Below are 68,854 nucleotides of genomic sequence, written 5' to 3' on the forward strand. Positions count from 1 at the left end.
CTTCCGTCACCTTTATTTAACTAATAGTTTGAAGCAGTTGAATCCAACTGAGATCTGAACAGAGAGGTTGATTGTCCCGTTAAATGCCAGTCGGTCCAGAGATTCAGCAGTCAGTGATTGCAGTAATCCACAACAGCCTCTATTGAGTCTGTTAAAACTAAGAAGAAATTATCCTTTATTAATCCCCTTGGGGAAATTCTTCTCTGCATTTGACCCATCCCTGAATGGGGAGTGGTGGGCAGCCCTGTGAGGCGCCCGGGGAGCAGTTAGGGGTTCAGTGTCTTGCTCAGGGACACTTCGACGTGTGAGCTATGGGGGGACTGGGGATCAAGCCGGCTACCTTGTGGTTGCGGGACGACCACTCATTCTCCTGAGCTACAGCTGCCCCAAAAATGTCAAATTTCTAAACCAGAGGAGACACTGTATCTCTGAAATAATTGGAAACATACAATCCATACAACAGTGGGTGTCTATTCATGTAGAAAAAGGTGAGGCAAGTTTAAGTCACATGGGGAGTGCTGGGCAAATCAATACAACAATTTCTATCAGGATTGTCTTCAGGCTATCTTTATTAGCAAGAGAGGCCAAACACTCCATCTACTTCATCTGATGATAGACATTCTGTATCCAACCAAATACTATCAAGGCTATTTTTGTATACAAAAAAGGAAAACACAAAGCAGGTGACGTATAATCTTTCTTCTTTGGTTCCTGTTTCAAAAAACACATAATTTTTCAAATTTAGTTTTTCCACTCAAAAATGTGTCTACTCATGACGTTGGAGAGGACTGTGGCATTGTCGCGTAGCGAAAGCATCAGATAATCAGTCAATTAGTTCATCAATAAATCTCACGTTATGAGGACGTTATGAGGAGGCCCTCTGTGACATTACCGACTACAGGGGTCAAGGTCATCACTCCTCAATCCCAGGGAATCTTTGTTGAATTAATTCAGCCAAATTGACAATAAAAAATTAAAAAAGCATCTACAGCTGAAAGGCCAAGTCAATAATCATGGCCAATGATGAAAAAGAATAGGTGCTCAGCATACTTGCCAAACTCAAGACACCATTTCTTGCACGAAGCTCTACCGAAACTGAGCATAACTTAAAACATCTCGCTCCACTCAGAACTCTCTCAGGACCGCACGGTCCATTCTAAACACCGGGTAACCGAGGTAACAGGTGCTCACGTCATCTTTTTTGAAACAAGGCTGGCCTTGGTTGACTGTGATGTTCCCAGACCAGATGAGGTGTATAATCCATCCGGATGTAAAGGTACAAAGTACTAGCATCAAATATATACATATACGACATGTTCCGTGACACGTATATAAACGGCTCATTCGAAGCAAACAAAAACACTTATTTTCAGATGATTATACACTTCCCCTTCAACATCACTTATTTGTTCAATTTTAATCCAAATATCAACTCCTCCCTTGTGGTGTCCGTAAAGGATGATTACGCTCCCACCAATAGTATTTCCTGTCTTTCCTCGCCTGATAGCTAATTATACCAAATCAGAAATATTTATTCCTTGAGTCATTTTATTGTTTTACCACATGAGAGATTAATTTACATCTAAGTTTCCCGATGCATATCATCCTTCACGGCCACTCCATCTCTGTTATAGGATTATCTGAATCAGTCACTAATATAAATGGAATAAGCCAGTTGTGTCTGGGGAATTCACATCTCCTTCCATCTATCTGATGACACATGACTTCCTGATAGAGAATCTTCCTTTTTTCCCCTGCCATCGTTTGTGTCTTTAGCATCAGCCCGCTAAACACAGCTTTAAAACATTATCAATCGAGTGAGCAGGGGTAACCTCCTAAGTGACGAGAGGATTTAAGCAAGTCGAGTTTAAAACCAGCCATTAGGTGGAAATAAATCAGAAGGGGCAGTGCATTTCCTCAATCCCAGCTGCTCTGAGTTTCCCTGATTGCTCCCCAACAGCTTTTCATTCCTCCTGATTAGCTAAAGGGGAAAATGTGGATGCCCAATCAGTGTTGATGATAAATGTAGAGAACTGAAGCAATAAATTCCTCAGTGCGTGCTACATTGACTAAGGAAGGAGTTTTCCTGATCGGGGATCGGGATGCTTTAAGCACGAGCTTCTGCCGCTTGTCCCACTGGCCAGGTCCTCTCGCTCACCTCGGCCTTCTCGACTGCATTTCTTCAGCCGTATACTGTGGCACTAATAAATGCAGCTGAATAACAGAGTCAGCCAAAACACTGTTGAATATATCTTCCTCCATAACATCCTATGCACGCATATATTGGAACGCCATTTTCATTTAAGAAGTTTAATTTTTTCTAGTCTTTAAATAGATACTCACTTGCCAAGGCATACAAGTTAGTAAGTGAGTGTGCACCTCTGTGTCTGTCCACTTCTAATCTGGCATTCAGCTGCAGCGAACTGCATCATATATTTTTGTAGCCAGCTCTGGTTGCATGCTCAAGGACCTCTCATGGTTGCGGTGAGTCACACTTTCTCAAAACCCCTTTAAGCTTGTTTTATCCTGCCTGCTCACTCCTCACTCACTGCTGTTAATTGGCTTCTAGTGATTACACAGCTGGGTGCAACACCGACCTCTGCTCTGCAACCAGAGCCACAGTGGGGGGAACAATAGACCAGGGGTTGACCAATAACTTTGACTATGGGCCAATTTTTTCTCAGCCATTATTAGATGACGAGCCACAGAAAAAAGAATGGCTAATTTCAGGAATTGATTCAGAATCAGAAACCATGTAATTGCCAAGTATGTTTGCACATACAAGGAATTTGTCCTGGCGGAAGGTGCATGACATTTAACATTTAACAATAGACATTTAACGATAAACATAAAACAGAGTGCAATAAAGGGGAGCATGAATATTTACAATTGGGTCTACTGAGTATTTACAATTAGAACTACGGAATATAAAAAATTATATCTTTTTTATAATTAAATGATTGGCCCATTAGTGGCCTATTTGAGCCAGAAATGTTCTTATTGATGGACTCTGTTTAATTTCTCCTTTTCATAATTTGAATAATATTGTGTATCATTTGAGAATGATTTCTTCGTTCCGCACCAAAGCCTAACTTAATTTATTGACATACTCGGCACCAGTGACCCACTCTTCACGTACAACGTCCGACCATATATCATTTGCGTGCTGGAGGTACGCTAAGCTAAACATTTAAACTAGCTGGCAGGAGAAAAATGTCAGCGGACAGCGAAAATAAGGCATGCAAAGAAGAATGGGGAAAACCCCCTCTGCATTAATTTTACTGGTTTTATGGATGTGTATTATCTGCAATTAAGTGGTTGCTATTAGCAAGGGCTAAACATTAGACGGCACCATGAGAAGAAGCACGGTAACTTTAAAGTGGCCTTTCAGCTCCAGACGGAGACCCAAAAGCACAAAACTGCCTGGTCAACTAGGTCCCTGCCTTTCTCTCTCCTCTTCTCGAATTTCATCTGAAATTACTGTTCTTACTCTTTATCCTCCTTTTCCTCCTCCTCAACCACCTCTTACGTGTATTTTGATTGTGTTTGGATTCATTCTTGACAAAAAAATAAATAGATAAATGGGTCTAGGGCACTGAGCAGGGTTTAGTGTTTTAGCAATTGATAAAAAAAAAAATGAAAATCTGTAATTTGTTTTTATATAATGACACTAGTTATCATCTATATATATATATATATATATATATATATATATATATATATATATATATATATATATATATATATATATATATATATCAGATGAGTAAAACTAGGATGCTCGTTGCCACCATATTTCTTCATAATTGCTCTGGGACATGGAGAGTTCAGGTGATGTTGGTATCAGGATCCCAGAGAACTTAGAAGCTGAAGGATGTGTCTGTGTTTAAGTAAAAAAACATTAAGCCTTGAATGATTAAAGTATTTCCTTTTTGTAATTAGGCCGTCAGTGTTATCCATACAACGATGAAATTAATTTGTATAAATGAAGTAGGATCAAGCTTTTTTTTAATTTCATTTGTTTGTTTATTCCTTTTATGTTTTATGATATCCTTTAAAGTTGTGTCATTTAAAGCGTTCATCCCGCTGATACGTGTGTGATGATACGTTGTGTGTTTATTAGGATGTTTGCTTTTGTTTGTCCTCGTGACTTTGGTGTGTTGTTCATTGTTTTATATGAATATGTATATTATATAAATATATATATAGCAGCAGATTAGATTTTAAATAATTGACTGCTGACATTAACGATCAAGTGATGTTAGCTCACCTGCATGTTTTTGTTGTTTGTCTCAACTGTTTTGTTACAACTTCTCGTCTAATTCTCAGGGACTTGTAGACAAATTCCATCCATAAATCAATTTCGTCCAAGAACCAACAGATTGTTACTGAATGGGAGACACTTCTCATCAACAGCAGTGCAACAGGTCAATACCCTAACTCAACCTCGGGTGGAGGATACCGTTTAACCCCTCAGGAGCTAAAGCGTGTGATTCTGCAGAGGGACATCCAAGTTCATTTATCCACTTGTCCGTCTTATTTTATATTATTGTTTAGTTTTTATCTCATTTTTGTCATGACGAATATTTTTCGTGGATATCCACAGATAGTTTCCAGTGTGAAACGGCTGGCCCTGGGTATAAACAGCAAGATGCTGTTATCCTCCTCCTCACATGCACGACAATCCTGCCAACCGGGTGTTCTTGACAACTAAAAACAATGTGATTTCAAAAGGTTTGATGTGCGGAGGCTCCAAAGACAATGTTTGCTTGCAGAAACAGAATAAAGCTTCGATTTTGTTTTGATACAGCTCCAAACATCAGATAGAGACAGAGGCTTTTCAAAAACAGGTCATAATTCTCTCTCTCTCTCTCTCTCTCTCTCTCTCTCTCTCTCTCTCTCTCTCTCTCTCTCTCTCTCTCTCTCTCTCTCTCTCTCTCTCTCTCTCTCTCTCTCCCCATCTCGCTTTATTTTAGCTTTCAACTGTGTAATGGGGATGGAACATTGTGATGGAACATAAAAGCATTTTACTGCAATTAGACAACAACAACCAATCCATCAAGCTGGGAGTGTGCACGTGTGTCACATGGCAGTGTTGTTGATTAGTCTTCTGTGATTATTATTCTCGTGATATATTTATTTGTGCTGTGTTGCATTACCTATTTTTACTTATCTTTAGTTATTCGAAAGAGAAGAACTTGGATGAGCTGCTAGTGGCAGTAGTGAGGAAGTACAGGGACGACTCCTCGATGAAAAGTCACACCGCCAGATGGCCAACACTCCCTGGTGTGAAATATCACATACTTTAAGAAAAGAAGACCTTGAGAGACTTGTATGGTGAAGGCTAAACACATTGTGGGAAAGGGAGGAGTAGGGATCCACATGGGGGAGGAAACATGTCCCTTCTATTCTGAAGGAGCTCGTTTGATCTTATATTCTTCTTTTATGAAACCAGGCTGAAAACGTGGATTTTTGATACACTACCCTCTACGGTTTGGGAGGATATTAAAAAGGTTAGGCTGTTATGATCATACGCTCAAATTGATACATTTGTTGTGTACTTCTTCGAGCTTTGTCGATGACACCACACCCACATGTGGCACAGGTAGCTTGCACCCCTTGAGATCAGGGCGCTATTTCTCGTACCTGGCTTACTGAGTTAGCGGGCTAATTGTCAGGATAATATGACGTAGGTCTGGCTTTCTCGGTTTCTCGAAGCAAGCTCAGATAAATCACCATAGTAACACATCCAAAAATTTAAACCTGCTCCCGGGCAGGCTTACTGAACTTCACTGGATAAGCTGGCCACTCCCACGGACAAAAAACGCAGCTCACTTCCTCATTGATGAAGGAGCGATATTAGTTATATTAGTTTTATAGGGAGAGAGTTCTTTCAGATCGCCAGAATCCATCCTTTACATCATCATGACTTCCTGTACACGGCGCTATAGATTTTGCCGGCAAGAAATAATTTATTTATGAGAGCTTCTCGAGCCGCGGACATTGATCACCACAGGCGCAGCCGATTGCCGTCTCACAGACTGCATGTCCTGCATCAGCCGCTGCAGGCCATGCTGTTCTTAAGTTTATTTAGCGCTTAAGAAACTTATGGATGTGTTAAAACACTCATAATTATATGACAGTGTTATTAGTACACCATACATATTATTATTGTAGAAAATGATTAAGGTGATCGTGATAAGAATACAGAGAATCACACACAATTCCTTTTCACTGCTTCAATAGATTGAATCTCTGATTATGAATAATACATACATACTGATCTGCCCATACACATATTCAAACTCCTAGTTATATGGTAATCTACACATCAATGTATATACACATATATAGTACATGCGCGCATACAGTACATATATCTACATACTAATGCCAGCAGATACATTTAAATAAATATAATCTGATTTGTGTGACGAAGCACTTCAAATTATCCGATACATTTTCCCAATACTGACGCATTTAACTTGTCTGATTTATTTGTGACGCTTATGTCTCGCAGCGGGGGGCGATCTTAAGCTGCGTTCACGACAACAACATTGCAAACGCGTTGCGAATATTCGCAACGTGTTTACTGTGAATGATTATGGTCTTGAATTCCTCATATGCATCCATGATCATCTCCTGCTTCTCAGCAGAGAAATAAAAGTTTATTTGCCATTGTATTGTTAGAACATTGTGGTGTCAGTGCTCAATTATTATCCCTTCTAAAGAGGAACATGCATGCGCACTTCTCCAGATGACTGACGTCTGGCTAGAATTAACGAGACCGTTTCAGCGCGGATCTTCCATGGAGAAACCGAGTTAGCCTGACGTCAATCATCTCACTAATTTAAGCTGAATAATAGGACATTTGCTCGACTTTGTTGAGCCAGGTACGATAAATAGGGCCCAGGACACTGAGACCTTACAAACTGGTCTTTAAAGTCAACAATGCGTCGCCGCAGTCATTTGTCGAGTGAGCAGTCTACAATTTATACATTGTGTATAAATCAATGATTTTCTGGGTGGTTTTGATCGCCCACTGTAGAGCCCTCCTGTGCTGGACCCTGAACATCCCACACTAGTTTGTAACGTCTGCAGTCAGGATGCTTTCTATTGCTCCTAAACGTTGACAAGAACTTGGCACGATAATTTAGCTCCCTAAGAAATGCAGCTCCTTTTCCTTAACAACTATTGATTTAAAACTGTGTAAGCTGGCATGACTTTAGTTCTCAGTTTAACACTTTAATTACCCCCAATAATAGGGTCACGTTACCCATTCCATTGCATTATCTATGTTGTAGTTGAGGGTTTGACCACTTGATGTCTCAGTTTTGCATGTTATCTGTAATGCTTTGTCCTGGGTTATGTACCAATTTTTGTTGCTTGATAATTAATGTTAGCTATTTTTATTTAACTTTGTCGCTTAACTGAATGACACCGCCGTCAGCTCCACCTCTACAACGCCACTGGCCTTGTGGATCATTTTGTTGAGTCTATTGGCCTCCACTACCCTCAACCTGCTGCCCCAGCTCACAATAGCAAACAGGATAGTATTGGCCACTATTACATCATAAAACATCCTCAGCATTGTCCTGCATACATTGAAGGACTTCATCCTCTTAGGAAGTAGAGAAGGCCCGGGCCTTCTTTTAGAGGACTTGAATGGTCCAGTCTGGTTTATTGTCAATGTATACCTCCAAGTATTTGTAGTCCTCAAGATGTCCCACTGGATGGATACCAGATCACCGGTTCCTTGGTCCTCTTGCTGATGGCTCACACGATGATACAAAGTTACCCGCCACGACCCCGTACTCCGTCTCCTCAGCCCTGCTGATATATGCAATGAAGCAGAGTCAGTAGAAACCTGAAGACGGCAGGACAGTGGACGTCTGTGGTGAAGAGAGTGTAGAGGAAGGGAGATGGGAGAATCAAGAACAGAATAGGTTAGTTGGCCCTCAACTCCTGTGCTGCCAGTCGGCCTGAAACCGGTGATGGTCTTCATGCTACTCCAGACCTCTCTCAGGTTGTTCTGCTGGAGTGTCCGCTCCAGCTGGCTTCTGTGCTTCTCTTCATCCTCCCTGATTTTCAATTTCCGGTCCCCTCACCTCCCTATTGCAAGATCTAAACGCCCTCTTCTTTGCGTTCAGGGTGTCCTTGATGTCCCTTGTTAACAATGGTTTGTCATTTGAATAACAATGGACAGTCGTTCTTGGGACATTGCAGTCCACACAGAAGTTGATAAACGTCTGTTCTGCACTTTGTAAGCCCAGCAAAATCCTCTCCAAGGAGAAGAATGTTATCATACAGCAAGTCCAGTGTCCTCTCCTCTAGCTGGATAATTCAATTCAGTTTATTTTGTAAAGCCCAGAATCAAAAATTTCAAATTTGCCTCGGGGGGCTTTACAATCTGTACATATATGACATCCCTGTCCCAGGACCTCACATCAGATCAGGAAAAACTCTCCAAAAAACAGAAAAAAAAACTTTCACAGGAAGAAGGAAGGAACCTTCAGGAGAGCAACAGAGGAGGATCCCTCTCCTCGGATGAACAGAAGCAATAGATATCATGTGACTAGAATGAATAACGTAACAGATAGCCACGATCCATGTAAACAGAAGGAGATAGAGATAGATGAGTTGGGCAGGGTTTTTTCTTGCTGACATGGTTGAAGTCACCTGAGACTATTGAGACTATGAGGACACTCGGGTGTTGAGTTTGGAGTCTTTGACGCACTGGTGTGAGAATGTGTTGCCATTTTCAAACATGCATCAGGATATTGTTTCTATTGTCTGACTGTGAAATCCCACCAACAGAGCTGAGACTGATGCAGGTGTGACAGAGTCTTTAACACACTAGTGTGCATTTGTTTTAATGTAATTTCATTAATGTCACGTCTACTTCCTGTTTTTTACACTTTTTTCATCACTTCTAAAAAAAACTACTCCTCGCCTGTCTTTCCTCCCCATCCTTTTAGCACCCAATAATAATAATAAAAGTATTATTATAAAAGGGAGAAGATAAGGAAACATACTGTAAGTTATCATTCATCCATCAAGTTGTTTTTTCTCAAACTTCAATCGATGTGTATATATTCTGTAAAATGCCACACTGACGCATCTGTCCACCATTACCAACATACTTCAGCACATATCCTTTTCATTATTTCTCTCATGTGGACACGCTTGGCTTACTTATGTTTCGACGTGTTGCAATATTAGAAGCCGTCAGTCTTCTCTCGTTCCTCAGCCCTGCGATCCCTTATCTTTATGACTTGGTGGGTGAGTTTTTAAAGCACACTCATTCCATTTCATTAATTAAAACTCCAAACAGTTCTTGTCACTAGTCTAAAAGAAGAAAGAGAAGCTAAACAACCCAAATTCTTAAAATGGGCTGGCGCATGAAAAAAGGAGTTATGGCATTTATTCTCCGACTCCAGCCTGAACTACAGGCCCACACACACTGCCCTGCAACTCAATACCTCACGAACAACTGGAGGGAATTTCTTCAAATGTGGCACAAACGCCCACCTGGCCTCATAGATGAATACCATTTTAAGCAGACATTAGGGCCACATGACTGGTTGGCGCATAGGCTTACAACAACATTCAGGGAAGTCAGAAAGTATTGAGAAACAGACTTTTTATTGAATTTCCATTGGGCAGTAAAACATTTTTAAATATATATGTTGTATATGCCTTATGTCTTCATATCGTATAACAAAGTAAAAAGCCAAAATATCGCTCTCTCTTTATAAGAAATACCTCCCACCCCATACACACACACACCTTGTCCTCTGACATCGTTGATTCGTTGATACGATCTGAACGTATCTTATAAATCAATCAGCCAGCTCTGTTCTCATAACATCTGGAGTTCGTGCATAAGATTAATTATCATCATTAAAAAATGAATATTAATTCCTATCTTGCCATCAAGTCTGGATTAGGATCGATGATATCAGCCACCACTGCCCAAATAACTTTGGTGTTCAATCAAAACCTAGTTACGGATATGGTAAATGAAATTTAATGATACGTAACCGTGGAAGAAGACCTTCTTCTAGTGATCCCAACTTTCTCTTAAAACATTTAATGTATATAGCAGAGGTGGGCAAACTACGGCCGGATCCGCGGGGCCGGATCCGGCCCGCGGGGCATTTTAATCCGGCCGCCGAGTATTATAATTATTATAACATTAAAAAAAAAAAAAGTTATAGTAAAGACCGCTGTAGCGCTTCTCCGTTCCCAAGTTCAGTTTCCCGAAGCACGATGACCACAACAGACCAGCGTTGATGTTTCTTCATGAGTATTTATTGCACAGCGCTCTTTTAGGCTTTTCGTGTGTGTGTTCTGCTGCAGCAGAAAGACCCCTGTAATGCCTTCTGCTGCGCACACGGCTCTGCTGCAGAAGAACACACACACGAAAAGCCTAAAAGAGCGCTGTGCAATAAATAAGCATGAAGAAACGTCAACGCTGGTCTGTTGTGGTCATCGTGCTTTGGGAAAATCAAGTCGGGAACAGAGAGGCGTTACAGCAGTTTGTACGCGCCGTGCGGACCGCTGCCTGCCGTGTTCTGCTGAACTAGAGCGACACACAACACTTGCTGTGCTGCGCTGGTCAATTCCACCCCTCCCCCACTGATCCCACAGACAAGGGCAACACTTTTTATTTATTTATTATTACCGTAATATACCGCAAAACACTGAAAAGCTCCACTTCTTAGCGGTCAGAATCCTTTTTAATTATGTCGTAAAGCGTTAACTTTAGAAGAATTACGGTAATATGAATCACTTTCTGTCGCCGGAGACGGGGTTTGTACTACAACAGTTTTAGAGTTGTAAAATGAACTGACAGCTGCATGCAGAGTATTTTTCCTCAGTATAACTAACATAACTAACCACATTCGACCCATGCAACTGCGCCACCCTGCGCGCTCATGTCATGTGACATATAGGGTTCTGTCTGTCAGCCTCCTGCCATCCTCCTGCATTGATCCCTTCTGTCACAATGAGTGGACCCAAGAAACGACAAGTCGACAGTGAGTGCAGAGTCTTTAATGAGTGGACTGCTAAGTATTTTTTCACCGAAGTACGATCAGAGGCAGTATGTCTTATTTGCCAAGAAACCATTGCAGTATTCAAAGAATACAATATTGGCCGCCACTTTCCCGCCAAGCATGCTAACTATGCTAGCCTACAGTCAACAACAGGCGGCTACTGCTAAGAGGTTGGCAGCCAATTTAAAGAGTCAGCAAAATATTTTTCTCCGCCAAACTGCTATACAAGAATCAAGCACCAAGGCAAGTTTTTTTGCTAGCATTCAAATTAGCAAAAGCCAGCAAGCCTTTCTCTGAAGGAGAGTTTTTGAAAGAATGTATGGTAGAAACAGCAGGTCTCTTATGTCCAGAGAGCAAAAACAAATTTGAAAAATTGAGTTGATCACGCAGAACAGTGACTCAGCGTGTAGAACAAATTGATGAAGATTTAACCAGTGAGTTGAACAAAAAAGCTGAGTCATTTACGTTATATTCTCACACCGCCCCCTGCCGGCCTCGCCGTCGTCCAGTGTAGAGCCACGGGTCTCACACCGCCCAGCACCCCCTGTGGCGGACCACAGGCTCCCCACCTTCCCTTTGGCTCCAATAATCTGTTTTACCAGATACTCATACTCTCATGTGGTCTGCATTTGGGTCCGCAACATTGTCCTCCCGTGACGGTTCACACAAACACTCTCCATCCATCTGATACTGGCCCGGCCCGTCTGTCAATTTTTTTTATTCAATGTGGCCCCTGAGCCAAAAAGTTTGCCCACCCCTGATATATAGCCTCATTTGCTATGATACAATATGTGCATCATAGGGGTGACTGTGGCTCAGTGGTTAGCATGCCCGTCTTTCAATCAGAGGATCGGTGGTTCTAGCCCCGGCTCCACAAGTCCTTGTCGTTGCGTCCTTGAGCAAGATACTTAACCCCAAATTGCTCCCTGTGCTGTGTCTACCGTGTATAGAGCAAAAATGTAAGTCAGCTAAATGTAAAGTTAACTGCCTATTATTTATTGTCTGTGATGGGTTATTGTGTTTGGAGATGCTAGATGAGCTGTGTCTCCACTGATATGTTAAGGGAGTGTGGTTTCATCAAAAGTAACCTTTGGCATTGATCCCAAAACCGGAACTGAAAAAGGAAATATTCGGCATTACACCTTTTGTAAGCTAGCTGTCACATTTTATCTAACATTAGCACTTGTTCCAACAGACCTCTGCCAGACCAGCATTGTAACTTAAAAGTGAACTTTGAACAGCCCTGTTCTCTGTGAAAAAAACAATGGTAAAGACAAACAGACTGAACATACTTTCTGTTGGGAGTTCCAGGTGAAATTGTGTCAGACATAGCCGTATGCTAGCTGTGTGGCGATGCCGGAGGCTTCAGAGAAGACTGCCGTTCTCTCCTAATGCCGTGTTCACACCAAAACAGTTGCGAATTTTCGCAACGCCACTTCGCCTATATCGCGCCGCAGGTGAAAAATTCGCTCTATGTGGTTAATCCGTTTTTTCACAACCATCGCTGGGGAAAGGGTGCGGGGCTTATCTCTGTGTCTTGAAAACATTTACTATTTCCTTCATCCACCAGGTAAATAACCACTAGTTCTGCTTTATACTTATTGAAGAAGTCCCACACACGTCGGAGCATCAACCGCCCCCGTGTCTGGGTTCATAACATTATCCGTAGTCGCACACAGCTCCGACTCCTCCAGGACGAGTGTCTGAATGAAGCCGTTTCCAGAGCTCCTTCAGCGGACCAGCAGTTTCATTCAGTAACGGCGGTGATGCCGGGCGGAGCTTCTCAACGCTGATTGGCTTTCGCAACTCCGCGTCATGCGAATTATTCGCTGGAGTTGAAATATTTGAACGCCGGCGAAAAAGCGGAAAAGCGGAGTTGCGAATATTCGCAACGCCGTTTCACCTCTATCGCGACGCCCGGCGAAAAATCCGCTTTTTCGCAACCTAACGCGGCTGTGCATCGACTTAACATGTAATCTGGACGTGCGAATATTTCGCAACTGTTTTGGTGTGAACACGACATTAGTATGTAGAATATGTGTAAATCACGCTCTCCTTGCCATTTCCCCTCAAACCCCTCAACAACAAAACGTTAAAAGAAATAAACTGGCAACCAGTATGTCCAATCCAAGTTCCCGCCAAATGCTGCGTTCACACCAAACACGGCCCGAAGTTTACTCGCTCGACAATAAAAGGGTGTTCACACCGAAGGCGGCGCAAATATTTGCGCCGTGTCAAAGGGGGCGTGGTGTATCTCTGTTGCTTCTCTCCATGAAAAGAGCTTTCATTTCCGCTATCGACCTTGAAATAAATAACCACTAGTTCTGCTTTATACTTGTTGAGGAAGTCCCAAAAATGGCGGACCATTAAACGCCCTCGTGTCTGGGTTCATAACATCATCCGTAGCCGCACACAGCTCGGTGAATTTCACCGACTCCTGCAGGAACTGCGTCTGGCTTATCTCCGTAAAACGGATACCATTTCTGCCATCCACCATGGAAATAACCACTAGTTCTGCTTTATACTTGTTGTGTAAATTCCACATACGTCGGAACATCAAACTCCATGGTCTCTGGGTTCATAATATTATCCGTAGTCAGTGTTGGGGGTAACGAGTTACAAAGTAACGGATTACTGTAACGTAATTACTTTTATAGGTAACGAAGTAAAGTAACGCATTACACTCAAAATATTGGTAACTACACTACTTTACTAGACCTCAGTAACGCGATTCCTCTAATTCCTGTAACGCTCTGATGGTGTTCCAGACTCTTTCCTCACAAGAGGAGAGGTGATTGCAAATAATCTTTTTACTCATTTTTGTCAAAACAGCTTCAATAACAAAATGAAATGCTTGATGAATAAATCTGTGTAATATAATCTCTCTCTTAACCAAACAGCTTATTAGTCGTATCAATTGGCTCTAATCAATTGCTCGGTGTTGGTGTACGTACATTTAAAGGATCCAGATATGTGTTATGTAAATTTAGCAAATGAATACTGTTCCTGCTGTCGCGGCCACAGAGGGGAGCTGGGGGAAGACTGCACTGCACAAATGGGTAACTGGCTTAATCAGTGCCACTTAATTTGACACATATTGTATCATCAGGGATGTACATGTGACTTTCATCTTTGATCTGTAATGGGTTTCTAGCTCGCAATATCCATGACATTTTAGTAGCTGTGGCCCCATCGGTGGATTATAAATGGGCCCCTGCGACATGACCGACATGCAAAAGGCCCCTCCACATCTTCTACATAGGAGCAAGACACATTGAGTTTAAAGTTGTTTAGCAACTTTTTATTGCTGTTTGGTGTATCTCTACGGCTTGCACATCTCTCTGTTGTGTTTCTCTTTGTGGTCCTTTGTGGGCATTTTGTGTGTCTTTGTTGTCCTTTTAAGTTTCTCTGTATTTGTTTTGTGTCACTTTGTATTCATCTTGCTTATCTTCGTGATTTTTTTTGGCCCTTTACACAGTTATCGTGAGTCTCTTTGTGTCTCTGTGCAGCTGTTTTTCACCTCTTTATTGTTTCTTTGGTCTATGTGTAGTCTTGTGATGAAAGACAATCAAAGATTGCCCACCAAAGGGGATTACCAAATGTGACGGGGATTTCTAAATGGGAAGTTGTTGCAAAATTGGCGGTGAGAACGACCGCGAAAGCGGCCATCACTCCTGAGTACCCAACGTGTTGGTCACACGTGCATGTGTGCTGGGAGGTTCTGCTTTTGTTTGCCCTTTCACCTCAAGGGGTGTGAATTTTCTCTTTTTATTCCTTACGATTGTATAAGTAGAAAGGAAGTGCTATTTTCAGGCTCTTACTCCAGCCTATAGTGCCAAACGAGGCGCAGTTGAACAAACTGGTCTTCAAGGAGATCCTTGTTTCACAAAAAAAAGTACACTGAAATGATGTGGGAATAGCAGCTTTCTTTATGTGATAAAGTTCCATGAAATATGCAGGAAACCTGTTATGAATGAATAATCAAAGTGTACTGTTAAATGTATTTAGTCTTTTATTTAAACAGGTACTGTCATTGAGATCAAGATCACTTTTGCAAGAGGGACCTCTTGTGTTACTTCTGGTTGCAAAAAAACAAGAGAGTGACGGCCAAAAAGCAAGATGGCAACAGTCACAATGCCTCTGGGCTTAAAACCCTTGCACAACGGATGGTGCCTCTGTGACTACGTCAACTTGATCTCCAAACTATTATCGCACTCCCACATTAGTCTCTGGATGATGATGTATGTTGTACGTATTTCCTAAATACTTGGCCTTCATGCAATGCAAATTATTGAGTTATTAAATGCAAAATGTGACCAAATTGAAGTGTGTTTGCCCTCACCACACAATCCTGCACTCTGGGTTCCGTCAATTTTTTTTCATCTGTTTTATGTCCCCATTAGTTTCTGCCGTAGACAAGTATAGTAGTCAACCCTCCTCAGGTCCATACATTAAAGAGATCCAAATAAATAATTCTGTACACATGACATCTGTCCGTCCTGATAGAGGGATCCTCCTCTGTTGTTCTCCCAAAGGTTTCTTCCTATATTCTCCCCATTAAATGTTTTTTTTGGGGAGTTCTTCCTGAACCGATGTGAGGGTCAAAGGTCAGAGGATGTTGTATGTGTACAGATTGTAAAGCCCTCTGTGATTTTGGGCTATGCAAAATATATTGAATTGAATGTCAATGAGAACAAATAACCACATGTAAATAAAATAAAGAAGCGACCAAATAGTACATTACTTCATAAATAAATGAATATGCTATTAAATGTACTGAAAATAATATTATTATATTACTATATTATATAATACATTTTAAAGTAGTAATGCATTTTTGCATTCTTTTTTTCAAATGTATTCATGCGTTTTTTTTCTATTTGCATCCACTGCCTCTTCTCCCCTCTTTTTTTTCCCAAATTTATTTCTTCCTGTATTATTTTCTTTATCCATGCATTTTCTCTTTATGATGCAAATAAGGGAGTTGTCATCCAAAGTGAGCCACGAGTCAAACTTCACGCCTGTTGGTTGATTCACATCATAGAAACAGTTTAAATTTCAAATCAATTTCAAATGTCTTGTTATTTCTTGTAACTTATTTGTTATATTACCAGTCTATCTGTTACAAATACACATGATCAGTTCCCCATTACCAGTTACGCACAGTATCCAGTAAAACTGTTGTAACGTTATTTTGCGTTTCTGAGGAAACTTGACTTCTCAAAAAGCAATACAATCTTAAAGATTGCTCATTGTTATATTGTTTTCCTCTGGTAATGTGTATTAATCTTTTAATGTTTGCTCGTCGTTGAACTGATTTATAACTGCATGTGCTTTTTATTTAGCTGCAGTGTTAGTTTCACATTCGGCTTACGTTGAAGTGAAAACACACTACAAGTCCCACAACACCCCGCGTGGCAGAGGAGACGCGCGGGGTTGAGAGTGGTTGATTGCCCCGTCACGTGACACATCCGGCATCTCCCCGTCGAGTAGCGTTCTGCTCGTGCTTGATGCGGTAACCTGCTTATTGTCTCCGGAGGCTACAGAAACGCTCGCGCCTCATCCGGGAAACTCAGCCAAGACATCACGGTACGTCCAGCGGCCCCGGGAGCTTTTAGTGTGGCTTTCATCCACTTCCACGCGATAACACTGTTTGATTAGAGCGGAGTGTGTCGTAACGTTAGCCTGTTATGTGGCGAGCAAAGGTCTCGGTTAAAGCTGATAACGTTACTCTAGGTGCCCGCGGGACATTCGTCAGTAGCTCGCGGACTTCTGTCTTGGTAAGTCCGAATCTCAATTTGGATTCAGTGGACTCATTATCGAGCCTATCTGTGACCTGTTACCCCGCTGTTACCCCGCTTTCTTCTTCAAACTCGCTGTTTGTATTTTGTTTATCGCGCAGTGATAACTGTTAAAGGTATCGACGGCTTTAAAGGAAAGTTTCTTTCCCGGGTTAACCCCTTCATAGGCAGAGGTGTCAAGTAACGAAGTATTTGTACTGTACCTTAAGTAGAAATTTTGGGTATCTACTTTACTGGAGTATTTATTTTTCAGACGACATTTTACTTCTACTCCTTACATTTTCAAGCAAATATCTGTACTTTCTACTCCCTACATTTTAAAAATAGCATCGTTACTATTTCATTTTGGTTTGTTTTCACTCCGGCTTGTCATCGTTCAAAAACACACACACAAAAACCCTCTCCGCCCCGTTGCCCACAGATACGTGCCCGCGCACACAGGTGAGCGCTGAGCACATACAGCAGCGGACAGAGAGCGTCGAAAAATATGTCGCGTGAAAAGTAGACCGCTATATCTGCGTTTTAAACGCTCCCAGGGTTAAGATGCAACAGCAGCTCTCCTGTGAGGAGCAACCGGAGTTCTCCTCGCACCGAACAGCTCTCTGAACCCGGAGCAGCTCTCCTGCTCCAGGTGAAACGAGCCACGGTGCTCGTGTCTTCTACCAACAATGAGCTGCTGGCTTCACATATTACAAAAGTACAAAGTACACGGATATAAAACTAAGTCATTAATACATACATGGACAAATGCCTGTACTTTCGGGTAAATGGTTACGGTACGCCGTTAACAGGTTACGCTTGCGCATGCGCGATTTGACGCGACGCCGTGAGCTCCGTGAGCTCGTCTTTTCTTGCTGTTGCGTTTCTCAAAATAAAAAAACAGATCTAAGCTCAATATTGACCATGAATGGAGAGAGGCCGTATCAAATCTACAACCCCGTTTATAACATATGTGTCGAGGAAAGCAGCCACTAATACTGATACAACCTGATGGTTCACATATCTGCACTCATTCTGTTTTGTTTGGCAAACAAAAAAAAGTTTATCGTTTTCCACAATGAGCTATTTAGTAGTAACTAAATATGAGTATTTTTTTGCACAGATAGAACTTACACAAAACATTGTCTGATGGGGCAATCTGATTTACTTGAAAGTGATTGCAATTGTCTTTATTCTGTTATTTATAAAAGCACAGATGAGTCAAACAATTATGTTATTTACAGAAAAAGTTTGAGAACCACAGCTTTAAGTGTTTGTGTCGAGTCGATTTTTTTAAAACATTTGTAGTCATTATGGCCTTTATAAAAATGATTGTTTTGGGGGAGGTGGGGTAGTGCACTATAGGCCCCTGAGACGTGGCTTAAGAGTTTGTCTTTAATGGAAAAAAAAACATTCCCCTTACATTACTTTTACTTTTAAGTAGTTTTTAAACCAGTACTTTTACACTTTTACTAAGTAAAAAGCTTGAGTTGATACTTCAACTTTTACAGAAGTATTTTTAAACCCTAGTATCTATACTTCTACTTGAGTAATGAATGGGAATACTTTTGACACCTCTGTTCTTAGGACATGCATTGAGTGCGTGTTTTTTTTTTTTTACCTGAAGTCACCATGTGTTTCCACGTTACCGTTACTCACAGACACTTTAAAGCTTTACACACAGCTATTGGTTTCAATAGGAGTCCAATAGCTGTAGGTCTCAGCTCTGTACTCCGTTGAGTTACATTTTTAAACCTGTAATAAGTGACTGAAATAAGTGAATGTATTGTAGGCTATTATATTGAGTTACTTTAACAGCTCTCCAGGAAGCAGTGTTCCAGTGTATGTGTCCAGGGCTTTTAACTCAATATAATAGCTGACAGTATTTTATATATCAATGAGTAAGTCTTGATTTAACATTTAACAAACGTGTAGGGAATCGTGCGAACAGTTAAATCTAGTGCTAATATGACAAGTCAACGAATAGATTAACAATTAACAGAAAATTCCCAGCATGCATCTCTAATTTAGTTTGTAGATAACATTTAAAACCTGTTCCAACAAGTTCATGCTTTGTTTTAAAGTTTATTTAACACTTAATATTAATTACTACATTTTGTTTTATCCAAGTTCAACAGTAAAAAACTCAGCTTTAGAGAGCTAGTTTTACTATTATTAAAGTACTGTTTTACTTGTTGTTTTATAGCAGTGGTCTTGAGACTGCTGTGGCATAACAGTGAACGGACAAACCTCACTGTCTGCATCCTCCAGCCATTCGTGTTTTCCACTTGCACTCTGTTCATAGGAGGACAAAGTAACGCTTATATTCTCTCTCTCGCTTTTTCTACACTGAGGGCACATCCATATTGTTTGAATAAACGCTATTGGACTCGTCACTGAGCTAACTTCTCGGGGTGGGGGAAAAAATCGATACAGCATAGTATTGAGATATTTTGGGTGGCGATATTTTATCGATACACGGAAGCCAAGTATCGATCTTTTATTATATCAATTATAAACTTTTTGTTCCTAGAATAATACAATCAATTGCTTTTTCAGCACACTAGATGGTGCTGTGTTGTATTCTGGTGAGGTCAGCAGAGGTCCCGGATCAGGGTGATTGGTAGGAAGTTGGTCAAAACAAATAGGAGACATCGGAGAAAGAAATTACAAATGCGTAGTCCGCGTCTGGACTTCCTGTCACTCATAGCACCGCTGCTTGCACAGCTGTTGCACAACGCACAGGACAACATTCAGCGCTGGTCAAAGACGTAAAAAAAAAGCATAGATCAAACTGGCTATAGGTACTCTAGTAGCGCTGGAAGCTGCCGGTGTTGCGGATTAACAGGCGGCCCTGTTAACTGGTGATGTTAACTGGCGACTTTCGGCCAAGTTGCCAGTTAACAGGGCCGCCCGTCATTCAGACACAGTTCCTGGAGAAGTCGGTGAAATTCACCGAGCTGTATGTGCCTACGAATAATATTATGAACCCAGACATGAGGGCGTTTGATGTTTCTGACGTTTTGGGGATTTCCACAACATGTATAAAGCAGAAATAGTGGTTATTTCCATGGTGGATGGTGGAAATAATAACTGTTTGCACAGAGATAAGCCCCACCCCCTCTCTGACGCGACTATGCAGACTGTAATACAAACAGTTCAGTTTGTCAGGTGTAACATTTATGACAGTGTTAGTCAGTTTTCCCATTTTGCTGCAATACAAATTATTGAAGTGAGATGAACAACTGAAAACGTTATCTTATTAGATCAAATATGTTGACGAAGTTTTCCTTCGGGGACAATTTGCGGTTGAAAAAAGGTAATATATCTCAATACTCAATATATCGCAGTGTCGTGATAATATCATAGTATCGTGATAATATCGTATCGTGGGACCTTTGGTGATTCCCACCCCTACTAACTAGTGGTTCCTTGCTTACGTTCAGAGTGAAGCCGCGTCGTGGCGATGCGGCAACCTCCGTTTCTGAAAAGTGAAGCCAATTGTGAAGTGTCTTAAGCTTGTATGCGACTCCTCTGGTTGTATAGAAGTCTATAGAAAATGACTCTACTTCTCTCTTGATTTATTCCCTCAGTAAACATTGTAAACATGAGTTTATGTCTCAATCTCTAGTTTTAAGTCTTCTTCAATACAGCATGATGTTCATTTGGTAAATTATGGTTCATTTTAGAGTCAAACAGACCAGAAAGCAGAGTATGCTTAAGGGCAGGGCTACAAGGTGATTGACTGGTTGCCAGAGCCGTATACGACATCTCTTTATGACAATCCTCTGCATTCCAAATAGGGTCGCTTTCGTTCATCAGTTGCGAAAATACAAACATTTAAATAAGTTCTGTGGATAGCATAAACTTCAAGAGTTTGGTTCTACAACATAAAATACATCAGTAGATTCCCCTCTGGTGAAGCTTTTATGTGTCCTAAAAAAAAAGTGTCTAATTAAGACCCCCTTTAGCTTTGTGGTGGTGACATGAAGTCATGTGACCGTGGTATGGTCCGTTAATGGCCTAGCATTTTACAGATTGCATTCACGCTTCAAAAATCCTAAAAGTTATCTTGATTTATTAATATCTGGATGAACAAAATGTAAGTAACCCTTCCGTTCGTCCTAGATCCATCATGAATTTCTTCCTGGAGACCCTGCGAGTCATCCTGCTGTCCATCTGGTACAATGTGGAAGCTTTCGTCCACCTCTTCGTGCCCAGAAGGAAGAAGGACATATCTGGGGAGGTGGTGCTGATCACGGGGTCCGGTAGCGGGATCGGCCGCCTCATGGCCCAGGAGTTCGCAGCTCTCGGCACTGTGCTGGTGCTGTGGGACATCAACCAGGACGGGATGAAGGAGACGGCCAGGCTGGCTAAGCAGAACGGAGCCAGCAGTGTCCACCACTACCTGTGTGACTGCAGCGACAAGAACGAGGTCTACAGAGTGGCGGACCAGGTAAGGGCGTCGCTGCACCATTTACAGCTGCATCTTCTGACGTCTTGACGTGTTGGGCTCACTGCCCCTTGTTGGCCTCCTTAGTTTACTGCAACCCGTTCAGTTACGATGGGTCAGCAACCTTTCCTATCCAAAGAGCCATTTTGCCCTTTTTTCCACACAAAAAAAATGTGTCTGGAGCCGCAAAAGCTATTTGATATCACAGCTTCTGAAGTTTTATACATAGTCATAATATATATATATATATATATATATATATACAAAAAAACTATAGTTTGTTGTATTTATGAAATTATAGAACAAGAATAAAGACATTTTTTGACATTGTATTGCTATTTATGCTGTTTATTACTATCAAACTCTTATGAAGGGGACAGCTACATTGAGATCAATTAAAAACACAACTATGCAAACCTTGAATACTGTCTATAAATGTGGCTCATGTGGTAGAGTGTTCGCCCTGTAATCACAAGGTAGCTGGTTCAATCCCTGTCTTTATGTGAGTTTTACATTTTAAACGCATATCTTTTGCTACGTGAGCTCCGCAAATGGAGGAGGCGGATCCGTCTTTACTAGCGGACGCCTCAGTGTCTCATGAGCTGCCACAGAACCAGCAGCAGTAGTTGAGTCTGGAGACTTGATCAGCTTCCTGAAAGTATTTTTTACTTTGCTCATTTTACTGCAGCAGTTGAGGAATCGCTCTTCTGCAGCTTGACACCGTTCAGCAGATGCTTGTTCTGGAAGACTCTTTCAATATTACATTTTTAGTTTTTTGCTAATTTTTCGCCACATATCAAGCAGACAGGTCAGCAGCATCGTTGGCAGTGAAAGCAAATGAATATGTCCACGCAGAATTAAACACTCCACTTTCCCCCGTGACTTTACTTTTTTCTTTATTTATCCGTTGATAATTTAGCGAGGGCGGGGCTCTGAATCACGAGTAGCCACCTGCAGGGAAAGAGGCTTGACAGCTACGTGACAGGATGTGACGCACATTTTAGTTAAAAAATATTTAAACATTTATTTTGATTTTGAGTGACCCAATATTACCTAAAACTCCAAGATAAGAGGAATTCCCTTTGAAAGTTTTTCCGCTGGACAAAAAAAAAAAGAATAAAATAAAAACGTCTTTTTTTTTTTTTTTTAAAGCCTCAGGGAGACGGGCTAAAGAGCCGCATGCGGCTCCGGAGCCGCGGGTTGCTGACCCCTGAGTTAGGAGTACCACACAACAAGTCAAACTGAGTTTTATTTTTCTCCCTGTGAATTAAATTTAGTTTCTTAACAACACAAGCTGTCAACCTGTCCTTAAACTGTCTATTGAGGGATGACTACAAAAATCGGACTTCAATAATCTTTCTTTTTATTGAAATGGAGACAAAATGTGCAATAACCACCTCAAATAAATGACAGTGAAAGCCCATGAAAACTAATCATCTCATGTGTGGGAATATTAGCAAATAAACACATAAATGGACTGTTGCCTATGGCAACATATGAAATATAAGACCTGGTTTTCTTGAGTCGGTCTATCGATCTCCTCCGCTTTGTTTCAGCACCGCACACGCTCTACACACAACAAACAGCGCTATCCGTCTGAGAATAACTCCTAAATAATGTGGGATTAATACTTCTTTTTTTGGGCTCATACAGAGACCTTGGATTTATCCTCACAGCCTGATATTTTCTTGTGTTTGGATTGACATGAACACAAGTGAATATCAATGAATGACCGATTAAGTGAAATTTGACATTTTCCCCACGGCACACCTGACGATCTCTCACGGCACACTGGTGTACCTTAGCACAGTGGTTGAAAATCACTGCAGTAGCTTGTACATAAGTCAGAGTAGAAGAGGTGTGAGTGAGGAAAAGTTGCTAGCTGCGAGGCTAATTCATACAGTGTAAACGCCAAAGACATTCAGTGTCCTGTCACTGAGCTGCTGTGTTATAAACTTTATTTGTGTTGATTACAGAAGACCTGTCACTGCAGAATGATTCATGTTTAGTGTTTGTAATGTTTACTTATCCTATGATAAGCATGAATTAAAGCTGGCTGCTTTAAGGATTCATCAGCTCACTCCCCAAAAATTTGGTCTCGGAGATATTGGTTACCGCGCAGCACGTGGTGCTGCAATGTTTTCCGACGGGTGTGGTCCGACTGAAGGAACAATGAACAGTGTTCATGTGTAAGAGTATGTAAATCATGCATGCTTTATCAGCACCACCCAGCCCATGGGCCACAAACGGGTTCTGCCTTCAGCTTAGTGGGAGTAATGTGATGCCAAGGTCCTACAAATAGTGTGTGTGTCCGCCCGCCCGCCCTTGAGGCAGTGAAGGGGTGACTGCTTTGTAAACAGACACCTGATTGGTTGGATGTGGGCAGAGTGAAAACACACACAGAGAGCAGGATCTGGGCAGCCACCAACACAGTGTGCTTGCAACAGCAGCATCCTAATTATCACAAAACGCAGGAACATGAGCCGGCTCAGTGTGTCGCAACCTGTCTGCAGTTTCTCTGCTCGAGACTTCTTGCTGTCTGTGAGAGAGAATGCTGTTTTTGTCAATGAAAAGAGGGGAAACAAACATTGGCCGAGGCCGCAGCTCTGAGCCGGCAACTGAAAGCTGAATGAATAATTATGAAATGTTAAACAGACTTCTAGTGTCTCCCAACAAGCCTGCCGTTAGAAGGCGAACAGGATCCCTTGCTCAGCAGACATAAGCCTTCCAGCCATCAGTGTAAAATACACCCTCCTCCCGCCTGTGTTTAGTACACATTAGACTACTTGGTGTTTTTACGCCCCAGGGACAATATTCAAAGACAAAGCTGCCAGAAGTTATCAGTAAAATGCTGGAGTGCAAACTACACGACACTCCCACACAAAGTACACAAACACTACATCTGTCCTCTCTTTCATAGCAAAGAGCAGTGTACCAAACCTCCAGGGAGCAGCCTCTCCATCAATAGCAGTAATGACTCTGAGTCACTTGATGACAGACCAAGATGTTTGAGGTCCGTCTTCTGGTTGAAGTGCTCCCTGCAGCCGAGAGATACGGAGTGCTGTAGGTCTAGTATGCACGCCCCGCAGTGAAGCCGGCTATTATGAACGCAGTTTCTGAAGGTGACGTTAATCACGGCTGGTGTGACGCGGTGCTCTGTCGTGAACCTCTGAATTTTTGTAACTTGGCGCATGGTCATGTGACAAATAATGAAACACTATTTACACATCTAGGGATTAAACAAAGAAGGCCGGTTTGTTTTGAGATGCTTTAGAAACGGGAGGTGTTAAAAATCTGCATTTGATTAAATATTTTGCAGCCAAATCTGATAGTTTACAGGATATTCAACCTTTTGTTTTCTTTCTATTGTTTGTAATACTGGACTTGTTTCTTCACAGGGTTGGTCCAAAGCCAATAAAGTAGATCATGAATATGAGTCATTCATATAAGATACGAGTTTACAGATAATTACAATCCCTTCTAATAATAGTGGCGGTTGCTTTGTGGCATTTTGCCATCTTTTTAGATTCATAGCCTGTTGTGACCTCTGTGAATCTCTTTTGGTGAAATGTTTGTCCAGTGTTCTGACAGTGTAATACGCAGTTGTTTTAAAGTGTTCCTTTTTTATTTTGCCTTTTTTAAAGTTGATAATATGATAATAAGTCCACTAAGGACATAAATAGGACTCCTTCCTCACTAGCAACATCACTTTTAAAGGGATTTGATGTGCCCCTGGAGCGCCTAAGACATGTTTGTCACCTTTTTCATCCCTGATTTGTTTTCTTGCCCACTTGATACATATTTTATTCAATGAGTTATTTTTGTCATTGTACAAGACAGGATTGCACAATGAACTGGCGTTGTAGCCGCCTCTTAGCTACACAGAGAATGTATTCAAATTTAAATTCAAATGGAAATAGCACTAAAGGTAAAGGTATGGGATCGGGCTCTGTTTTGGTGGACAGATATATTGATCTGGATATCCCTGTGGTAAAGACAGCAGGCTGTTTGTAGTTTTTATGATCTCCATTCATCAGCAGCACGCTCCCTCATGTAAGAGTTATGGGGTTACATTCCTCTCCTCAACCACAAAGACCCAAGGCCGGACTCCCAGGGTTGGACCAGCATAGTAAACCGGCAACTTAGAAGACATGGTTTGCATATTGAAATGTGTGTTGGTGTTGTTTTTCAGTTGCGTCTGTAAAGACCTCCTTCCACACTCCAACGCCTAAATAACAGGGGAAAAGAGCTGAGTCACTACTTCTTTGTCCTGTTGATCACAGCCAACATGTGTTCCGCAGCGGGGCAGACCATCTGGTTACTCTTACATCTGGTCTGACACGTGTTTCTCGCTGTGATCACCTGCCTGATTCACGATTTAGTACTACACTATTTTTATTTCAGTGTTTCTCTTTAAAGACACAGATGATTGTAAGCCAGTTCAGAGAAGCTGCCTGTTAACGGTAGAGCAGTACACAAAGTAGTCTGACAAATGACACAAATACAGCTTGATGTGTTGCATGATTGGCCATGTCGACATGTAAAGACAGTGATAATGGAGACGGTTAGTTGTCTCGTCACTGCTGCACATCCCAACCAGACCTACATCATAACTGTCCTCGCTCTGACTAAAACGCTCATCTGGTGTTTTTAAATGCCAATTAGTGTGAGGACTGTAGCTAACAGGGCAACTCGCACATCCGCACCAAAACATATGGTTTAGCTTTGACTCAGGTCACACTGATGTCAGCCTGCCTCGGTTCCTGGTGCTTTGATCCATCTGCCTCGAGCTACCACAGAGGTTCTTTTCTGCTGACAGGGTATATAGGTCCAGTGCTTGTGATGTCCGTAAGGGTTTTCAGGGTATGATTCCCCACAGACCCATTCTCCAGGTCTTATGTCCCTACCAAAAAGTTACCCTGACCCTAACTACTCAAAGTCAATGCCAACACTATCCCATCGTCAAGTTGATTCCAGCTACACAAGGCAGGTTTATGCCAAGAAATCCGGTGGGATTCATACTTACACAGGACGTCTTCTGCATACATGTGAGTGTAGTCATTAATTTGTACCATTTAAGGTATACTGTATGCTTTGAATTCTCATTGTTAGTTTAAATACTACATTTTCTCACTTTTTCATGTTTACACCCAGATTTCACAACATGTTTGGTCATGGAAATTTGGTTAAAAGTCATGGAAATCCATTGGTCAGAATGTGTATGAACCCTGGCTTTACAAGTACAGTCCATTTACCATCTAGTTCTTTAGCGTGGTCAGGAATTGGGTATCGAGACAGTGGCCTGTCTGAATGAAAGTGCGACGTAAATGCTGTCCAGTTACCATCAAACCTCCTCAAAGTCTGACTACTACATGAATTGTGGTTTGATTTTTGTCTGAAAGAAGTTTTATTGACCATGGTTATGGATAAAGGAAAAGTTATTTGGTCATCAATTGGATCAAGCTGGTGAACTGATGATTTTTTTTATGAACTATACATGCTGTGACAGAAACACAATTAAGAAAACTATGACACAAACAGCCCAACTTCTGTAAATATATTTATATAATACTGAAGGTGTAAAAGAAATAGCCGGGGAGCTGCGGTCAGTAAATGTCACAGCCATTGTAGCTTAATCGCCATCATGTCTTATGTGTATGCTAGCTAATAATACAAACAACCCAGATATTACACTGGCTTATAGTGGGACTGGGCAATGTCATCGTTCTATAGAAGCGGAACCAACGTCTGGTTCCAATGCAAAATCAGAATGCTGTAATAGTGTAATGCCCCTGCTACTTTTATAGATTATTTAGTGCATACTATGATGAGCAGTTCAATCAGTCTTCTTAATACTGGGAGGAAATTACAGCTGCTGTTAAGACATTTAATGTGCATTGTGAAAATGGGACTTCATTCAGAGTTCTACAGGCTTCTGCTTGTTAACATTTCAAGAAAAACATTAAAGCAGCAGCGCACCTCAGAGAGAGAGAGAGGAGGTCCTGTTCAGCTTCGCTTTCAGTTAGTTCGTGCTCTGTGTTATGAACTCTCGTCTGAGAGGTTTTTGTGTCGTGCTGTGAGCTGAGCGACCTGGTAGCTGTTATGAGGCATTTTCTCGTGTTTTGTTTGGACGGAAAAATGTGATTGTTGAGATAGCAGGCTAGCTGCTGTTTGCTTGCCTTTCTCTCCATTATAGTTTTAGAATCTGACGCGGGCCAATAAAAAAGGGGCCGTGGGCCGTAGTTTGGACACTCCTGATATACATACATATATATGTGTATTTTATATATATATATATATATATATATATATATATATATATATATATATATGTAAATATATATATGTATGTAAATATGTATATAAATGTGATCAAAAGATTGAGGTTTCATGGAACTGCGAGGAAGTGGTGTGACGACTATTTCATATGGTTCGTGATCATGCAGCAAGCTGTTGTAACTCAACTGTACTTTGTCAAAACTGTTCCAAAGTTAACATGCTTCATGAGTCATGGCTTGAAGACATCTGCATGCCAATATTAACTCATAGACAGAGCGCCACCTACTGGGAAACTATGGCAATTTTAACTAGAAATGAGTGAAGAAAATGAAATTGGCCGACTTCTTGTACGGTTTAGAGCATGGTCCCAAGAGAGTGATTTTTAAGTTTATATGTGGTACATACGCCTATCAAATTTTGTATATCTATGTTGAACGTACTGCAAGGGCTGCTTTGTTGAATTTAGTTGAATTTTCTCCGTAGAAGTTAATGGGTCCTTTTTCTTTTGAACACAATGAGATACAAACAAGCTTTTGATATATTTTGATGAAATTTAACCTTTAATGATACAGAGAATTTTGTAAAATTTGAACCCAGCGTTTCAGAAGATTTGAGGAAAAATTAGTTTTTCACAAAATTCAAAATGCTGGAAATTATAAGTTATAAGCTTCATGCGCCCATTTACTTTTTTGTAGAGCAGACACAACCGACACAGAAAGTTTCGTAAGAAATGGACCCAGAGTTTAGGAGGAGATGACAAGAATGTGTTTTTTACCAAATTCAAAATGGCGGAAAATCGAAGTAGGCGGCGCTTAAGGGTCTTTTGTTTTTTGTAGAGCAGTTCCCCCCGGACATGTGTGCCAAATCTCAGGTAAATCGGTCTTAGGTGGCACAAATTCATAGCATTTACATCCAAAAGGGGCGCTATTCAGCTATTTCTTTCCGACTTTTGGCCGAACCCAAATCAGATTACAATTTTCGCCGAGTCGGATGGGTGTGCACATTTTGAAGAATGTAGGTTCATCCCAAGCACCTCTTTTCCCTGCGCAAAGCCCTACCATAAAAATAATAATAATAAGAAGAAACATTTGAAATACAATAGGGTCCTCAGCTCTGACTACGTCAGTGCTCGGGCCCTAATAAACACTCGAATAACAATAGGTCCTTGACTCTGACTACGTACGTGCTCGGGCCCTAAATATGCATATTTGGGAGCTCCTTCTGTCCTTGGGGGTATCTTTTGGGAATATGATTGCATCATATGTCAGACATTTTTCTGTTCCTCTACGCAGGTGAAGCGAGAGGTGGGCGACGTCAGCATTCTGGTGAACAACGCTGGCATCGTGACGGGCAAGAAGTTCATGGACGCTCCCGATTCCCTGATTGAGAAGACGGTGGAGGTCAACACCATGGCTCACTTCTGGGTCAGTCACACTCGCCAGACGGCTAGAACATCCCCACACAGATTAGCTTTGGGTCCAAGTGATCGCTCATGGAGACCTTGTCTTGACTGATCATATGGATGTAAAAGGCAGATCAGTCAGTATTGTACTGTTAGACATATACCAAGGTCACATGACAACTCTGCAAACTTAATTTGAAGTTGAAAGGGTTTTGATTTGACCATGTTCTCTCTTTAAAAATAAATACAAATCATCTAGATAATTCATGCAAATAGAATGCAATGAAACCCCATGTTTATGTTTCTCTAATTATCCGGCTGATTAATGTGTTTCCTGTGTCTCTGCCCAGACCTACAAGGCCTTCCTTCCTGCCATGATCGCCAACAATCACGGCCATCTTGTCAGCATTTCCAGCTCCGCTGGACTTATAGGAGTCAATGGATTGGCAGGTGTGTTTTCTCCTTCTAACCATATCATGCATGTCACTTGTATTAAAGTAGCTTTCAAAGTTTGGGTTTGTGGAAAAAAAACAAAAAAGCATGATAATTGGTAGTCTCATGGTCAGACTCATCACACTCATCAGCTTTAAATCTTTACAATTTGTTTATTTTTTAAAGATGACATTTAAACACGCTATGATAACTTCATAATTTACCTTTGCAACTCTAATTTTTACTGAAATGAGCTTCAACACATCATGATGCATCTCGATGCAACCGCCATTAAAGTTAGCCATTAGCTCTGCTATTTAGCCAACCAAGACTTTGCTGCCCTACCGGCTGCTAACAGCTAACGTTAGCTCGCTCTCCTGTTGATTTCCACATGGATCTGTTTTTGCATGAAGGAAAATAGGCTGCTTTGCCTGGAAACATCAACAGTCAGTGGGGCGGGGGCATGCTGGGGCCAAATATATCCAGTACAACTATTATCTCAGGATTTAGGGTGGTCGTCCACGGATCAGAAAGGTTCGTGGTTGGATTCCTGGCCACTGTTGTCTACATGTCAGTGTCTTTTGGCAGGAGAGCATGTGAATGTATTCAGATAAACAGGCACCATGTATGGTATCCTCCGTCACCATTGTATGAATGTGTGTCTGGGTGAATGCTGGCTTGTGTTTAAAAGCACTTTGAGTGGTTGTTAAGACTAGAAAAGTGCTAAGTAAATGCAGCCAATTTACCCCCCCTCCACCCCACATTGGTTTGGTTTTCCAAAAGACTAATAGTCAAGAGTTTACTGCTTCCTTTCAGATGTTAGATGCTGTTCGGCTCGATCCCACCCTGGTACCTGTGGTGCTGTAGAAAAACGAGTCACATTTTCTGAATTCTGGCATCGACTAAAGTATTGGCGTTCATGACGTCCCCAAGCACCCAGAAGTGAAAATGGCTTTTATTCACTTAACATGCTCTATAGTCTCCGACAGTATCATGTAGTTCAATCTGTGGAGAAGAGAGGCAGTCTCTCTTAAAACCCAACGGGATCAAATGCGAAAGTTTAAAAGCCGCTTTGAGGACTTTAGAGACCTGGTTAACGTCGCTAATATAGACAAATCTGTTGTGGTGTTCTGATTGTTTTTGCTTTAATCCCCCTCTGACGCTCTCGTCGGTGGGAATATGTCATCCGGGCTGCTGCCTGCTGGTTTGTTTACCTTGTGCTGCCCAGAGGTTGCATTACTCACAACACTGAGTCAGAAAACGGATAGTTTCAAGCCCCACGATTAGTCTGCTCCTCGTGCACCCAGAGCGCATTGCGCCACGATGAGCATCCACTTACCAGGGGACAGTTTTTACAAGCGGATCTGAAGCTACTTTGACGGACCCTCGAAGCAAACACTGGGCCTCGAATGCCTCCAGGGACGTACAATGGGCTGAAGAGATATGAATAATTTATATGTAGAAGTCGTAAAAACTGCGTAAGAAATGTCTATTTACATTCATGACCAGAGAGTGCTGCACACGGCGAGAGCGTCAGGGGGATTCATGTAAAAACGCAACAGTTTTCCGTCTATTAACGAGGATTAATCGCAGGATTTACACACAGCAATAAAAATGGTAAAAAGCATGAAAGCAGCTGTACCGGTTGTTTTAGGTTGACTTGGATAAAATCAACTGATCCTATGAACTCCAACCAGCTACAGCTTCTGTGTAACTGAGGTCAGTGGAACGGATACATGACGTGTTAATGATGGGTTAGCACCATAGAGATGATGGTGATTGAATATGTTCTTAATGAATAAAGTCCCATAACAGATATTAGTTATGATTTCCAATGAACAACCTCGTAGCGTGTGTGTGTGTGTGAGAGAGAGAATGATGTCTGGTAAGGTAGAACATACTCATATAAATACAGTCTAATTCAAAAGGTTATCCTCTGGTCTCAACCAAAAACTACTTATTAGAGTTATACTCTATTTGATGGCACTTTATTTTTACTTTAAAACCACTGGAGTGAACCATCCATTAGTTGGACGGAAACATCATTAAGGAAACTATGCAACAAACTGCATGTCTTCTGTAAATATATTTATATAATACTGGCTATAATTCATACTTCCATTTACCACTGACTGCAATGTAGCTGTATTATGCAGTGATATGTTACATACATATATTTGAATAATATGAATAGGAATATTGCATTAGGCTTGAATTTGTTGACACTCAAGATGAAAGGACTTTAATTATAGGGACCCTATTTTAGAGGAAGCAGGTTGATTGAACTGCTAATAAGCAGATTATTCCCTGTTTTAAAAACATATTCCATTTTCCGCATAAACAAACGCCACCATAAAATAATTGCACTTGGTTGGAGCCATTGATCATTGCACTATGAAAACTGTATGGTAATAAACAGTCATCTACAGTGCTCTGTATAAAATGAATGATACCTTTGGGAATTGGAAACATACAAAACAAAATGACAAAAGAAAAGTCCCAACAACATAGATGAGTATTGGACACTTGACCAATGTATGCAGGGGCGGTCCTCCGACGTGACACCTCTCACCATGTAGGCCTGTTTGTCTTTGTTTGATGGTTGATCACATAGTGTATTCAGAGAGACGGCAGGAACGGTCCTGAAATATGGTATTGTCTCAAATGAGCCAATACAAGCTTGTAGTTTGGTGGTCCTCTAAGAGGCTCTGAGCCCTCTGTGGGGCTGGTCACAGAAACACGCATCACAGTGCGATGGGGATGCATGGCACACCTGCCGTGAGCCTCTTGGTGTTGAATCAGAAAAGTTATCTGCACCTTTTCAGCCCCAATGTCCCACTTGGCCCGGACTAGAGCCGTTGGACTGTTAACCGCTGGACTGTTAAATGGAAGGGGGTATTCGTATCCCATGCTTCAGGTAAGCTACTGTCTAGCGAGACGGACAAAGACCCCCGCCCCACAGATGCACCTTTGCCATTTTTTAAGCGGTCACGCCGGTATCGACACGTCTGTGTGATCAGTCTCAACCATTGTCTCAAAGACTGTATCTGTATCTTTAGTCTCTACAACTCTGTAGTCAGTTTTTCTGTGTAAAAGAAGGTCTGCACCATTTATCGTATCTTTATTGTAGTGAAGAAACGGTCTGAACTGTGTCCCAATCTCGCTGCACAGATAAGATATGTTCCATGTTGCTGTGCAGTATAGATGGATATGTGCATGTTCCAGGTCCGTGTTATGGTGTCAGTTTACACACTTTCATCGATGGACAGAAGGCTATTCACCCGTTTTCCAATGACCTTCAACAGCTCCCTTTAACAGATCTTGTTTCATGTAGGTCAGAGGAGAAATATGTATTTTAGATCTTGGGGAGAACTGTGTTTTTTTTAAGTTGAAACATAAAGGTAGTGTAATTCCAGTCAGGTTACTTAACCCGGTCCAAGTTAAGTGAGGTCAGTTCACCGACGTTTGTTAAGGGAACCTGAATCCATTTCACCGTGAACATCTGATAAGAACTTTCTCTTGAATGACTTCATGGGACTTTTATCCTGAGAGTTTGTCAGCTGGTGAGACTTTCTTAACTGGAGAATATTAGTATTAATGGATCACTCTGCCAGAGTCGCCCTCTCCCCCATATTTGTCCGAGATGTGAGGGCCTTATCAGTGATTGCGCAATAGATGGAACTTTGGCACAAGATAATTCCTATCATCTAAACGCTGTATTTCGATAAACCCACAACATTGTGCACAAGCCTTTTTTTCTGGTCTGCTGACAAATCAAATTCATATCTATACAACCATTGTGATTATGATTTAAATTGGTCAAAGTCCTTCGAAGATCCAACCTTCTTTAAAAAAAAAAATGTACTCAAAGTGCACCAGATTGATGCGTTATTTCGGTAAATGTACAAAAGTTAAAACAAATCTTTCTGAATGCCTGAAGTTTACAAAGCCACTTAGCAATTGTGTATCAAAAGTGATCAAAATTATGAGCTACTACGCCATAATCGAGCAGCCCTAGTGTTTTCACACGTAGAATGCTTTTGTGGTTGAGGCGTATTTAGGAATATGACGTTAACTTGTACAAATACCTTTTTCCTCCTCTCTCTGCAGACTACTGTGCCAGTAAGTTTGCGGCAGTAGGTTTTGCAGAGTCTGTGGGTCTGGAGCTGCTGGCTACTGGGAAGGATGGCATCAAGACCACCATCGTGTGCCCGTACTTCATCAACACTGGAATGTTCGACGGCTGTCAAACCAAGTAGGTCTCTTCACAACGTGTCTGACTGTCTTCATGCTGCCATGCTGGAGACGACCACGACCGGAGTTATTAATGTCTTCAGATTGTCCATTCTCGTTGACGAGATATCTCAGGAACGCCTAGAGGGGATTTCTTCACACTGGCACAAAAGTCAAAAGATCACTGTGACCTCACAAAACAGGTTTTTTTACATCAATGTAAAACAGGATAAAACGATGACGTGAAGACATCTTGGACAGACATGGATGTAAACTGCAACAAGACTGGTTGGCTGAGGCCAATCCCAGTTATTTCAGTCAAAACCATGAACTGTACTTAACAACTTCCCAGCAGAGGAAATGCAGGACTGCATATTTTGGTAAAGCACTGTTTATAGTGTTATTGTTAATAGGGATGTCACAGTACGAGAAATGTAGTAGCCGATACCAGTATAATTCTACAATTCTTGATACCATTTCAAAAACAAGGTAAAAAAAACACAAAGTAAAACAATAAATTGTTGTTTGAAGAAGGTTTTTTTCACAGCAATATGAAATATATATGAGTGAAGGGAGGAGACCCCATGTTTTTTAACTTCCTCACCGGAGAAAGAAGACTACAGTTTTCAGATTACTGTTGTCGCCGTGGCATCAAGGTAACGGTTCTCGTGACATTGAAGTTTTACAGTTGCGTGAACACAGCTGTGGTTCCGTGCACCCTGACGATGGAGAGTTGTGATGAACGCAGTCATCAGTGCACGGGGGCGCTAGCGTTGACGAGGAGAGCTGCAGTAATGCCCTCTCAGACTGTGAACTAAAAGATCTCCGGGCTCTCTTTGCGTCCCTCTGATGGCTTCAGACGATTGGCTATTATCACCTCAGTTAGCCTCAAATGAACCAATCAAACAAGTTCTCTTTTATATTTCCTTAATATTATTATAGGCAAGCATGTGACTGATTCGACTGTATTTTTCCTTGAACTCGTGCTTTTCTCTGTGCTCATTCAGTCCTCGGCTGAATGAGCACAGAGAAGTGTGTGCGTGCGTGTGTGCGCGCCCGTCCAGAAAGCCACTAAGCAGTGCTGGCTGTTGGCTTTACCGCACGGCTGTGATGACCAGAGCGCAGACTGGCATGAGCTGAACTGATGTATCGTGGCAGAGGAGCTGTAACAGTTCCTTTATGTCAATTAGGAGCACAGGCATATTTCAAACGACAGTACTGAAAGCTGCAACCAAAATGAATCCGGAGAATGAAAGCGACTGTATAAGAGAAGGATTGTAATGGAGCATGAAATGGAGCGGTGGGATTAGAATACTGAAGAGGCTTTATTTAATATTGAGGCGAGCGAGAGGGGGCCGACGTTCTGACGTGGTCTCCGTCATGAAGCCCACAGTGTTGCTGTCAAAGGCTCTGGTTCACCAGTGAAGTGCATGAACCAACCTGCAGACTGTCCACTAACCAGCGTTAGCTGCTCCGTTTCAACATTTTGAAGCTAAAAAAAAAGTAGGCTGAAGCTTAGTTGATACTTGCCGTAGTGAAGCCGCCGCCTCGACGTGCGGCGAGTGATCACGTGACTGTCCCAAGTAGCTCACTGATTTAAAAACACTATTTACACGTCAAGGGATCAAACAATAGCCCAATTTGTTTTGAGATCCTTTAGAAACAGGAGGTGGTAAACATCTTAATTTGAGTAAATATTCAGCAGCCAAAAGGATATTTAACCTTTTTGTTTTCTTTCTAAAGCTTGTAATGAGGCTGAGGTGAGGCTGCCGAGAAACATTAGTAAATCTGCAAATGTATCCAATTTAACATTCATTCCTCGTCAGCCAAAGAAATAGGGCGAATAGTTTTAAACACATTAAACTTAGCTTTAATAAATGTCAGGTCTCTGTCAGGAAAAACATTTTTAATCAATGATTTCATTATTAGGCACAAACTTGATTTTTTGTTTTTTCATGAGTGAAACAAGAGTGCATAAGAAAGGAGGTGGAGTTGCTATTTTATATAATGAGTCTCTTCAATGCAAGCAGATGTCTTTTGGTCATTTTACTTCCTTTGAATATGTGGCTCTCAATTCCACTCAAGTTTTAAATTTACAGACCACCTAAATACTGTGCAACCTTCTTTGATGAGTTTACTGAACTGCTGTCTATAATCTGTATTGATTTTGATTGTGTTGTCATTGTTGGTGATTTTAATATCCATGTTGATAATCCCCAGGACAGAGCTATGTCTATAGAGCTATGTGGTGTCCTTGATAACTATGATCTGACTCAGCATGTAACAGGTCCCACCCACAACAAGGGGCACACTCTAGACCTAATCATCACCAAAGGTCTGGACATTTCCAAGGCTGCTGTGGCCGATGTTGCACTCTCTGATCATTTCTGTGTTTTCTTTGAGAGTGCAATCTCCCTACACACAAATGCCCAAACCGAGGTTGTGTCAAAGCATCACTGAAAACACCAGTGAACTATTTATACAAAAGTTCTCCTCCACACCGGGCCTCTCTTGCATCTCAGTCAATGAGCTTGTGGATGGCTTCAATTCTAAAGTTAACATTGTTATTGATGCCATTGCACCCACTAAGGTGAAGGTTGTCTCGGGTAAGAAAAGATCCCCTTGGAGAAATGCCACGCTGGTCAGAATAGAGAAAAGAGAGTGTCGGAAAGCAGAGCGCAGGTGGCGAAAAACTAAACTAATCTCCAGGTTCACTGTGGTATCTATAAAGAGAGACTTCACAACTATAATTTGGAACTTAGAAATGCAAGATAGTCCTTCTTCTCTGACATCATAACCAAAAACAATAACAATACACGCACCTTATTTGCTACCGTCGACAGGCTAACAAACCCTCCGGTGTCGGTAACGGATATGCTCCAATCCATCTGGACATGCAATCATTTTGCCTCCTATTTTGCTGACAAAATTCAGAAAATTAGACAAGCAGTCAGTGGCTCCACACCAACCACAGGATATGTGTTGTCCCCATCTTTAAATAGCATCCATTCAAATATCATGACACAATTTCACTCAATTAACCAAAGAAGACCTAGAAAACATCTGAAAACATCCTCCTGCTGCTTGGATATTCTACCAACAAATTTTTTCAAAAATATTTCACACTGCATGACCGCTGATCTTTTACAAATTGTAAACGCATCCCTTCTCTCAGGTGTCTTCCCACAATCCCTAAAAACTGCAGTTATTAAACCACTCCTAAAGAAGTTAGACTAGTTTAGACCCCGAAATAATAAAAAACTATAGGCCAATATCAAACCTCTCATTTTTAAGTAAAAGAATGGAAAAAGTGTTTTTTCAACAGCTGAACAACTTCTTGGATGAAAAATAACTGTTTTGATGTCTTCCAGTCCGGCTTTCGTCAGCAGTGCTGCTCTTGTTAAGGTTTTCACCGACATCCACTTAAACACAGACAGTGGCAGAACCTCAGTCTTAATATTACTGGAACTCAGTGCTGCATTCGACATGGTCGATCATGACATACTAAAAAGACAGACTGAAAGTCTGAGTAGGACTCTCTGGTGCAGCACTTAACTGGTTTGAATCCTACTTGAAGGACCGACAATACTTTGTGTCGGTAGCTAATTACACATCAGAGCTGACCAGGATGACATGTGGTGTTCCCCAAGGTTCAATACTGGGGCCTCTTCTATTCAACATCTACATGCTTCCACTGGCTCAGATTATGAAAAATAACAAAGTGTGTTATCATAATTATGCAACTGGATGTGCCAGAATTTTCTTCAATTAAATAAAGATAAAACAGAAGTAATTGTTTTTGGCCATCAATCACTGATGTTGAAAACCTCAAACCAAGCCAGAAATCTAGGTGTAGTTATGGATTCAGACCTCAACCTTAACAGCCATATCAAGACAATTACAAAATCAGCCTACTATCACCTGAAGAATATATCAAGGGTTAGAGGACTTATGTCTCAACAGGATTTGGAAAACTTGTCCATGCATTTATCTTCAGTAGACTTGACTACTGTAACGGTGTGTTCACAGGCCTCTGTAAAAAGTCAATCAGAAAGCTGCAGCTGATTCAGAACGCTGCAGCTCGAGTCCTCACTAAGACCAGGAAAGTGGATCACATCACTCAAGTTCGGAGGTCTTTGCACTGGCTCCCTGTCAAACAAACAATTCACTTTAAAATCCTGCTGCTGGTTTATAAAGCACTGAATGGTTTAGGGCCTAAGTATGTTTGTGATCTGCTGCTACCTTATGAACCATCCCGACCCCTCAGGTCGTCTGGGACGGGTCTACTTTCTGTTCCAAGAGTCAGAACTAAACATGGAGAAGCAGCGTTCAGCTTTTCTGCTCCACATATCTGGAACCCCTGGCCCCTGAAAGCTGCAGGTCTGCTGAGACCCTCAGCTCCTTTAAATCCACATCGAAGACTTTTCTGTTTGCTGTTGCCTTTAATTCATCCAGATTCAATTGCTGCATCTCACTACTGCATTTTATTTCTCAAACTGCACTGCAACTTTTATTAAATTTTTTTTTTATTTATTTAGCTTTTTGACTGTTTTAATGTTTTTTTTAACTGTTTTAAATCCTGTCTTCTCTGCATTATGTTTTGATGCTTTTAATAGTTTTATGTGAAGCACTTTGAATTGCCTTGTTGTTGAAATGTACTATACAAATAAACTTGCCTAATACTATAGTTGTTTCTTCAGAGTTCACAAAGGCAATAAAGTAGTCCAAGAATGTGAGATGAGTTTACAGGTAATTATAATCTCCTCAACATAGTGGATGTTGGTTTATGGCTTTTTGTCGGTTACACCTACGGTCTGTGGCCATTTCTGATTTAAACTTGTTGTCTTTTTAGATTCTTCACAGTTCGTTTTGTTTGTACGCCCTCTGGCGTTTCAGAGAATAATGCAACGCAGAGAGCATAAACGCCAGAGGGCGTACAAACAAAACTAACTGAAGAAGCCAAAAGACAAAAAGTTTAACTCCGCAGGTGTAACCAACAAAAAGCCATAAACCAATCTCCACAATGTTGAGGAGGGATTGTAATTATCTGTAAATGTTTATTTCATATTCATGACGACTTTATTGCTTTTGTACAATCCCTGTAAAGAAACAAGCCACGTATCCACAAGCATTATAAAGAACCAAAGGTTAAATATCTTTTAAATGTATTGTCCTTCTTTGTATAATCCAGACGTGTTTTTATCAGGGAACTATTTGTTAAAGGTAAATGGTTTTCTAGTCTTAAATTACTGTAAGTGTCTTACCCAAGGACACATTGACATGGACTCGCAAAGCCGAGGATCGGACCGCTAATCAACTGTTTGACGACCCACTCTACCGCTTAGCCACAGTCGCACCGTGACGGCCACATCTGGAAAGCTTGTTACAATGTTGATATAATGTTACAGAAATTGAGAGGCGCACGTCTGCTCGCGTAGCCCTTTACGCAAGTTCTCAGGCCACGATTACGTCATTTGGCGGCGAGTCCGCCTCAAGCAGGCTTCAGCCTAGACTTTGAGGTTCTCTGTCGAGAGAGTAAGCGACTCAAACCCAGTTAGTCGAAGATGATGTAATGCCTTTGCTGTCGCCAAGACAGCATTATTGTTTCACTAACCAATGTTATTTAAGTCGCTCCTTTTATTCACAAGGTTTTGCATCTTCAGTAGAAACCAGTGCATCTCCTAATTTCCTACTTTTGAGCAAATAAAATAAAATATACACAAACTCTACCTCGCTCTCACAAGAGGAGAGCTACCAGCCCGAGGTCTCTGTGGTGACACTGAGACTGGTAGACATTAGACCAAGAGCGTCACACGGCCTGGGGTCAGGTTTTAAAGGTGTTTGAAGACCTGTGTCCGTCTTCATTTCTGTCTCCCCGCCCTCACCCGTCCAACAGGCCCCTGAAGCCACCAGGACACATGCTTTACGCCAGCACCAAACACCTGCCCCGTCCCCTTCTGCTTCTCACGCGTGCACCTTTTGAAACGACAGGGAACTAAAAACACTGAGCTGCTGAGAGTGGCTTTAATAGTCTCAGCCACGTGATACTATTTTAAAGGGAGAGGGTGAACGTAGTAACTGTTAAGTGGTTCAGTTGTCTTATTTTCTTTCTCTTGTGTTCATCAGGTGGCCGACACTGCTGCCAATCCTCAATCCAGATTATGTGGCCAAGAAGATCATCAATGCTGTGCTCACAGACCAGGTCTTCCTTCTGCTGCCCAAGAGCATGTACCTCATCACTGCTCTCAAAAAGTGAGTGACCTATGACCTTTTACGCCCTCTTCCTCGTGACTGTACTGACATTACACACAACACCACATGCAGCATGTACTGCGTGGTCCTGGTGACTGCTTGACTCTGCTGCTCACTGGGTGTGAGCTTTTTATATCAGGTCTCTTGCTCTTTGTTGGAGCAATGTGAAGTAAACGCGTAGGTAAGTATGTAGTCCGTAGCTTCATAGTATGGGTGGTTGTACCACAGTGACAGTGTAGAGCGGGACTGCTCTTTTCTTGCTTAGCTGTGGGACACGCTTCAGGTCGCGATTACGTCATTTTGCGGCGAGTGCGCCTCGAGCAGGCTTCACCCTAGACTTTGAGGTTCTCTGTCGAGAGAGTAAGCGACTCAAACCCAGTTCCTTGACGTGAGGTCACATGAAGGGTCAGAGGTCAGCCTGACTGTCTGTTAAGCGTTTCGCCTTCAGCTTGTAAATCCTTGTTGTAGCTTTGGTACGTTCGTCTGGGAATATAATAGAAAAGATGTGTGAAGCTCCCCTCCAGACACTTTGTAAAGTATATAAAACTATTCTGCTACGATTTAAGTTTTTGTTAAACAGGACTCTGTACATACCATACAGAACCTGTAGCAACAGTCTGGTCTATTTTCTTAATTAGAGGAAATATCGGAGAGATTATTGGTTTACGTTGGTCGTTAGCGCATAGCTGGGAGTGACACAGCATTAGTGGTTATGAATTATTCATAACCATCTTGTTTCTTTTTTTTGTGGAAAGGAAGCTCCAGGGTCTGTTTACATCCAAACACTTGCACCTCTACCATGTTTGCAGTAAAAACGTTCGCTAGGCTAATGCTAACTCTCGCCTGTGTTGAAGGGTTCCGGGTTCGTTGCTGTTGTTGTGTTTAAGACCGTTGTGTTTCCCTCTTGATACGCGTCGTGCGGTTGTCGTTGATACGTACAGCAGCCGCTTCACTGAGTAGCGACTGCTGGTCGAGAATAGACCAGCAGTCGTGAACTCTTTCTGCATTGGGCAGTAGATCATGTTCCAGAGTGGAGGATGACTCATCCGGAGCCTTTTCCACTGACCAGGGGTCTGTTAGGCCAGTGTTTTTGTGCGATGGCCGTGGTTGCCTTTGGTCTTGTAATGGCAGGCCGGCCGTACCCTGGCGTACAGATGTTATTGTGAGGGGGTCATGAGGTGCTGATTCCAGCTTTTACGTCTGGCACTAATCATCTAAAACAACAAGCTTCTGTTGGCTAGCTGCGTTCTTTCAGCCCATATGTGGTGTTTCCTGTCAGGATGATTGAGATTGGTGGCGAATTAGATGATTGTGTTTGTGCATCATGGCAATCCAATCCCCCCATCGAGACCAAAGGATGAGACCATTGGAACACATCATACATGTCGTCCATGATTAATTCATCTACACGCCTTTATTCCTGTGCACCGCATTTGATCTTGTTTGCCACTCATGTTAGTTATTCACGTTAATGTTCTGCAAGCTCTGGTTTTAGTGCAAAATCAGCCTCAAGATTCAGCACTAACTACAATACCAGAAGTTGGGGGGGGGGGGGGGGGGGGGTCATCATTTGTGTGTTTTATTGTTATTCGTGAAGAGAAAAGATACAACACCAAGCGGTCCCGGACAGTGGGACAGAGATCCTGTGGACCGCCTGCAGCTGAACATTGTCTCATGCTGTCCCTCCATCGTCCTCTCCAGTGTTGTTCAGTGGAAGCTGACCTACCTCCTCGGCTCTTACCTGGGAATGTCAGTCCAAGTAGACGGCTCCACTGACGCCAGTCGGCGCTACAAGTTGCACTAGTGCACACATTACGCTTCTTCTCTGCCTTTCACAACGAATACTGCAGCCACCATCAGGGCTGCAATGGGGTCTTGGGAAACCTTGGTGTGTTATGGCGAGCCCATGTGACATTCAATCAGTAGGGCTGACTAGTAGCAGTTTAGTTTTTACTAGTTCGACATGTCAAATTTTAAAATGTTGATTTATGATATCTTTATAACAATTTGACATGTCAGAATATATTTTTACATTTAGAAATTACATTTTGACTAGTCAAAAGTGATTTGCAGATATCTTTTAAATATAGTAAGAATAAAGTACATGTATCTCCACTTGAATTACAAGTTCAAAAGGATTGTGATTATGATATCTGTAATGTAAGAGCAATTCTAGATCTTCATCACCACAAATACGAATTAGACTGTTGAAATCCACAATGAACATTTCGACAGGTGAGAATTGAGTTGTACATATCATTAAACAGAATTACTAGGCAAAATATCAATACGGATATGTTTTACTATTGTTAGATAGTTTTAATTGCTTAAGGATATCGACAATCAACATTTCCGTTATTAAGAAATGCATGGTTGGTATGAAGAATGAACATTTTGACCAGTGAGAAATGCATTGTAGATATCTTTTATTTAGACTTGCTCCTAGTCAAAATTACAAGCTGGATATCAAGGCTCAGGAAAACGGATCAAAAAGCAGATGTTGATATCTACAATTGGTATTACTGATTACATGTTAGAGGGGCTCACCATATTTGTGTGTGTGGTTCTAACTCCAGATTAGAAAAAGCAAGAAATGAACACGATATAACAAGTAGAGGTCAAGCGAAACACCCTAGGGCCCTGCGTGGACTCCCCCTCTAGCACTATGTGGTGTCAACATGGAGAGCACTGGTATTCTGGTGGGGGGCTTCAGCATGCAGGCCTGAGGACAGCTGTTCAGGGGATTGTTGTTCTCTATGGATTCACAGCGAGCTGACCTCAGACAGTTTAGTCTGCCTTTAACATAAACAGCTCACTGCTACCCAGAGACCAAAGTGAACCTGTGTGTCAAGCCATCTTCAGATGAAGACCTCCAGGTCATGTGTCGGCACGACTCGGCACACCAGTTCTCTAGTTTGACAAAAGCTTGTACAGATGTTGATTGAATATGAGTGTCGATGTTATTTTTCATGTACAGTATCAACTGAGTATGCTAAAGGCTAAACTAAAATGCTCCAAAAGCAAATATTAAGTGATGTTAAGTGTTTAATAAAGATTGTTTATTTTTTCATGAATCTGAATGTGTTTTATAAGAAAGTAGTGTGTAGCACTTCCATCACAGGCTAATTTGAAGTAGGGCTGGGCAAAATGGCCCAAATCTTCTTTTCACATGATTTCATATCTCTATCCCGATATGTATCACGATTTTGCATGTTTTTGGGTAATACATCAAGAAATAGACTATGTACCCTCTGGAGGGAAAGTAGAGGGTAGTGAAACGTTTTTTCTCAATTAAGAATTTAATAATTATCAGATTTTCTGAGAAACTTGAGTTACTATCAATTTAGATGCCGTTATTGTGTATCACAATATCTCAATAAATTATTTCATCGTGATTTCAATTCTGAAAGACCATACATTATCATATTGAATCATCGCCCAGCCCTAATTTGAATTGACTTCTATATGACCGTCACCTTGTAATGATTCGTTCATTTTATACATTTGACAAGTTGAATAAGGCTATCAGAAAAAAACGCATCACTAAAGCCAAATGCAATGCCTGCGCACTACTACTTGGAATTCAGTGGAATTCATAGCCATTTGTATACATCAACAGGCAGACCAGCTCTGTGATGGCAGCTATGGTTCATCCACAAAATATAAAAATAGCATGAGAAAACATCCACAACAATTAAATAGTAAAACCTACACGAGCCATACCTCTAAATATCAGTTGTCATCAAGCTAACCGCTAACCGGGGTTTGTTACGTCTCCCAGAGCCAATGTTCTCTTACCGAAGCAGTGTCTCAATGGCAGGGAGGACTAGGCGAGGGCGTGAGTCTGTTTCTCGTTTCTTCCACTTTGGATTTCATCCAATAAACAAACATTCAAAACGCATACAGACCCTGTATGTGTCACTCTACTTCTTTGTCCCCTCGTGGTAGACTTGGTACAGACTGGGCGTTACAGGTACAAGTGGAGTACTGGATGGGCCGGGGCTTGCTGGTTAGCATGCTAATATCAGTAGCTATCTCTGCATCACAATACAAAGATGTCTTTGTAATAAAGTCAACCCTGTAACCTCTTCACATTCTGTTGATAATGTAAGATCGCTTTTTTTTAAATTGTTTTTAAATCAAATGATTGTCGCATCTTACACATTGCACCTTTTTTAAAATGGCTACATAAATGTATCCCTTATTTATACAAGTCCAATGGCATCTGATATGGATAAAGATGCTCCAGTTATTCTCAAAGCCTGACTCTTTCATTCCCTCCGTGGCAGAGAGAACTACAGTAGGCCTTTTACTTGATATTTTATACTATTTATTCCCCTGTTCTTCAGTCAATGCAAACACAGCTCTTTTACCATGTTACCGTCATGTCCGATGTTTCACCTCTCCCTTTATAGGCTTTTTAATGTGAACAAAGCATTCAGGGGTTTTGTTGATGGTAGCTTAGCATCGATCAGGAGTGCAGTAAAGAAACTGGCCTCCATTAAGTGATACATAATACATGTTGTGTAGCCGAGCATGTTATCATATTACTAAGCCTTTCTCCTGCAGTTTGACGTTCAGTAGAAGTTGTGTTCAGAAAAACAGCATTTCCCCAGTTCCGTTCCGTTCCGTCCACACAATCTTTTCTTTTACTTCCTCTCAGTGCAGTGAATACATCAGGTTGACACTGTGGCTGCTGACATTGACTCGCATTCTCAAGCATCAATACAAACCGATAGATCCCACATTCTGCTTTCAAAACCGCCACGAGCACAGTTATGGCACAACCGTGCGTAGGCAGTTTGGATAAAAGTCCTCATTTATCAAAGTGTGACCTGAGGCCATCTCAGCGTGACGTGCAGTGATTCACTGGGCGGTGTAAGGGCAGTGTGGTGGACCTTTTTCAATTAACGCTTCACTTTCAAAAGCATTTTCCTTTTAGTCTACTGGTCTTTTCTAAATGCTGTTCATGTGTTTCCCTCATTTTTATTTTGTACACATTTAGATTTCAGGTTAATCTAGTTATACAATCTTTTGTCACTAGTAGAGGGGATGTAAACAGAAAGGAGACCAATTGAAGGCAACCTACCCACAAAACTACACAACAAAATATGAATAACAAATCAATCTAAGCATGTATAGAGTAAATACAAAAAGCTTTTGAGGGACCAAATGGTCGGAAGCCTAGATGCTTTAAGTAAAAGGCAGAGGCTGACTGAGCAAGCAGTGTGCTGGGCAGAACATTTGTTGATGTAATGTGGATAGTGGCCATCAGTGAAAGCATATGGGACTGGAAGCTTTTGAAGTGATGTGGAACATGAGCTGGAGCCAGTGGCTGGAAAAGTAATGGAAGCATCCACAACTGGTGTGAATATGATAATCTGTATCTGTGTGGATGAAATCCCAGATGTGTACATTATTGATTACATTATGGTTAACCTTGCTATGTTGACGGAACAGAAAGTCGTCCTTAGTCCCAGTGGACATCAAATGCTATTGAGGGTATATAAAACATGATCTTTAAGTGGTGGGGTTAAAGAATCAAGGCTATTATCGTCTTCCACTATGAACTGATTCACAGACTCACAAAATTGGTTCTTCATCATCATTAAAAAATGTCCATGGCTTAAACATAAATTTCCCATAACATCAACGGACACAAAAAGAAGCACATATATCCTTTTTTTTTTAGTGATGGTGAGATGAAGCTTCCTGAAGCATTGAAGCTTTCCATCCAATTGGTTCGCTCATGGGCCGAAGCTTCATGGGGCTTCATTTGCTCTACTGCGCCACCAAGTGGACAATACATGTAAAACAGGCAGAGTGATCGTAACGACACCATGGCTTTGGTGTGGGAAGCTTTAAATTGAATAAATTATGTTTGTGATGCCAATACATCAATTATTAACTTATTAATATTGTGTCTATCTTTATGATATAATGGCGGGGTCAAAATCAAAACTCGAAACCAATTGGGAGAGGGTTGTGATGTGACTCTGGGTCAGTGGTTAGAATATCCGACTTTCAGTCAGAGGATCGGTGTTTCGAGCCTCGGCTCCGCTAGTCCATGTTGATGTGTCCAATTTTGTTAAAGTAAGAATAAGACCTTTTCCACAGTGCTGGGCTTTTTGAGACTATTTCGCCTGCTTTATAAAATACCCTTTCACAGGCACACATGAAGCTAGGTACAGAGAGGAAGGGGGAAAATCCATTGAGTTTCGCTGCCCCTTTATATTTTCAAATCGCACGGCAAACCCACGAACCATTTTCTGAATCAGTCACGTGGTACGACCGGCTCGCGAGGCTTCGAACGTCACCACATACGTCATCGACACAAGCCTCGATACGCGCTTCACCAAAATCTACCTGGATTACTCGACACGCGCATCGAAGCCTCGACACGAAAGGACACATCACTACTCTTTTTCATTTCATGCATTTTAATTCCATGTCTAAACTTACATTACCCACAATGCACAGTTGGGTTGGAGATTTGGGTGTGTTGTGCTGGTAGCGGCTAATGTAGTCTGGATCCTTCAGCAGAGATCAAACATTTATTTTTAACTGGAGAAACAACACCTGGTGACAGTGTCATGTGTAAAATTGGTGTACTTCACTCTATTTGTAGCACCTTCATATTGTTTGAGACCACATAATGTAGACGAGCCATAATGTCATTGAAGGGGAAGTATTTTAGGAATACTGCAACACATGAGGGTTTGGATTGTAGTGGAGCATTGAACTCCACCCCCAGCTCAAGAGCTGGCCCACCAACGCACACTGCCGAATTCTACCAACATTCCAGCCAACTCTGATGAGAGAAAATTATCTTGATATTAGTTTCATTTCATATACGTGTGTCCATGCAGACTTAAAGGTGAGGATTCTCCATGGCTGGAGACATAACGTTAGTATCTCATCCCAACACTATAGAAATAAGGGTTCTTCCCGAAGGGCTCATGTTCTACCCAGAACAATGGCCCAAGAATTATTGACAGCATGGTTGTTGAAAGACACACACACACACACACACACACACACACACACACACACACACACTCAGAAACTGTAATTGGGGACCATGATTGTTGTGGGTTGTACTGCACCACATCAGCCTCATGGGTGATGAACAATGAAACCCTTGGAATATAATCATTTCTTGGTAGAACTCCTGGGTTGGGTTCTTGTTCGCCTCCACAGAGGATGAAAAGGTTCCGGTAAGAACCTCCAGAGAGGTTACACCAGAGGTGGGCCAACTAAAAAGAAAAAAGTTATAGTAAAGACCGCTGTAGCGCTTCTCCGTTCCCAAGTTCAGTTTCCCGAAGCACGATGACCACAACAGACCAGCGTTGATGTTTCTTCATGAGTATTTATTGCACAGCGCTCTTTTAGGCTTTTCGTGTGTGTGTTCTGCTGCAGCAGAAAGACCGCTGTAATGCCTTCTGCTGCGCACACGGCTCTGCTGCAGAAGAACACACACACGAAAAGCCTAAAAGAGCGCTGTGCAATAAATAAGCATGAAGAAACATCAACGCTGGTCTGTTGTGGTCATCGTGCTTTGGGAAAATCAAGTCGGGAACAGAGAGGCGTTACAGCAGTTTGTACGCGCCGTGCGGACCGCTGCCTGCCGTGTTCTGCTGAACTAGAGCGACACACAACACTTGCTGTGCTGCGCTGGTCAATTCCACCCCTCCCCCACTGATCCCACAGACAAGGGTGACACTTTTTTATTTGTTTTTATTACCGTAATATACCGCAAAACACTGAAAAGCTCCACTTCTTAGCAGTCAGAATCCTTTTTAATTATGTCGTAAAGCGTTAACTTTAGAAGAATTACGGTAATATGAATCACTTTCTGTCGCCGGAGACGGGGTTTGTACTACAACAGTTTTAGAGTTGTAAAATGAACTGACAGCTGCATGCAGAGTATTTTTCCTCAGTATAACTAACATAACTAACCACATTCGACCCACGGAACTGCGCCACCCTGCGCGCTCATGTCATGTGACATATAGGGTTCTGTCTGCCAGCCTCCTGCATTGATCCCTTCTGTCACAATGAGTGGACCCAAGAAACGACAAGTCGACAGTGAGTGCAGAGTCTTTAATGAGTGGACTGCTAAGTATTTTTTCACCGAAGTACGATCAAAGGCAGTATGTCTTATTTGCCAAGAAACCATTGCAGTATTCAAAGAATACAATATTAGCCGCCACTTTTCCGCCAAGCATGCTAACTATCCTAGCCTACAGTCAACAACAGAACGGGCGGCTACTGCTAAGAGGTTGGCAGCCAATTTAAAGAGTCAGCAAAATATTTTTCTCCGCCAAACTGCTATACAAGAATCAAGCACCAAGGCAAGTTTTTTTGCTAGCATTCAAATTAGCAAAAGCCAGCAAGCCTTTCTCTGAAGGAGAGTTTTTGAAAGAATGTATGGTAGAAACAGGAGGTCTCTTATGTCCAGAGAGCAAAAACAAATTTGAAGAATTGAGTTGATCACGCAGAACAGTGACTCGGCGTGTAGAACAAATTGATGAAGATTTAACCAGCGAGTTGAACAAAAAAGCTGAGTCATTTACGTTATATTCTCACACCGCCCCCTGCCGGCCTCGCCGTCGTCCAGTGTAGAGCCACGGGTCTCACACCGCCCAGCACCCCCTGTGGCGGACCACAGGCTCCCCACCTTCCCTTTGGTTTCAATAATCTGTTTTACCAGATACTCATACTCTCATGTGGTCTGCACTTGGGTCAGCAACATTGTCCTCCCGTGACGGTTCACACAAACACTCTCCATCCATCTGATACTGGTCTGTCAAATTTTTTTATTCAATGTGGCCCCTGAGCCAAAAAGTTTGCCCACTCCTGGGTTACACCATAGAAGGGTTATCTGTAGAACCTCACATCGGGGGTTCTGAGTCAAACCTTTCACAGATAGTTCAAGGTAGAATCCTTTGTGTTGTTTCCTCTGTGAAATATTTTATTTAAGGCTCTTCCAGGAACCAAAAAGGGTTCTCCTATCGGGACAAGCCGAAGAACCCTATATGGTTAGAGTTTGCGTCGTTATTTCTAAGAGCACTTACACAAGCTTTTTACCTCACTGCAGAAATATAAAACTCTAAATAATCTACCTGCATGTCCCCCTGCATTGACACAATGGTTGATAAATGGATCAATAAAATGAAGGATGGATGAAAAGTAAATGGACGGATTCATGGATATGGGAACAAACCAAAGTGATACATTTAGAAATGTCTGTAGACGCAGAGCTCGGCTGAGTTCAAACTGGACAAACGTCCAGCAGAAATATCCGACACATAATATAAGAAGTAAATCAGACGGCTGCGCCGCTTCCACTGGGTGTTAATAGCCTTCAGTCAAACACAGCACAGGCCTCAAGCTGCCTTTTATACGGCCATCAAGGAGCGTCCGTTTTATGGAGGCACCGGGTGTCTTTATGGCATTGGGCACAAGTATCTGGCTGCATGGAACTTATGAAGCATGATAATGTTCCTCTCTGGAGCTGTTTTCCCACGGAACACATCCGTTACAAGGACACTCCGCCTACAGTGGTGATTTCAATCTCTGTTTTATGTGCAGGTGTTTGCATGAAACGGGTTTAAAACAGCTAGATCAATTAAGAACAGCATTTTATGGAGCTGATACTGGTAATTAGAGCTGATACTGGTAATTTGGGTCAGCAATGTCAATCCATCCCTGTTAAATGACCCGTCTGACCATACCCAGTCACGGTTTTGAATGTACCCACATCATGGCCGTGCCATTGTTGGATTCTGATCAGTGCTACATTGTCACACCCCGCTCCAACTTCATAAAATCCCCTCTCCACCCACTTGTAGCAGTACGTGTTTCTTTTTTGTCGGAGCAGGATGTTTTCCATTGATCATGCACTGTGCTACTTGATGGTGCGGACATGCAGCTGTGGAGATGCACATTTCTGAAATGACCCTCAATGAAACGCTGAAGGAGGGTTAAACATATTTTAGTGGGGGGGACAAGACCGACGTTAGTGATGACGGGAGCTGGCTGTGGTTAAGCATCATGTTGAGGATTTGTGTGGCTGCAGATAGTTTTCTTTAATATCTTACCTGCTGGTTCGGTCATTCACCAAACACTGGAAACCTGCAACGAGGTACAATCTGCGGGTGTGGGGGCCACCTGTCGTGTTGCTGCAGGTCTCCGACAGGCCAGGCCTTGTTTTTTCTGTTTTGTCTTGTGTAGCAAATGGCCTTCAGCTGCATTTTGTTTATACGACCCTGCGTGGCATAATGACGATACATGATACTTGCATCCCCTGATCATGTCAGGAGAGGATAGAATGTGTACATCTTGGCCTTTATTTAGTTGACAGTGAAGAAACAGACTGAACACTGGAGGGGGACGGGGGGGGATGGGTGGGGGGGGGGGGGGGGGGGGGGGGGGTTCATATGCAACCAAGCTCCTCGGCTGGATTGGATCCAGGACCGTGCTCCGTCACCATTCAGCTACGAAGGCCTTCTGAAAATGAGAAAAACAACACATGACTATCGAAACAAAGACTGTAGTACATTCCTGTTGTGCATTTTGTAGAATAGGTTGTAACTACGTCTGGGTCCCTTTTTAATCTGTTCTGCACATCTGGTTGTTGCTATGACCTCGTGGTCTAAGGTCCATACCAATGTCCTTGGTTCGTTAAGGCAAAAATGCCCAAAAGATTATCTTTAAAAACGATTAGTTTTCTACATCTTTTTTTTCTGAGAATGATTCAATTCCATACCCGTAAGAGGGACTAAATGCCTCTGCAACATCAATACTGACCCTTTTTTTGTCTCTTGTGAGCCCCCCCCCCACCCATTTATGGAAGTGTGATGTAAATCTGTGCAGCATCCCTGCAGCCAGTAACAATGTGTAAGAATCTCTGAACACAATCCTGAGGGAAGTGAACAGAGCCCTCACTGACGCTGCTCATGTCGGGTTTCCTGTCTTTAGCATCGTGTCAACCCACAGGGTATCAGTCAGCTTCCTGTCACTTAGTCTCAAACAGTGACTACTGTTCCTTTCATCTGATCAGCGTTTCCGTGAACACACTGAATAGAGCCTGAAGTGTTGCTAATTGGTAGCCACTCTAATGCGACTGACCTTTCCAGCAGTGCTTTTTACTCTGCTACAGAGCTTTCAGTCCTTCTCTGTGTGGTGTTTGTTGTTTGTTTACTACATTTGGAGTGAAGGTCTGCTTTCATTTTGGTGAAAGCAGAGTATTTGAAAATGTAGACATACAGTCCATGTTCAGGATTGTAAAAGGTTTGGCTTTTGTTTCTAATTGTAGAGATCAAGTAAAGCAGGAAAGTTACAGTTTGGTTTTTGAATGTCTTTTAATGTCGAATGTAAAAGGACCTGCACTTGTATAGCGCTTTTCTTGTCCTCCACTTGTCATCATTCACCCATTCATACACTGATTGGAGGGGCTAAGGTGCCCCCTGCCCATTAGGAGTAACTAACATTCACACACACACACACACATTCATACACCGTAGGCACATGGACATCGACATGGGCTAGCGCAGCCGGGGATCAAACTGCCGTTCTTCTGATTGACGGACGACCCTGCTCACCACTTAGCCACAGTCGCCCACAGTTCACATTGTGAACGTGAACTCCGGCCTCAGTTCTGACTGCTGGGGAACAGCTTGGGAAGTATTTTTCAATGTTTACTCTAACAATGTCCCATACATTTGTAGATGTTTGGACAACAAAGCGAATGATTGTACAGTACACATCCTAAGTAGGTGGAGGTAAAGAGAAACTAAAATAGAGGGAGAATCAAAGGTCCAGCTTTTGATTTCAAAATAGAAACCTAATGTCTAACGATTTTGCGAATTAGGACTGAAATCGTGGAAGATGAGATCAGCAATTTAGACAGGACCAAGGGTTCATGCGTTTCAAGACGGGAGCAAGGAAGTCCTGGAGTGGCTAGTTTAATTCTTAGTTTTTTTGTTTTTCCAGTAAGATTTGGGAATAGTTGAGTCCAGGGAGCAAACCAAGTAAGGTTTGGTTTGACTAAAATTATCTGAGGATGAAGAGACCTTTAGTAGGTTCAGCTGATTAGGTTATCCTCTGTTTTACAGAGTAGGGTAATGGGGCTCACAGGAAACTAACCCGGCAGCTTTAAAGGATTATTGATTAGTCTTATAAAAGGGTTTTAGATGGAAAGCAACGCACTGACTAATCTTCTCATGTATGTTGGTGCTTTGTGTTCAATGGATGTTGAAGCTTTGTCAGATAGCTGCGTATATCTCTTTTTTTTTTTACAGAATTGTATTGGTTTTAAACACGTAAAAGGCACATATGGGATGGCTGTAGCTTATGGTGGTCGTTCTGAAACCACAAGGTAGCCTAAGGTTCTATCCCCAGTCTCCCCATAGTTCGGATGTCGAAGTGTCCTTGAGCAAGACACTGAACCCCTTGTTGCTCCCCGGGCGCCTCACGGCAGCACACTGCTCCTTGATTACTAAGGATGGGTTAAATGCAGAGACCAGAGGGATTAATAAAGAATACTTTCTTCTTCTAAAAAATAAAAATACTCAAGGTAAAATGGTTCCATCCATTCATTCCCAACAGAGAACTCTCCCAGCTGACCACGGAGAGTAAAAATGAAACCAGTAAAACATAGCAGCGATAGAAGAGAAAAACACTTATGAGCTCCTCCTGAGTGGAAAGAGAATTGGCCTCTCAGCACTAACCGAGTCAACTCCCAGGGAAGTAGTCAAGCAAACAGGAAAGGGCCTCCCACTACCTTCAGGACTGTGGTCTAGAGTCACCTCCTTTGAGGGAAGGCTGAAGTCTTTCTTCACCTTTACCCCAAAGATGCCTCTCAGTTTAGGGGAAATTGTATCCCGAAATCTTTGAATCAGAAGTTGCCAGAAGTAATGGTAATAAGCTACAGTGTCTTTTTGACACATATTACATTTTTTTTGTAATTCTTTTCTTCAGCCTTTTCTGCTCCCCTGAGCAGTATTGTGGCAGGATTTCGAAGATCATCATATGTTTCCAAGAAAAAAGAAGAAGCTCTCTCTTAAGTAACAATCAACAGCATCAGGGGCTCCTTGTTGTTAAGAAGCCCGCCACTCTTCCTCCACAATCAAGTCCATCCCAGCCCCATCCCACTTCCAAGAGCAGGCATAGGCAGACTGAGCTGAATACCTTTTAGCTTTCAGACCTGTGTGTGGGTGGGACCAGACATCAGGCAGTCCCAGTCCTCTGAAACCCACTGTGATCAAAGACCTTGTGATTGCTTGACAAGTGGCCACGTTTCTGTTCGACTTTGTGAGCGTCTCCCTGACAGTGACTGATCAGTGATTGTCTGCTCCACTCAGGGTCGTGCCCACCAACGGGGTCATAAAGTCAAAGCATTAAAATAATTATCTCAAAGTAACTTTGTTATGTGCAGCACAGATACTTACAACGCTAAGATCCACCACTTGCTCATCTGATGACCACCTCTTGAGCACGGCAAGGCAAAGCAGCGCCATCGGACAATTTTTTTATTTTTTTTTGTTTGAACGTTTCCTTAATTATCTCCGGAACCACATCGTTGTTTAACTTCATTTAAAGTTCTACAGTTCCGCAACCCTTGTGAGAAGATACATATGGTGTAAAACATAATTAAAGTAACCGTTAAATTTAAGTACTTACGTAAACTCCGTCGACTATACTGCTGCTCCGTCAGCTTGCCGCGGTGGCCGTAAGGTTTCACCAAATCCATGATAAATACCCTTTACAAAGTCGGATTTCCCTAACAAACACATCTCAGTAACCGTACGGGATTGTGGGACTCTGACAAAGCAATCCAAATCCTTACGAACTCCATATTAGTACCTGTAGAATCACAAGTCGACCGGAGGTTTCTTTTTTTTTTCTCTCTGTCTCACATATCCGCTTCCTGTGACTTACGTGTACCCCCCACATTTCTGGAAAAACGTCACACAGCAAGAGGGAAGGCTTATGCAAATGTTAATACCCAGCAGCCTCTAGTGAGACAATGTATTGTCATAAAACAAGTAACCTTTCTATTTTTTTAACCGAACTACACGTTTTTTTGACTAAAACACCTTCCCAATATGTCAAAGCTTGGTTTTGCAGTGATTTCTGATTATTTAGGTCCTACTCTTTCCAAAAAGGTGTTCTATTAGTATGTGGGATGTTGGTAAGGGCCTGAACCATGGAGTTTGTAAGAGTCAGCGACTTTTTTGGGGGGGAGGGGAATCTAGCTTAGATCATGCTGGACATTAATAGTTATGATCAAAATATGTTATAAAAGTGTTTTTTTTTTTAAATATACATTTTATTCATAAATAAGTTCTGAAAAAAAGTTATATAAAATAATACAAGTAATATAACTCAATGGGGTTCATACGACTACTTGAACAAAGTACAGAAGTGCTACATCGTACTAGAGGTGAAGTGCTGCCCCCTATTTCTTTCATGGACACAGTTTTGTGTAGTTTTTATAACAGTAAATGCCTCGTTGACTGAAGGTCGGTATAAACTGACGCAGCCTTCTGAAGAGTCTTCGTAGTCTTTGTCGCATCACCTACATTTCCCTCAAAGCGACACACGGGGCCCTGCATTGGCTCCAATAGAAGGAGGGCCGTGTGAATCAGTCCCATCACTGAACCCAAACTGATCTAAACAGTTCAGTGTCTTGGATCCCCCGGCGCTGCAGCAGAGTCGTCTTGCCCTTTGGGTTTGCTTGAGCAGAGACGTCTTCTGCCCTTGTTGGTGTTTCTGTCTCTGGTCCATTTGTCTGCATACGGCCATTATTCTCCATTAGAAAGCTTTTCTCCTATGGAACTCAGCTCCACAAATGAGGACAGTGCCTTGCCTGTCACCTCTGTTCATTTTACATAAAAGCCATTGTGCTCAAGCTTTAATAACGTGTTGTTGGATTACCCAGCCTTGTCTCGGCTCGCATTTTGAAGACAAAAGAGTCGTCGTTAGTCATCCAGAAGCGGCGAACTCCAGCTCATTTAGAAAGAGATGCAGGGAGGCAGCTTTCTGGCTCTAACGAATGATTTAACATTAGTACAAATACGCTGCTCCATTAGGAACTTCATTCTTATTGCTCCCGTCACATTTGATTTTCCGTGGCCTCGTTGCATTTACATCCAGCGCCTCTATTTAAACGGAACAATTGTGGCTCCAAGTAGAGCCAACTCAAACATTTATTCTGTGTAGTATAACAGTTATAATGCAATAAGTCATCAAATAAATGTCTTTTAGAATTTTTTTCACAAAACTTGGAAATCACTGGAACCTATATACAACAGTTAAGTGTTAGCAGTGTTGTAAAAAAAGCTCCACGTGCCATGTATGTCTACAACCTCTCCTACTCTCCTCTGTCCTCTTTTCTCCTCTCCTAATCTCCTCTCTGCTCAGCAGCGTCATGTGACTGTCAGTCTCATGGCTGCACTGAGGAGCTCACAATTCAATGTTTTGGACAGGATCTGGTGAGAGTGAACGGTTTATTTGATGCAGTTTTTATATAAGACATGTAGAATAATGTGTTTTTAATTAAATACTAAAATTCATAATACGCTTTGATTTGGCTGCTTTGGCTGCTGATGGAAGCTTTGATGGTGTGTTCAAGGACTGCCGGAAAGATGTTAATCTGACGATTATGTCCGTTTTGACAGCTTCTGGCTATGATAAACGTGTAATTTGAGTGATTGTTTAAAAAAAACGGCTTTTCAATCGCGTCACATGATACGTTATCCTGGATCTGTGGCTTGGTCGTGCTACAAAAGCCCTGAATCACACATTTGCCCTGACAAGTTGTTTTCTACACTACACTCTGCAATGGGAGGTTGTTTTTAAAGATAACAACTTTAAACTTTACACGATTTCCAGTTGAGTTTCAAGACATGCCTTTTATTTAGCTAAACAAGCACGTCTGCAGTGTGCAGCATGTAATGCTACACAGAGTCTCCACCATGTCTAACCGATGTCATTGGAAAAAAGAAACCATATGCACGTCTTTGATCAAATCCAGCTCAAAGACTCGTGAACCGAGGCAGATATGAGAGACGTGGCCCACCGGTTTATTTATTTATTCATATTCAGCGTTTTAATTCCTCATCAGTTCTGCCACAAAAAAGTCAGACGACACAAAACCAGATGAAATTGTGTTTGTACAATGAACTAAATCAAATGTGCAATGATGTCGTTGACGACAGTGAAAGGTAAAAAACATTATCTCCACTCAACTACACGCCATAAACAGCCATAATGTGACACTCTGCAGGGCCAAAGCTGAGCATAATGACAGCAATTTCTGTTTATTGTGCTGCAGCCAAGTGTACCTTTCCAAAAAATAATGATAATGATGGGATGTTTAAACATCATTAAACCACTAATGAAATAGAGCCACAATATGAAAGCTTTACATGGTAGATACATCAAATACACTCAATAAGAAATGCAGCAAAGAATAAAGTCATAACAATATGTAATGAAGATATTAAAAAGATGGAATGCTGTGTGGATTGAGTCGAAGCACCTTAAGATACAGCTCCAATCTATGGAGAACACACACTTTGTAAAGTTTATTAGCTACACCTAGCTAAAGCTAACAGTCCTGTCACAAATCCTCCGTCATGGAGGTTCTAATGTTCAGTTGGTGCAGAACAATTCAAGAGATGTGCTGATGTAACAGTCTGGCAGTAGGATGTGCTGCTGTTTCTCTGCATTGCATTATACTGAAAGTTGTTTCTATGATTTCCATCCCCAGTGTAGAGGCGTAGAGTCTCAACGCGCTGTTGTCCCAAAAGCCAGAAGGCGCACACACACAAAGTGAAGCGTACAGAATCAAGAAGACAGCGGGTGTAACCTGCAGAAAGCTATAAACAACCTCCACAATGCTGACGCCGAGGATGTTACCTAAGCCTAACATAGATCACATGACTAACGACACTAAAACATCACGTGACTAACAACTGACGTGACAAAACGTCTTTACTTAAGCAATAAGCAGGACCTCGAAACATGCCAAAATTAAAAGAAAGTCCCGTCGCCTTTTTGCAGCTCGCGACGTCAATACTTTACAAACAGTAAAGTCCTAGTACTGAAATCCGGCGTGGTTAGGGGTACTAAATTAGTTAAATAGTGAAACGTTATAATCGCTCAGTCATGTTGAGCTTACGTAATTACGTAATTATAAAAATATAACAATCTTTTTTTTAAATGTAGTCCATCGTTTCTCTTCTCACAAGGGTTTACAGTACTTTAGCCGTTTAAATTTATTAAATCAGACCTGTGTGGTTGATGATCTAGAAGCGTTTGAGTTTTTTAAAATATTGGACTCAAAATACCAAGCGGAGAACCTTTATCAAGTTTGAAAGAATTTTAACCCATTGGTTTGAATTCAATGCAGCTTTATCTCAAATTAAACTGAACAAAAATATAAAAGCAACACTTTTGTTTTTGCGTTCAAGACTTTTTCTCTGCACGCAAATAGGCCACTTCCTCTCAAAGGTTTATACATTCGTTTAAAGTCTGTGTTAGTGGGGACTTGTCCTTGGCTTGCTTGGAGTGGAGGATGGATTATGTTGGCAAACGGTCTTACTTTCCTCAGAATTTTTGATTTTGAAACAGATATAATATTAATCTTTCTCCGACAAATCGTTAGACAGTTTGACATGACTACAAGTAAGACCTAGCATATCAGCACTTTCCAGACGGCTCTTTAGCAGAAGCTCTCAGCACACTTTTAGTCTCAAGGTGCCTTCAGCTGATGGCTCGTTTGGGCACATTTTTTCAATAAACATGCTACTTGCAACATTGGTGTTAGAGCAGTGGGTGTCATCTGCAAAATCATTATGTGGGAGTTTATTGTTTTCAATAAATGTGCCACATTTGATTCAAATTAAAATAATTGTGGCCTGGAGGACTCCTTAGGTCGTAATAAAGTACTTTTTTTTTAGGCTGGGCTAAAAAGTTGGACCTCCTCAGGTGTAAATGAAGTCAAGCTCAACACTAAACCGGGCTTAATCCTCTCTCCCATGCATCTGAAGTTGTTCCTAAATACAAACCCAACTTCCCTAATCTACTGTGAGATTTTGCTCTTCGTATTTCTCCCTTGTGTTTTTTCTCCACAGCGTCCTCCCCATGAAGCAGGGCATTCTGCTGGGCCAGTACCTGGGAGCCTTCAACCTCATGGACACATTCAAGGGACGCTCCAAAAAACAGGAGTGAGCGAAGAGGAGCGGAGGAGGAAGAGAAGAATCAAGGGTGACTAAAATAGGAGGCATATTTTAATCTGAATCTTCCTGGAATTATACAGATGAGGGCAGAACAGCAGTGGCCAAATGTTGGATTGAATTTTCATTTCAATGGCTCTCATTCGTCTCTCTATAGCTCACATGTATAATCCATCCTTTAATATTCTTTATGTACTTGTTCTTAAAAGGCATTATCATTCGTTGATTGAAATGTTATTTTATTAATAACAGTAATTTAATAGAAATATAATAGTATTCATTATAAATAATTTCCTCTTAAATTCAGCCCGCCATCGTTCCTACCGACTACAACTTGTTGAGGACCAGTCCTGATGACTGGCATCCACAAATGGACTCACACACTCACTGGCATAATTAGGTGGAAACATGGGTGGAGTCGACGTGCACGTTCCTGCTGTGCGTTGTAATAATGTGTCCGTGCACACTTTGTGGTGTGGCCTTCCCCTGCAAACAGAAAACCAAAGAAACTGTAACCGGAGCCTCGAGTACAACTGCTTCAAAGCAGAGTGACATGCAAACAATACGAAGTGGGCTCTAAAGGAATCTGCTTGAAAGAGCAGCATAGGTCCCATTGTTTTCTTCTGTGCATGACTGGTAGAATTACAGTGACAGTCTACCAATGTTGTCTAACTGGAGACAGGACTATTTGTCTTTTAGTTATTAGAAAATACAAAGATCCTCCATTCATCAAATGCGTTTTTATCAGTAGAAACAGCTTCTGTCTTCGCCACAAAAGAAACATGTTTACTTTATAGGATGCCAATCAGAGCCCTGATCAGACAGAGTATGTTTTTAGCAGTTTTCTGTATTTTATTTAAATGTTTATTGGCAACCAGCAAATGAGTGCTAGCGTTGAGCTCAACACAAACCATGAAGTGTTCGCTACCTTATAGTTAAAAGTAAAGTTTAAATGAATGAAAACAATTTACCAGAACATCTTGCTGAGAATAAGTAAAAAACTCCAGACTTTTTATGACTTTTAAATGTAATCAACTCAAGGTGTTCAGGACGCACAGTGCGGAGAGCAGAAAAGCTTGAGGCCTCAGCAACTTTCCACAAGCCGCCACAGGCAGCTAAAATGTGCTCTGTCTGATCTATTAATATACAGTTATTATAAAAAGCTGGATTTTTTTTGATGAAAAAGGTGGCACTGCGCTGACATGAAGTAGTATTCTGTAAAGTGTCACTATTGTGAATGTAGCCATAATAATCATGTATGTGAGGTTTTGTTTAGTTTTGTTGCTTTGTGTTTTTATGTCCACATCCTTTGAGATAAAAAACGATCAGGCACTTATACTCTGGAACAGTGAACTGAAAAGGTTTAGATATCTGATACCTGACCTTATAAAGTTTGGACCACTTAAATGTACTCACCGTTAACACATTAGCTGTAACTAGCCGCGTACTAGCATGCTAGCTAGTTGTTTCCTTATATTCCAGGGTAAGAAAGCTTTGAGATTAGCACAAATACACAAAAGACAGACACAAACTTCTGCCACATTCGCTAACTCTTTATCTCTCTATTTACCTCAGGTCATCAAGCTAATGCTAGTTTGAAACGCTTCAGAGGTCTTTGCTTTACTAGCAGCACTTCTGGCTGTGCTTTACCGTTACTATACGTCGTTAGAGAACACACAGGGATCTGCTTTATGTTCAGCAGGCCGTGTTTCTGTTTCCTGTGGATGAAAAAACATTGTCAAACCTGAAGTCGAGCGTTTTGAAGTACTATGCATGCATTTTGCACTCAAAAAGTCTTCATTTCCACACTAGTGGTCCCGTCATGTACTACCACGCACCCCTCAGTCTGTAATGGGGATATTATAAAGGTTATAATATACATGCATACATAAACTTTGTTTTAATTAACGATGTTCCATTATCAATATGTAATTTGTAACTGATTGCCATCATATGAGTGTATATCATTTGTAGTTGATGTTTTTATACTGAACACAGCTTCTGTCAAAGTCATCTTAACTACTCATCTATCCATATGGAATAGGTTTTAATGAAGAGAAGCATCTGTTGCCTTAATCATGCCAACAGTTGGGTGAGTCATGAAGAAAGAATCACATGTATCTAAAGGTACATGTGAGTGCCTGGGATGTGTTTTCAGAGCTGTCTCACAGTTTGAGTATAAACTACCTGGAACTGTTTGAAAATTCTGATTAATAAATTCCCATTTCAAATATTCTACATCTGTGTTTTGAGTCTATTATTGAGAATTGTGACTGAAGTGAGTTATCTTGTGCCTACAATGTGTGGAGTCTTGTTGGGGAATAGTTGAATTCTGTGATGAATGGTAAGAATTTACTTGGTAGCTCATCGGTCACAGCGCCCGGCCGGGAACCTTTGTTGCATGTCGTCCTCTCTCTTCCCTGTTTCCATTCTGTCTCTTCACTGTTAACAAAAACAGAAAAGAAAAAAATATTAATTTCATGGTGTTTTTTACATCGTAATTTCACAGTTTTTATAGTCCTAGGTCTTCAATGATAAATGATCGTCATTTTATTTCAGTTTTCCTTTGATTTTCACTTTGATCAACCGCCTTTTTTAAACATCCCCTTTGATCACTTCATCACACTTCTTGGTAACAGCCCCAAGCACTCACCACTTGTGTTTTTCTAAGAAGACCATCTGGTTTAAATCTGCTGCTCAAAGTTTTGAGAGAGAAAAAAGAAGAAAAATCTGAAAGAAGAAATAGAAAAAGAATAGCTCTGTATGTCTGTACGGTCTCTTAAAGGAGAACAACTGCCATTACAAACTGGATATGTGTTAAAAATGTGTGTAAAGATACTGTAACCTGCTTACATATAAGCATGTGGTGTGATGGAAATGAGTCAGCAAGTTCTCCGAATCTTGTCGATATGTAATAAAGTCTGTGGTTACCACACGCTGAAGAGATTTCACTTCCTGTTTGCATACTAAAATAGCAGCCCTGCATACTGTGCTATTGGCTGCCACAGAGCCATGAAAAGCAATCACATGATCAGCACTCAGCCAATGAAATGAGTGCTGATTATGGTTTTGACTCAGTTTTTGTTGCCTTTATTTGAAAATAATTCAGGATAACTTTATCCAAATTCGGGTGGACCTCCAGAGTTCCCGGTCTCCTGATGTCTGCCTGGAGAGCCACCGCCAGGTGCTTCTTGGCCGGCCTCTTTTCCTCTTCCTTTGTGAGTTCCATGTCAAAGCTGGTCACTGGTTATCGCTGTGTGTCCGATGCATCTCCATCATCTTCTCCAAATTCCGTCTGCTGCTGGTAGTTGTTGCTGATCTTTTCTGGCATGGAGATATCAGGAATTCTGCTCATGCAGTTGTTGATAAAGGTTTCCACTTTATTGGCTTAGTCTTTGTCATTCTCCAGGACATAAAGCAGCACAGAATCCAGATGTTCTTGAACTGTCCTTGCCAATTATTGCTTTGACGTCTACAGTGGAGGACTCTGCCCCTCTGAGCCTGCTGCCTTCAGTGTGATTGATTCAACGCTGGTTGCATCTGATGGTGGTTTCAGGACAGTACAGCCAAGTTGTCTGCAAAGTCTAGATTGCAGGTTTTTAAAGTCTAATGCCGTGTTCACACCAAAACAGTTGCGAAATATTCGCGCGTCCAGATTACATGTCAAGTCAATGCACAGCCGCGTTAGGTTGCGAAAAAGCGGATTTTTCGCTGGGCGTCGCGATAGAAGTTAAACGGATTTGCGAATATTCGCAACTCCGCTTTTTCGCTTTTTCGCCGGCGTTCAAATATTTAAACTCCAGCGAATAATTCGCATGACGCGGAGTTGCGAAAGCCAATCAGTGTTGAGAAGCTCCACCCGGCATCACCGCCGTTACTGAATGAAACTGCTGGTCCGCTGAAGGAGCGCTGGAAGCGGCTTCATTCAGACACTCGTCCTGGAGGAGTCGGAGCTGTTTGTGACTACGGATAATGTTATGAACCCAGACACGGGGGTGGTTGATGTTCCGACGTGTGTGCGACTTCCTCAACAAGTATAAAGCAGAACTAGTGGTTATTTACCTGGTGGATGAAGGAAATAGTAAATGTTTTCAAGACACAGAGATAAGCCCCGCCCCCTTTCCCCAGCGATGGTTGCGAAAAATCGGATTAACCACATAGAGCGAATTTTTCACCTGCGGCGCGATATAGGCGAAGTGGCGTTGCGAAAATTCGCAACTGTTTTGGTGTGAACACGGCATAAGACTGTAGGCCTCCCCTCCAACAACTTGGGAAAAGGCACCCTTCAGCCCCTCTTAGTTTAATGCAGTGGTTCTCAAACCTTTTCTGTCACGCCCCACTTTGGAGGAAGAAAAATGTTCGGGCCCCAACAAAATTGTAACAAAATAGTCCAACTTTTTGTGACTCCTCCGTTCGTTGTTTTTCAAATAATAGAAGAAAGAAAATTGCAATCCATATCAAGTATACCAGATCGCTCCATCAGACAGAAACTAATAACATATGCAATCACTTTGTTAGAACATTGCAAATAAAGTTCTATCTGTGCAAAAATAACTAATATTTGGCAAAAAAATGACTTATTGTGGCTGCAAATAACCTGTTTTGCACTGAATATATTTTCAAGATAATAACAATAACGTTCAACCTGTGCAAAACAGAATGAGTGCAGATATGTGAGCATCACGTTGTATCAGTATTAGTGGCTGCAGTGAGCTGCTTTCCTCTACAAATATTTTTAAAACAGGGTTGTAGATTTGATACGGCCGTTCTCAATTCATGCTCAATGTTGAGCTTCGGACTATATTCTGTTTTGAGGGACACAACAGCAGAAAAGCCGACCTCACGGAGGCTTTTAGCAAAATGGCATTATTTTTCTGACAGATGATCGTCAAAGTGGATCAGCCAATTTAAGGAGTCCATGTGATGGGTCTGATGTAAAGCCGTGCTGGACCCGAGGCAGGGAGTTTTATGAGGCAGATTGGCTCATGAGTGGCATCATGTCTCTGTCTCTCAGCTGGACTGCTACTGCCATCCTGTGGATGGAACCCGTTTGGAACAAACCTGGTGCTGAAACATTTCTCTTGGGTCAGACGCTGCCTGATGTTGTTGTAACCAAGCTTATATAGTTAAATATGAATTGATTATTATTAATTAATTAATTTATCTGCTTATCTTACTCTGTTTGGGGTCAAATATGCACACACAGCATGGACTCCTATTTTTTTTATTAAATACTGTTTGTTTTTTCAGAATGACAGTTTTTATTTTTTATTTTATAGTTGTATTGCTTTGATAAAAGATGTATAAATTGACCACATCTTTGACATAAACAAATTTGAGTTCACTTTTTTTACTCTTCAACTACTGTATAACGGAAATGTATTCAGGAAGACTTTAGTGCTTCTCATATATTCTCTCTCTCTCTCTCTCTCTCTCTCTGTGTAAGAACAACTTTCCCCTCATTTTTGCTCGTATCCACGATTAATCCACGATTAATTTATATTTCTTTAGAAATAATGGCAAGCGGCAGCGAGCACGGCTCCATATCTTGATCAGTATCGAGTGCACGTTAGTGGAAAGGACAGAAGTAACAAAGCTCCGGCACTTGTTATTGTTTATTGTGTGTAAAAAACAAAGCCATCATCGGCTACACTGTTCTGTTCAGTAAATTATGTAAACATTGAAGCAATTCCCTGTTTGAAACTATGTATCTGCAGCTCACATTCTATTTGAACTGTGACTCATCATTTAACTTCTGTGTCAACATTAAAGCTACAACGAAAAACATTTATTTTGTGTTGATTCTGGCGGTCCTGTGGAATAAAGAGGTAGTCTCTCTGAGCACCATGGTCCCTTTAGAAAACCTCTCATTTAACTGCAGGGTCTGACAGTCTGCCCCTCACGGTCCTGGTCCTCACCTTTCCCTCCAGCGGGAGGAGGAGGAGGAGGTGGAGGAAGAGGAGGAGGAGGAGGAGGAGGAGGAGATGCCCCTCTCTGTTGTCTATGTTCAGGAACTGTGCTCCCAATGTTACAACTCAACTGGTAGCTCACAGGTTACAAGATTCATTTGAAAAAGTGTAAAATAGCTTAAAATGCAGAACGTAACGGTTTCATGTAAAAAAACAAAAGAGATATTTAATTTGCATTAGCAAGAGTTACCACACATATTACTTGTGCACAGACACATTGGAAATATGTGTGAAATCAATAAGAAACGCTCACATTACATGATAAAAAACATAGTTATTTGTATTGTCTGTACTGCCATCTTGTGGAAGCTCATGGCACCACATCTTTTGATCGAAACCTCCGAATGGACACACGCTGCTGGGCTGGAGAGACACATGAATGAAGCCAAAACGCTTTCCCACCTCTTCAGTCCACACGTCATCTTTTATAGAATGCAATGTATGAATGTTATTATATGTCACAAATGTATGTACACCAACACATATGTGATAGTATTTTTCAAAATACTAGCCTCTTGATAAGATCACACAATTAAAACAAGTTATATATCCACACACACTGAATATGTAAATATGTAAATGAATACCTGATGGGATGGACTGATCAGTATGTGACACGCGGCCTGACCTCCTGTCTCAGCATGAGATGAGTGCAGACGGAAGCTCGCTGCCGAATGTGATACTAACACTGCCGCCAGGGGGCGCTGGAGTACCGTCACGCTGCAAGGCCGAGGTGGCGGGAGAGACGCTCGGTCCAGTGAGGCAGACCGGGCGAGTCTGTTCTTTATGTATGTTTATGATCATAAGCATAATATACAGTGAGCCATCCGTCCCTCTAGAACAGCAGGTCTATGTACCGAGCTGTTCGCAAAACACACTGCTGAATGAATGAATGGGTCAGTCGATTTGAAGTGGAATATAGTTCATTTTTATTTTATTTTTTATAAATCACGAGTTCGTTTCAGTAATGAATTGAGTAATTGACTAATTAAGTAAAACATACTAAAATGTGAATTTTCTTCTTGGCTCGTGACTTGTTTCTAGACTGTGAGACTCGTCATGAAGCTGTCACTGAGGCCGGCTTTAAAGCCACGATGCAAGATTACGTTTTTTGTTCTCTTTTGATCCAGGCACGGTTTAAACAGCGGCCAGTGTAACTCCACAGGGCGCGCAGGTGCAGCCCGGCCAGGCACACTTTGGTGTGACGTCTCTGCAAAGAGAGCGCGAGCGTATCGGAGTAGGGTCTCGCGCAGTACAGAGGAGAGGGAGGGAGGAAAGTGAGGAGAGGAAGGAGAGGAGCCGAGGAGCACTATCAACTACTTCCCCAGCCGGCTGCTTCTTCACTCCTCCGTCCCTTTGTCCGCCGACAGCAGCGCGCGCTATGGCGCCCCGCCGGTACGCGCCGAGCGGCGTGGTCACCGTTAAGAGCGAGACGGACGCTGGAGCTGCGCCCTGCTACGGTGAGTACCCGGATTATAATTAGTAGTTTAATTGGGCTAATGGAGGGACATTGTTGTCTGCATTAGATAACTAATTAAAAACACAGCACAAACCACAAACTGGTGGTAATTGAGTCTCATGAGGCCGGCAGGGGTTTATACTTTTGTTGACTGATGACATTAGAATGAGCCTCAGCCATGATCTGTTATCTCTAGTGGCATCTATGCAGCCTGCTGCCACACAATGGAGTATACTTCTAGAAATATTAAAATAATCATGTCCTGTTGAAGCAGCTACTGTGTGTGTGTGTGTGTGTGTGTGTGTGTGTGTGTGTGTGTGTGTGTGTGTGTGTGGATCCCTCTCTCTTACTAGCAGTGACATTACTTTCTCCTTTACTATTTTTTGGAGAGTTGCATTTCTAGCTTTAAACCCCCCTCCATCCCCCATAGAAACCTGCATCTCTCAAAGACTCGAACAAAACAATGCCCTATTATTACATAACTAAACGAGTGGGCATTGTTGTCTGTTGGCAGTTGTCTTCTTTTTCGGTGGAATGTGTCCAGCCCTCTTGTTCCAGTCCTTACCTTAAAGCAGGCTGACATGTAAAACTATAGCAAACACACAACATGGATTAAAGGGGTGAGGATGCTTCCTCGGTAGGAAGGATGGAGTCACAGTGACGTCACCCATTGGTTTGTGGACTACGGCTGAAAAGCCTCTAGTTGACTTTTTTTGCAACCAGAGTGACACAACAGAGTGGAGACAAAAGTACAACCCAACGTCGAACACTGAGGTCATGAATCAAGTGGGAAGTAGAGTCATCTTCCCATAGACGTCTATACAATCAGACTATTTCTTGCAAACAGGAGTCGCGCCCCGTTGGCCATTAGAGAGGTTTAGGGTCCTGAAAAGGGCCCAGGCTTGCTGTTTGGTGTGGAGCATGGACGTACAAAGAGAAGTGGGTACAGCGTCGGAGGCGGCGCCCCGTTCCTTCAGATGAACGTTGCTCAGAGGCGCATGAAGCAAAGACAGTTTGACGTCTGAATATAAATTACCCGGATCTTGCGGCGATCTTGTGCATCCTTTGGCCCCGAAGAGCAAGGAAAAATAATTCTGGATTTGTCTGTCAGTGTGTTTCATAACTGTCAGGACCCTTTGCTTTAACTAAGGGTTATCAAGTGTTCGTACTGGGAAGTCGATTTACCTCAAAATAAATTATCTGCTGAGAATGATCTTTACAAATGTAAGTATATGGGGAAAAAAGTATTTTTGGGACCAATGGCATCACGTGACGGACTTGGAAATTGTAATTCTCACTTTATTCAAACTCGGCAGGACAGAAGAAAATGCATCATAACTGTGGCCTCGCTGCTTTGTACTGAGCAGACTGTGGCTATTTTAGTCAGCAGCGGGATAAAGATTAGCTGAGTATTACTGTGCACTAATGCCATCAGCTGACCTCAGGTCTGTTCATTTCAACAAGGATGTCTCAACTCATCCTGTCTTGTTGTGCATTAATTGCACTGGCTCATCGACAATTATATTCAATGATGTTGAACGCTAGAATAGATTGTGTGTGTGTGTGTGTGTGTGTGTGTGTGTGTGTGTGTGTGTGTGTGTGTGTGTGTAGAGGGGGGTAACACATAAGTAAGATAAGTCCTGTATGATAAGACCTGGCTAAACTAACACTCAATTAGGTGTGTGTGTGTGTGTGTGTGTGTGTGTGTGTGTGTGTGTGTGTGTGTGTGTGTGTGTGTGTGTGTGTGTGTGTGCCCATTAAGTTGTACTCAGGTGCACTTGATGTTTGTGTACCGTTCACTGGTAATATTCTTCCACAATGCAATATACAAAGATAATATAGAGCTACTCGCAGCTGGAAAACATTGCGTTCAGTGGTGAGAAATCTCCATCTAATGTACATAAGATGTACAGAGTGATGACGGAAAAACAGCTCCACCTGTTTTCATAACATATTTATATTCATCTCTGGATGGACAATCTTCTATCAGGATACAGGTCATTTTATACCTCAATAACTATCTCTCACACTATAGCATGTTTTCTGGTAAATAAACAGTCTCTCTGAAATAACTACATGGTTTTCTATATTCTTGTGTGAATTAAATACTCAAAGAATGCAAAGTATTTTCTCATTGAATTAAACTTTAGTGAAAAGTAATCAGATTCTTTGAGAAATTTGAGTTAGAACATCAATGTTATTATCAAATTTGACATGTTTGTGTCTCACGATACCTCGATATATGATTTCATCTTGATAAGATTCCATGAAAAGACAATAGATTATTATATTTAATTAATTAGGAAGGAATTTGGTTTTCAATTGTGGGATTTAAAAAAAAAAAATATTACAACGCTTTTAGTACGGAGCCCCCGACAGAAAGTAACATGCAAAATCAAAATCGGCGTAACTCCTCGAGTATTTACGCAATTGACGTAATTCCAACGGATTCTGAACGCTAAGAAGCGTTCCATTACGGTAATGGTATAAAAAAAACGTCATCAAGTTTGTCTGTGGGGGAGGGGTAGAGGTGAGCCGAGCTGAGCACAGCTGCAGAGGATCAGGGGAGAGACCCGTTTCTCAATCAGCGTTCTTCTCTGTACTTGTGTTCTCGTGGACTCGTGAAACGTCATCAGTCGCGGCCCAAGTACTGTTCCAGTTCAAAAGTCCGCTTCTCGCCAAGCATAGTGAAAATGCCCGGATGTGACTTGATCCTCCCATTTTACCGGGGATGCATCAGAGCAGACTTGAGTGTACTTGAGAGAGCCAATATCCCAGAATGCATTTCTGACCAGCAAACAAGGAACAATGGCAGATGAGAAAACTGATTTCTGAAAGTTGACATTCTATGAATACTACCGTTGTTGAGTCACAAAATGGAATTTTAGGATGTTTATGTTTTCAGATGAGAAGTTAGTTGTTTAAGCATCAAATCTGTGGTCGGTTTGTCAAGAATCAGCTTAATTAAAAAGATACGGCGACGGTTTGAGGTCCTGCTCGCGGGACGGCTGAGCCCCACAGCACCGGGCCGTCAGCGCTCTGCTGTCCGCCGAGAGCAGCCTGATCTCGGCTGGACTTTTTGAAATGATCCGGTGTATCGATTAAACATGAGTTATAATTTGGTTTCGAGGATCTAACAAGCAATCTTTATTATTTATTCACAGTCACATTAAATCATTTTGACTGAGGGAATGGTTAAGATCTTAAGAACTTAAGATTTTAATTTAACTTTGAACTACAGAGGTGTCTTATTCCTTTTGACCGAATTGTTTGCAATTATATGTGTA

General features: G+C 41.7%; 1 protein-coding gene across 1 annotated transcript; it reads left to right on the top strand.

Moving 5' to 3' along the window:
- Window positions 1–20,969: 20,969 nt before the first annotated feature.
- LOC306738625 (epidermal retinol dehydrogenase 2-like) lies at window positions 20,970–58,134 on the top strand (the record flags this gene model as incomplete). The annotated part of the gene is made up of 6 exons (XM_079220502.1): window positions 20,970–21,296; window positions 28,865–28,996; window positions 29,325–29,424; window positions 33,517–33,661; window positions 39,766–39,891; window positions 58,038–58,134. The coding sequence occupies exons 1-6, from the start codon at window positions 20,976–20,978 to the stop codon at window positions 58,132–58,134; spliced, it is 921 nt and encodes a 306-aa protein (XP_079076628.1). The 5' UTR covers window positions 20,970–20,975.
- Window positions 58,135–68,854: the final 10,720 nt, after the last annotated feature.

The sequence above is a fragment of the Taurulus bubalis genome, assembly GCF_910589615.1.
Source record: "Taurulus bubalis genome assembly, chromosome: 1".
NCBI classification, from domain to species: Eukaryota; Metazoa; Chordata; class Actinopteri; order Perciformes; family Cottidae; genus Taurulus; species Taurulus bubalis.